The following is a 72,089-nucleotide window of genomic DNA, read 5'->3' as shown; positions in this document are numbered from 1 at the left end:
CGGACTTGAATTGTCTATATTGTTGCAAAAAGGGACATAGTATTGCTAAATGCCGATTTAGGAGATTTCTAGTTCCTAAAGGCATTTTTCAATGGTTGCCCAAATGCAACCAAAGTTTCAGTCACACACTAGGACCCAATGAAAATTGGGTACCTCCTTCTCTTGTTTAAATTTGTAGGTGGAATGTCTTGAGGATACGGAGAGAACATGGGTTCTCGATAGTGGATGCTCAAGGCACATGACGGGTGACTCTTCCTTATTCTTTGACTTTGTGGCTAATAAGAAAGGGTTTGTGACCTATGGTGACAATAACAAGGGAGATATACTCGAAAAAGGTAGTGTAGTTAATCCCTCCTTTACTACTATCTCAGACGTCCTATTAGTTGAAGGCCTTAAGCACAATCTCATTAGCATTAGCCAATTATGTGACAAAGGATATAAAGTCTCATTTTCAAAAGACTGTTGCATGATTGAACATAATGAAAATAAGAACGACGTGCTTAAGAGCTGGAGGGAAAACAATGCATACATGCTAAACTTGAATGAAGTATCCTCAACAAACGCTAAATGTCTCGTCTCCATGAGTGAAGACTTGTGGCTTTGGCATAGGCGACTAGTGCATGTAAACTTTGACTTGCTTAACAAAGTTATCTCAAAAGATCTAGTAGTTGGTCTTCCCAAAATCAAATTTTCAAAAGATCACATATGTGATGCGTGCCAAATGCGAAAGAAAACAAGGATCTCATGTAAATCTAAAAATGTTGTTTCCACAACGAGACCTCTTGAACTTCTCCATATGGACCTATTTGGGCCATCTAGACATAAAAGTATAGGTGGAAACCACTATGGTTTTGTCATAGTGGACGACTACTCTAGATTTTGTTGGACTATCTTCATAGCAAGTAAAAGCGACACTTTTTCCGCGTTTGAAAAATTTGCCAAGATGTCTCAAAACAAATTGAACACTAGCATAGTTACCATTCGAAGTGATCACGGAGGTGAATTTTAAAACCACCTCTTTGAGCAATTTTGTGAAACAAACGACATTGATCATAATTTTTCTTCTCCAAGAACTCCACAATAAAATGGTGTTGTGGAACGTAAAAACTGAATTTTAGAAGAACTTGGAAGAACTAGGATCAATGAAAACAACCTTCCTAAATATTTTTGGGCTAATGCCATAAACACGACATGATATGTACTGAATAAGATACTCATCCGTCCTATTCTAAACAAAACCCCTTATGAATTTCTAAAGGGAAGGAAGCCAAATGTTTCACATCTTCATATCTTTGGATGTAAGTGTTTTGTGTTAAACAATGGTAAAGAAAACCTTGGTAAATTTGACTCAAAAGCTGATGAAGGTATCTTTCTAGGAAACTCTCAATCTAGTAAAGCATATAGAGTATACAACAAAAGGCTACTTATTGTTGAAGAATTCGTGCATGTTTCCTTTGATGAGTCTTATCCAAAAACTGTCAGAGAAGGTAGTTTTGTTAATGGTGCAGGTGTTCCTTCGGAAGACATCATAAATGATCAAGAAGAAAATCGTGTTGTCACCCATCCGGAAAAAGCTGCGGAGGAGTCGGATCTAAATTCTAAAAAGAAAGAGGAGGACCATTCTATCAATAACAATGACCTTCCTTTGGGATGGAAATCTTCCAAGGATCATCCCATTGATAATATTCTAGGAGATATCTCAAAGGGAGTTACAACACGGTCTAAGATAAGTAACTTTTGTTATCACTTTACTTTCGTCTCTCAAAATGAGCCTAAAAACTCCAAAGACGCATTACTCGATGAAAATTGGTTTCTAGCTATGCAAAAGGAAATTAATCAATTTAAAAGAAATGAGGTTTGGGATCTTGTTCCCCCTCCGCAAGACCATCGAGTAATCGGCACTAAATGGGTGTTTAGGAACAAGTTAGACGAAAACGGAGTCATAACTCGCAACAAGGCTTGCCTTGTTACTCAAGGGTATAACCAAGAGGAAGGCATAGACTATGAGGAAACTTATGCTCCAGTTGCCCTACTCGAGGCTATACGCCTTCTCCTTGCCTATGCTTGCTCTCAAAATTTCAAGTTATTTCAAATGGATGTCAAGAGCTCTTTCCTTAACGGTCACATGGATGAAGAGGTCTATGTATCTCAACCTCCCGGATTTGAAAACCATGAGCATCCAAACTATGTTTATAAGCTCAAGCGGGCTTTGTACGGCCTCAAACAAGCCCCTAGGGCATGGTATGAGCGTCTCAGCAAATTCCTACTAGAGCAAGGATTCTCAAGAGGGAAGGTTGATACTACCCTTTTTATTAGACGTCAAAGGAAACACTTCATCTTAGTTTAAGTCTATGTATATGACATTATCTTTGGATCTAATAACATTAATTTGGTCAAGGAGTTCTCTAAGTTGATGCAGGGAGAATTCGAAATGAGCATGATGGGGGAGCTAAATTACTTTCTTGGACTTCAAATCAAGCAACTTGAAGAAGGAACCTTCGTGAGCCAAACCAAGTATTGTAATGAGCTTCTTAAATGGTTTGATACGGCAAATTCCAAAGTGATCTACACTCAAATGCCTACCACTGTCAACTTGGATGGAGATGAAAATGGTAAGGCCGTTGATATCAAAAGGTATAGAGGTATGATTGAATATTTCCTCTATCTTACCGCATCCCGACCAGACATTATATTCAGTGTATGTATGTGTGCTAGGTATCAATCATGTCCCAAAGAATCACATTTAAAAGTCGTCAAGCGCATACTTAGATACCTCTGTGGTACTTCAAAGTATGGGTTTTGGTTCTCTAAGGGAAGTGATTGCTCTTTGGTTGGTTACTCCGATTCTGATTTTGCCGGTTGCAAATCGGATAGGAAAAGCACCAGTGGCACTTGTCATTTTTATTCAAACTCCTTGGTAAGTTGGCACATCAAAAAGCAAGTTTCAGTTGCTTTGTCAACTGTTGAGGTGGAATACGTTGTTGTGGATAATTGTTGTGCTCAAATTTTGTGGCTCAAACAACAATTACTCGACTTCGATGTTCAACTTGAATGTATTCCCATCTTTTGTTACAACACAAGCGCCATAAATCTAACCAAAAACCCTATACTACATTCGCACACTAAACATATTGAAATTCGACATCACTTCCTTAGGGATCATGTTGAGAAAGGTGATGTTGTCTTCGAACATGTTGATAGCAAAAATCAACTTGCCGCTATCTTCACAAAACCACTTGCGACAGAGCCTTTCTTACACATCTGTAGGGAACTTGGTGTTCTCGATATCTCGGATCACGCTTAATATATATATATATATATATATATATATATATATATATATATATATATATATATATATATATATATATATATATATATATATATATCACGCATATCCATTCCATGATTCATATGTGAGGGCTACATGAAGGCACTTGTCGTCTATCATCATTGGAGGTAATATCGTTCCTATTCATTTGACCCATATTAATCAATTATGTATGTATACTTGCTAAACTTTGATATTCATGATTGATTAATTTGAAATAAGTATGATCCATGCCTATGCTTGAATTATGATTAAACTTGCTTAGGTATGTTATTTATCATGCATTCTCTATTAAGAAAATGGGTTTGAGCCTCATATCATCAAACTAGTAACATAAGTCCCAACAGGTCGACTGAATGTGTCGACTCATTAACTTTTGCATTTCCTCGGATCCCAACAGGTCGACCTGTGAGTCGACTCATAAATCTAAGAGTTCTCCCCGGGTCCCAACAGGTCGACCAGTGTGTCGACTCATAAATCTCTGGGTCCCAATAGGTCGACCTGTGCGTCGACTCATCGCTACCCAGATCTACTTTTTGGGTTTTCAAACGTCAATGTGTCGACTCATCACACGTGTGATTCGACTCTTCGCTGCCCAATACTGGGATTGCATTTATTTCGGGTCTGATTGTGTCGACCCATGAGTCGACTCTTCGCTGCTTAGGTCAGCGTATATACTCTTGAAATCTGGTCGACTCAGTTCTCAAGAAAACTCTTTTTCCTACATAACTGATTATATTGGTCACTCTATCTTCTACTTCTCTTCACCACTCTCCTTCACACAAAAACCCTAATAATCTCTCACCAACAATACCCCAATGGCATCAAGAGCTTCCGGAAAGAGATCTGCTAGAGGACCCTCCTCTCACACCGGGAATGCTCCATCTCGATCACATGCTCCGGTAACCGCTTTATCTCTACTCTCTGATGATCTGGCTGAAATCTATGATAAGAAGTTTAAAAATAGAACTGTCATAAATTAATACGTCTACTCACCTTTAGTGGGTGGACGCATGCGCATTCCAGATGTTGTTGAACTTATTTGTTTTAAAGGCATTGACTTATTCTTAAACTGCATCACGGAGTACAATGAGGGTTTAGTTAAATTGTTCTATACCGGCGTGGCTAAAAAATTCGAGGGCTTTAGATTTTTCTCCAACATCAATACTCATATTGTTGAAGTGAACGATGACGTGTGGAAATCCCTCTTTGAGAACTCTCCACTATCGTCTCCAACTGATCTCAAGATCACCGATAGTGTATACACACCCGACTATGATTTTAGAACTGCATTAAACAAAATGTTGAGGAAACCGTTTGCTCCGGAAGTTGTTCATAGCACTCTTTTTCCTACTAATGTGACTACCAGGCAGTTGAAGCCTCTTGACAGAAATTTGCACTGGATTGTGACGCATATTTTGCGTCCTAAACAAGGTGGTTACTCCCGTGTCGATAAGGCTGAAGTACACCTGGTGTATGTACTGAAACACAAAATAAAAGTCAATTGGACGTACTACATTGCAAGTAGGATCTTTGCACTGAAAGAGTCAGGAAGAGGTACTACTCTATGTTATCCCTCATTCATTCAAAGCGTACTTCATAGAGAAAATGTTTATGTTCAAGGAATTCCTTACAAATCCATAACGGTACATCAAGAATTCTGTCAGAAGACCTTGCGTTTAATGGATTACACTTGGGATCACTTTGCGCGTGTACACAAAACCCGTCAACCGGTCCCAGGCACCAATGCTAGGTATGTGGAAGATATTGAGGATGATGATGATGATGATGAAGATGATGATGATGAAGATGATGATGATGATGATGATGATGATGATGAAAATGATGAAGATGAAGAAGGTGAAGAAGAGGAAGCAAATAACAAAGTCCACTCTCAACCAATGGAGCATGACCATCAAGTCGATGACCATGGTGATTGGCTTGGTCCTACTCCCGGACAACATCCGTCCGCTAATCAAGGATGGGGTGAATGGCAACACACATGATGGACATGCAATCGTTCATCCTATATGCCCATACCCTCTTTTCCATCCGAAAACTCTAAAGTAATGGAAATGTTAAGAACCATGCAAATCCAGCAGCAAAACTTCGCTACACTTCAAGAGGAGAGGTTCGCAGCCTTGCAGGAACAAATTCAGAGTCAAGGTGAAAAGTTTGCATCCTTCGCTTCCATCCAAGAGGAACGATATGCAGAACTAAGAAGTCAAATCCAAACTCACAGTGAAAATTTCAACTCCTTTTCCTCTACCATTCTACAAAGGATCGAAGGGTCAAATCGCGTTCTCGCAGGCTCCGTAAACACGTTAAACACGAACGTCATTGAATTAACCAGTCTCTATGAAGAAGAAATACTTGCACGTCCACCTTCTGGTTATAGAGGCAGACATGAATCGTTCTGTGGACGACGACCTTAGATGACTGCTGAAACTCAACGTATTTCAAATTTTCACTATGTGTGCATGTTATTCTAGTTACTTATTTGTCTTATTGTTTTCGTTGAACACCTATTGTAATGTTATTTCTGTATTGGTTCTTTCACCATGTGTTAATTATGCCTGTACTTCTGTTATTAACTACATGATTTGTGCATTGTTGTTAATGACCATGTGTTGCAAAGTCGTTGACTAAGTGATTCTGAATATTTTTACTACATGCTTGACCGTTTCCTTGCCTCTTTTTGATGTTGTCAAAGGGGGAGAAAGCAATGGAAACAAACATTAGCAAATGTAGCAGATGAATAATATAGAAGGATGTTCAAAGGAATGCATAAAATCATGGGGAGGATATCCATCAAAGCATGCGTTTGTGCCACAGTTTTCCATCATCAAAAAGGGGGAGTATGTGAGGGCAAATATGCCTAGTCCTTATCATAGCATAGAAAGCATTCATCCTTTAACATGTTCAAAATATAGGTTTCGTGTGTTCAAGCATATATGAGCATATCTTATATGTGAATCATGCACTAAATCATAGTAAACATCCTAGGTTCATAAGAGGTAGGCTTAAATTGGTCATAATATGTTGGAAAACTCATTTTTGGAAGTTAAACCTCTGTGAGTCGACTCATGACTCGAAGCAAAACCTTCAGGTCCGAACAGGTCAACTCATAGGTCGACTCATTCGTGGAAACCCTGAATGAGTCGACTCATGCACTCTTTAGGTCGACTCATTTACCAATCATATTGCCACGGGTCCGAACAGGTCGACTCATAGGTCGACTCAACCATGTAATAAACTTTGTTTGAGTCGACTCATCCCCTGTTTGAGTCGATTCATCGCTTGTTTCACCTAATTTTCTGCTATGTAACTTTGTGAACGTTTTCTGTTATGTTAGTTATTTGTCCATACATCATATAAATATTCCGGTATCTCTTTTTCAACATTTTAAAAAAAAACAAGAAAAGTGAAAGATATACACCAAAGTGCTTATCATCTTCATTGTTCATTGCATTTCTCAATAATCATACATAATAATCTTTGTTAAGCATTGTGCATTGCAGCTGTGATAACGTTCAAATAAGATTGGATTATCTGAGTTTGGGTTGAGATTTTGTGTGGGTTTTTCTTGAATAAAACCCTTGAGGTTTTGTCCTCTAAGAATTGGGGGTTTTTGCACTAACCTTTGCTTCGCAGATTCAGCCGAGTGAAAAGTTTGAAGAACGGGAGGTTCAGTCAAACAAGTAGCGGTAAATGGAGGATTGTGAAGAAAGCTTAGGGTTCAAACAACTTGCAGTCAAAATTAGTCGAGCTGAAGTTTTGGAGAACGAGGCGTTCGTCCAATAAGGTAGCGGTAAACGGAGGTTTGTTTGAAGTGCTTGAAGAACTTGGTTCAACTCGAATCAAGGGGAGAGAATAGAATAGGATTTGCAACAACTCTAGAAGTTGACCGTCAGTGATCATTTATTCTCTTGTATTGACTTTGCAACGTGTTAATAAAAACATCTCAATTCTAGATTTAGAATTGAGGGAAGACATACCCTAAGCGAGGAGGATAGGGGAACTGCCTCAACAAATCTGGTCTTGTTCTCTCTATCCCTTAACTCTTTAAATTCTGCATTATTACTTTGTGTGTGAAATTGATTGTAAAATCAATATCTCTTGATTGGTGTGCATATCAATTGTTCGATAAATTGTTTGAGTAAAATTATGCACATTCAACTTAAGTGAAATTGATACTTGGTGTGAAGTGCACACCAAGTGTTCGACAAAATTAATTTCGTACAAACTTAGTAATATTTTCCTTGATCTCTTATTGCATTGAGCATCATTAGAGGTAACGATATAAAGGATCATAGTAGTTCATTAATTGTGTTAGATATGGGTTGATTTTCTCTATCTTAAGTAATTCCATTCGGTTCACGTATATCCGATATTTCCATTAACGGGATCGTTTAGACGGTTTCAATCTAGGGTGCTTTCGCAACCGTTGAAAATATTTTTAAAAAGCGCATAATTTCAAAAATGATCTATTCAACCCCCCCCCCCCCTTCTAGATCGGTACTTTCGTCTAACAACTTTGAGTTTGGGGCATAGGTCGTAGCTATTCAAAGCATTCTCCCTCATTCATAGAATTTAGTGTGATTCTTATCAAACAGCTATCAAGCACTCTTCATATTCCATTATCAATCAATGACTTATTTTGCCTCATCAATCTCTTGTTGTCAGCCCTAGTAGGCTAAACTATGAAAGCTCTGATTTTCTCATTATACGGTGAGAATATGTAGGCACGAGGATTCAGATTCTTCACGAGCTACCTTATTTATATCTACCTTTTTTATTTATACCCTATTTATTAACTCTACCTTATTCAGTGATTCTTAATTCTTCATCAATCAATACCATCTTTTTGAGATCAAATAAATTTTCCCTTGGATTCCATAATCAATGCCTTCCTTTGAACCAATAGATGTGTGCCTTGATGCCAAACACTTAATTATCTTTATTTTTGGTTATGACAAGAATGGGTATGCCTAGTTTCCTCCATATCTTAGTATGTACCTTTTTTACTCTTCGTTTCATAGTTTCTTTCCTTCATGGATCCAATGTACCATTCTTCTTTGGTTTCAAATTGTTTTTTCCCTAGCAAGTGATATATTTGTTCCTTGTATCCAAACAACACTTTCTAATGGGTCTCATACCTACCCTTTTAGGACATTTGTCCATCTTGTGAACCAAGAGATGTTTGCGTTGATGCCAAACACCTAATCATTCTTTTTGGTAAGACAATACAGTGGGTATGCCTCTATCCCTCCACATCTTAGTCTGTACCTTTTTACTCTTGAGTTCAAATCTAGTTTGCCTTTATGGGTTCCCATGTTACCATCCTGTTGGTATAAATTATACTTGTTCATCACTTCAGTCATACCTTTGAAGTTGTTTGTCTTGTTAGTCCTAGTTTCCCAGGCAAACACTTCCTTATCTTTCCTTTATTTTTGTGGTTCCACGAACTATAAATGCTCTAACTTTCTCATTTCATAATGAGAATACCTAGGCACGACGATGCGAATCCTTGGTGAGCATAATCCTAATTATTCCTTCTTCTGCCTTAGGGAATTATCCATTCATCTCCATGATGCATTCATATTCTACCTTCATTCACTTCATGTGATATACTATATCTTTGAGCCAAATACACTATTTCTTTAAGCCCTATCTTGTATCATCTTGTGAACCAAGAGATGTTTGCCTTGATGCCAAACACTTATTTCATTATTTTTGGTATGACAATACAGTGGGTATGCCTATGTCCCTCCACGTCTTAGTTCATACCAGTTTTACTCTTGGGTTTATATTTCTTACCTTGTTGGAGTTCAAATCATACAATCTGTTGGTTTAGACCATACCTTGATCATAACTTATTTTCACCTCCTGCTACTAGTTTTATGAACTACATAGCTCTGAATTCCTTATTGCACTATGAGGATATGTAGGCATGAGGACCCCAATCCTCACCAAGCACTCTATCTATTCTCTTTCTTTACCTTTATCCTTTCACGAATAATCTTCAGATACAACACCCATTCAAGCAAAGAACAATCAAAACGGTTCCTATGGAGTACCATGGATGTTAGGGGTGCTAATACCTTCCCCTTGCATAACCAACTTCCTTACCCATATATCTTTTCCCCCAAGATTTTATCGATGTTTTCCCTTTCTTTCAAGAATAAATAAAGTTCGATGGAGACTATGTTGTCTGTTCGAGCGTGCGATGCGTTCAGGTATATCTTTGCTAGCTTCTCCAATATTCTTATTCGGAGGCACCAATTTCTCCCAAGAGGGCACTCCAGCAGCTCAAACTCTAAACCTTGCCTTGTAGTATCAAATGTATCTGCATTTCATGCCACAACCACCTCCTGCTCATAATGTTGCTCAACCTCCTCCAAGGGTTACCACTCAAAGGTTCATTGGGTTCAATCCGCCTAGGCCTGCAGATTATTAACTTTTAATGGAAAAGATTTGTGCTATGGAAGTTTTTTTTGCTCATGGTTTTAATTCTAAAGAGTTGTGTTTAGTGTTGAATGTTGTGCTCCCGCAAAAAATCAAGGTACCTGACTTGCCTAAGTACAAAGGTTTGAGTTGTCCTCGCAGTCACATCACTATGTACTGCAGGAAGATGGCTTCCTATATTGACAATGATAAGTTACTAATCCATTACTTCCGAGACAACCTATCTGGGGCATCATTGGGTTGGTACATGAATTTGGAATCGGAGAATATAAGGACATGGAAAAATTTATCTAAGGAATTCTTGAATCAGTACAAGTATAATCTAGATATGGCTCCTACAACATTGCAGCTATAGAATCGGTCAAAAAGGTCTAATGAGACGTTCAAAGAGTATGCACAAAGGTGGCGTGAAATGGCTTAAAGAGTCAGACCTTCTTTATCTGATATAGAATTGGTAGATATCTTTATGGGAACTCTCTAGGGTTTGTACTATGAAAAAATGGTTGGTAGTTCATCTTCCAACTTTGCTGATATAGTCGTTATTGGAGAAAGAATAGAAAGTGGGCTCAAGTCATGAAAGATCACCGGCAGTAATAATAATCCACAATCTGCAGCCAGGAAGCCTATGAGTGGTTATGCAAAGAAGAAGGAAGGATAAAAAAATATTGTGACGACAAGTGTTCCTCAACACCAAGCTCCTACGGCCCCTACTCCGTACTTTCCTTATCCATATGAAGCCGCCACTTAGTTCCAACAACATCTTTTCCAATATCAACCGCACCTCCAACAGCCTCCCCGGGCTCCGCAATAACAACACCCTCCTTATGGGCAAGCTCCACAAGGACAATATCAGAATAACAGAAATAATAATCACCTTAATCAGGGCCGGAATCAGAATAAAAATCAAAGGTGTCCGCAGTACACAAAGATCCATGTGGCGTACGCTCATTTATTTCCCTACATGGTGCACGTAAGGGCCATTATTCCTAAAGAGATCCCACTGGCAATGTTTCCTTATCCTCCAAAACACAACCCCAATGTGTCTTGTGCTTTCCATGAAGTCTATATTAGGGATTCAACCGAAGACTATTTTTTTCTCAAGAAGAGAGTGGAAGAACTTATTGATCAAGATATTTTGTCTTTCACTGAGGATAAGCCAAATGTGAAGACCTATCAGTTGCCCAATCATGGTAGTCTGACAGTTAACATAATTCTTGAAGAAGAAGAAACATAAATGGTCAGTCTAGTAGGTGATTTGAAGACTCCATTATCAGTTATCTCAGTAAATTTACAAAAGCATGGTGTTTTGGATTATGTTCATGACAACTGTGATATGTGAAAGACCGAGCCAGATAAGTGTGAAGAGCTTAAGGGTTGTGTCCAAGAGTTAATGAACCAGAGGGTCTTACTGTTTTCAAGAGCTAAAGCTGTGGAAGAATTTTTTGTCATTTAGTTGATCGAGATTATGTACCGAAATAAGAAGATTGAGGCTCTAATGAAAAAAATACAACCCATCAACATTTGTGTTCCTGCTCTTTTTCCTTACCAAGATTACAAGGCAGTACCCTGGTAAGATTGTTGACCAAGATTTCTTAACAATGCCCACGTGATGCAAGACATTATAGTTGATTAATTTGATGATGTATTGGCTAACATCATTGCAAGTCGGTACTTAGGTTTTAATGAAGCAGAATTGACAACTGAGGAGCACAACCACAATAAGGCTTTGCACATATTTGTTACTTGTGCAAATACCTTGGTCTCTAGGGTCCTGGTTGATGCATGCTTTTCACTCAATATGTTGTCGAAGAGCACATTGAGTCAATTGCAGTTTGAAGGACCAAAGATGCAGGCTAGTGCACTTATTGTACGAGCTTTTGATGGATCATGGAGGGAAGTCATTGGAGATGTAGGTTTTCCAGTCTTTGTGGGTCCTCACCAATTCACTCTCACTTTCCAAGTTATGGACATTCATCCCACTTATACCTGCCTATTGGGGAGGCCGTGGATTCATGTTGTCGATGCAATAAAATCCACTTTACATAAGAAGTTAAAGTTCATGTTTGGATACAAGCTCGTGATTTTTTATGGTGAGGAGGATTTTGTGATCAGCAAGTTGTCATCCTTTCGGTACATTAAGACAGAGGAAGGGATAGCTGAGATCCATTTCCACCGTTTAGATTTTAAGGATGTTATCTCTACTTTCGTTAATCAAATCCAGTCAGTAGCTATGGTGTTATCCTTAGCAAGGAGTGCTAGGAAGACTCTTTAGAAAGGCCCTCTCTCCGGTTGGGGCCAGATTATGAAAGTAGCTGAAAAACACAACCGCTTTGGTCTTGGTTACCATCCGACTTCCTATCATCCAGGTACAATGGGGCATAAGAATTTAAATCCAATTTGGTTTAGTCGTGCAGGATACCAGTATGATATTTCTGTGGCAGTGGTGGATGATACAAGCTCTAGCAAGCCAGCCGACTTTGATTTCGTCCCCAAGTGTCCTCCTGGATTCAAGCTAGAAAACCATACATCTATTGTACTCCCTGTGATCTTTTTAGAAAAAATGTAATGCATTTTGTTTTTCTCACCATTTTCCCTTGCCCGAGGCATGTGGATGGCTTGTAAGGGTTTTCCATTGTTTTTAAACACATTATGAAATCAATGAAAGACAATTTTTTTTACATTCAAAATCAAGACCCCTTTTCTTTCTGTTATTTTTTAATTTTCTCACTAAAATAAAATGGAAAAAGTTTCTTTTTCTTTGTTACATTTTTTTCAAAAAAACGTATTCTAAAATAAGCTCATACACATGCAGAGTAAATAATTCCACTAAAAATAACTTGGCTGAAATTCGCTTAAATTTTGGGTTTCTGATCAATCAAGCCGAAGACGACGGTGAGGAAGATTGTGAAGTACCAGCTGAACTTGCAAGGCTTATTTAGTAAGAAGATAAGGAGATTCAATGACACAAAGAGCTGATATAAGTAATCAATCTGGGTTACGATGAAGTCATAAGAGAAGTCAAGATAGAGGCATCCCTTGTAGAGCATGCACACAATGAGTTGGTCAAGCTACTTCGTGAGTACGTTGATCTCTTCGCCTAATCTTATCAAGATATTCCTGGTTTGGACACCAATATTGTTGAACATCGATTACCACTCAAGCCCGAATATCCTCCGGTTAATAAGAAACTTCGCAGAACCAGACCCGACATGGCACTGAAGATTATAGAAGAGGTTAAAAAGAAGTTTGATGTTGGTTTCTTAGCCATAGTTAAATATCCTTAGTGGTTTGCTAACATTTTCTCGGTTCCGAATAAATATGGGAAGGTTAGAATGTGTGTGGATTACCGAGATCTTAACAAAGTGAGTTCGAAGGATAACTTTCCTCTGCCTCACATTGATGTTCTGGTAGACAACACTGCTCAACACTTAGTGTTTTCCTTCATGGATGGGTTTCCAGGGTACAACCAAATAAAGATGGCTCCAAATGATATGGAGAAGACAACTTTCATTACACCTTAGAGAACCTACTACTACAAAATCATGCCATTTGGTTTGAAGAATGTAGGGTCAACATATCAACGTGCTATGATGACTCTCTTTCAGGACATGATTCACAAAGAGATTGAAGTTTATGTAGACGATATGATTGTCAAATCCAAGACTGAAGACGACCACTTAGATCATTTGAGAAACCTATTTTCTAGACTCCGAAAATTCAAACTAAGGTTGAATCCTGCAAAGTGCACCTTTGGGGTCTGATCCAGCAAGCTATTGGGGTTCATTATGAGTCAGAAGGAGATTGAGATTGATCCTGATAAAGTCAGAGCAATTCAAAACATGCCAACTCCCAAAACAGAAAAAGAAGTTTGAGGTTTTCTTGGACGACTTAACTACATTTCAAGGTTCATCTCTCATTTGACGGCTATGTGTGAACCGATTTCAAATTGCTAAGAAATAATCAAGTGATCATGTGGAATAATGATTGTCAAGAGGCATTTGACAAAATAAAATAGTACTTGCAAGAACCACCGATCTTGAAACCACATGTTCCTGGTAGGCCATTAATCATGTATCTTACCGTGTTAGATGAATCAATGGGATATGTATTGGGTCAACATGATAACACGACCCGAAAAGAGCATGCAATCTACTACTTGAGCAAGAAGTTCATCGAGTGTGAGACCAGATACTCACTACTTGAGAAAACTTGTTATGCTTTAGCTTGGGCTGCTCGACGCCTAAGACAATATATGATTTGCCATCGGTGGAAGAATTTCCAGGTGGAAAATGTTGTTAACTGAGTATGAAATCCAATATGTAACCCAAAAAGCTATCAAGGGGAGCGTCTTATCTAACTACCTTTCTCATCAACCCGTGGAGGAATATCAACCAATGAAATTTGACTTTCCTGATGAGGACATTGTGTTCATTCGAGATTGTAATATTCCAGGCCCTGACGAAGGACCCGAACCAGGATTGCGATGGACACTCGTGTTTGACGGTGCCTCTAATGTAAAAGGACATGGGATATGGGCAATTATCACACCTCTTACCTGTTTCCACATCCCGTTCACCGCTAGATTATGCTTTGACTGCACTAGATAAATGGCAGAATATGAGACATGTATCTACGGTATTAAAGCAACTATTGATTTGAGAATCAAGATTCTTGAGGCGTATAGGGACTCTGCTTTAGTGATCAGTCAAGTTCGAGGAGATTGGGAAACTCAGGATAAAAAGCTGACTCCATACAAAGAACACGTGGTGAAACTGATTCCCTATTTTGATGAAATCACTTTTCATTATATCCCAATGGAAGAGAACCAGTGTAGGAGCTCTAACTACTCTGACATCCATGTTTAAAGTCAAGTGGAAGAATGAATCACATGCCATCCATATTGACCACTTGGATTAACCAACACATTGTCTAGAAATGGAGTCTGAATCTGACGATAAGCCCTGGTTCTATGACATCAAGAGATATCTGGAAAAACAAGAGTATCCCGAGAAAGCATCCATCACTGATAAGAAGACTTTGAGACGATTTTCAGCTAAGTTCTTCCTGAGTGGGGATGTGATATACAAGAGGAATTATGATTCCGTGTTGCACAGATGCATGGATAGACACGAGGCAATCACGACTATAAGGTCCATCCATGAGGGTTGTGAAGTTGTACATGCTAAAGGGTCTTCCATGGCCAAAGAGATCCTTTGGATTGGTTATTATTGGACAACCATGGAGGTCGATTGCTATAACTTTGTCAATAGATGTCACAAATGTCAAATATTTGGTGACAAGATCCATGTTCCTCCCACTCTATTGAATTTTTTGTCTGCTCCTTGGCCCTTCTCCATGTGAGGTATTGACATGATTGGTATGATCAAACTGAAAGCTTCTAACGGTCATCATTTCACCTTAGTTTCCCATGACTACTTCAAAAGGTGGGTTGAAATTGCTTCCTATGCTAATGTTACAAGACAAGTGGTTACATGATTCATAAAGAAATAAATAATGTGTCGCTACGGTGTTCCTAGCAAGATTATTAATGACAATGCCAGTAACCTCAACAACAAAATAATGAGTGAGTTGTTCCAAGAATTCAAAATCGAGCATCACAACTCTTCACCATACCAGCCCAAGATGAATGGCGTTGTTAAAGCAGCTAACAAGAACATCAAGAAGATTGTCTGCAAGAAGGTCAAGACATATAAAGATTGGAATGAGATGCTTCCTTTTTCTTTGCATGGTTATAGAACTTCACTGTGCACTTCTACTAGGACAACCCCTTATTCACTTGTATATGGAATGGAGGTTGTTTTGCCTATTGAAGTTGAGATTCCCTTTCTAAGAGTCATCATGGAAGCAGATCTCGATGAAGCTGAATAGGTGCAATCCATATATGATCAACTGAATCTCATTGAAGAGAAGCATTTGACGGCCGTCTTCCATGGTCAGTTGTACCAAAGATGCCTTAAAAGGGCTTTTGATAAGAAGGTTCACCCTTGCGTGTACCAAGCGGGTGAACTTGTGCTCAAGAGATACTCTCATATACACTCGGATCCTCGAGGCAAGTGGACTCCCAACTATGAAGGACCATTTGTTGTCAAAAAGGCCTTCTCAGGAGGGGCTCTCATTCTCACCACAATGGATGGGGATGACTTATCGATGCCGGTGAATTCAGATACATTCAAAAAATATTATGCCTAGAAAAAAATGATGAACACAAAGCCCGCTAGATTGGCATATGCAAGAACCAATCTAGGCAAGAATGGATATCCCTATGGACAAAAAAAAATGTCCATGCAAAAGTTAGGGATAAAAATATATATATATATATATATATATACAAGGCCTGCTAAGTTGAAAACCCGAAAGGGCGGCTTGGGAAAAAATGGGCATCCCGGTGGATAAAAGAATAAGAATTTCATGCAAAAGTTAGGGATAAAGGCATTTGACTGCATCTCTTAAGCCTATCTCATCATCAACTTGACCTCAGATAGTATCAGATCAATCCAATCATTAATAACCAAAGCAACGTGTTGGAACCCATTGCTACAGTGAATAACAATCAATGTTGTAATCAATGGAAAATCAAACAAAATTTCTCATTGCCATTTACTTTGTTTTTCAGTTTTTGCAATCTTCTCTTTAAGGATTTTTGCATCCTAGTACACACCTCATATGTACAAAATTTTCACAATCAATGAAATTCAGTCGTTATACAATTACTTATGTTTTATTTTTCCATATTTTGTTTGCAAAATAACTGTCAATCTTGATTACATAATGATATCAAACTTTGAGAATAATAAAAGCTAAATCAAGAGAAATACTATATGCATTGCTTTAATTATTTAAAGCTCCTCAATGGATGATCAATATCCTACAATAAGCACTTGTTGCACGAACGCATAACTGTGCGGGTAGATCATGCATCCTTTTTCTCCAGCAGAGTCAGATTGAGGTCCTCAGCCAGCTAATTTCCCAGCAGCGGCAGTAACAACAAACTCTTCATTGCAGGTCCTCTAGTGTGGATATTGACGATTCAAAGTCTACCTTTCACTAGAAAAGCCTCACCTTGCTACCCTATAATTCGCATTGCATATGCATCATGAAAAATAATCATACTTTGCATACATCATGCATATCAAGCATTTCTTTTTGCAGCTGATCTATCTCTCCAGCAGAATATTTCAGTCAATCCCTAGTAGATCAAACCAACAAGTTTAGTTGTTGCTCCTTATACTTACCTTTTATCACAACTCCTTTTCAACAGGCAAAATTTTGAATATTTATGTATTTAATCTTGTTCTACCTTGAACACCCGAAAAGCTAACGCAATTTGCACCTTTAGGTTTAAGATGATTAAATAGGGGCATCTGTCATACCACAAAATTCACCCTCCCTTTTCCTACCTTTTGATTAGTTTCATTTGAATACATGGAATCATATCATGCATCACTATAACATTAGCATGGCCATTGAATTTGGTCATTAGCTCACAAGCATGGCCACATTCTTTGGTTTGATCTTAACATTAGGGTTTTTTTCACTTTGATTTACTCATCAACTAACCGAAGCATCAATAAGAGATGGTACTTGTTTATTCCGTTGCTCATGTAGGTGATCATGCCTCAATTCAAGACAAAATAAAGGTCATTTTAGTCAAGAAGGATGCAAGTGTGGTTCATTGATTCAAGGGTGGTTCATGTGTTTATTTCCATGCCATTTCACTCAATCCTCAAGTCGTCCTCAAGATCATTCAAGCTTTAATCAATTTCTCTTAAAGGGATGCTCATTGCATCTTCATTTTGGCTTGGGGTGAAAGATAATTTCAAGTTGGCCCAAGTTTGGTTGACCTAATTTGTAAGTGTGGCTTATTTTTAGTACAAACCCCACAACTTCTTCAATTTTCAACCAATTGACAAGCTTCTTTGAGCCAAATATTCATAATGAGTTCCTATACAACTTTTCTTCAAGGCTCAAGCATAGATTCAACCTCTAAGGACCTCAATTTTGGAAAGGTCTGAATTGCCAAATTGGGCCAAAACCTTGTTGTCATACCCCAAAATTTACCCGTTGATATTACAAGGTATCTTTCAAGGCGTTCCGACTTATTCTGCAAGGCACTGATCTTAAAGAAACAAAAGCCCAGCTCACAACAGACCCAATCCAGAAGAGGCCCAAACTAGCTTGCTCGCTAGGCGAGCAACTCCTTCGCCTAGCGAAGCTCGCGATTACCAGAATGGTTGGGCTTCACTCTGAGCCCATTAGGTCATAAACTGCATGCTCGCTAGGCGAGCAAATCCTTCGCCTGGCGAACCTTCGCTACAGACTCGCCTAGCGAAGCTTGCGAATATTATAATTTTCGGGCTTCAGTCTGAGCCCATTAGGTCACCACTACCACTATAAATACCAGCTCTTCAGCCACGAAAAGGGAGAGGCAAACGGAGAGACCAAGACGGACAGAGAAGGACAGAAACCCTGCTAACCCGGAGAATTCAGAGTAAGGAAACCCTGAAGGCAGCTCGTCCGCACCGAAGCTACCGCCGCCCTACTCAAGCCGACATCCAGAGTGATCAGTCCCTTTCAACATTGCAATCCAACATCGCAATTGCACACAGGTTTGCGTATCACCACTGTTTTGCGTTTCCAATCGATATTCTTTACATACATGATGCATTACGATTAAAGTTTTGATATGTAATTTGATTTCATATGTGAATCTAAATATGTCTGAATATCCTGTATAATTGTCTATGCTATGTGTTAGATGCCCAAAAGTGCTTATTTGAGCTATCATATGTGGGCATCTTTCACTCTTTTTCCTTGCTAAAATTGTCAAAACCACATTTGTTTTACATGGAATGCATTACATTGATAAACAAGCTTGGTGCCTTTGATTTGTGTGTTATTGTGCAGGAAAGACATGAACTAATTGAAAATGAAGACACAAGAAAATTGGCAAAGGAACCAAAGAATACAAGCATTTCATCTGCCTGCTCGCTAGGCGAGGCTGTGGCGAAGCATTGGTTCGCTAGGCGAGTTCCAGGCGAAATGCCCTAGTAAATTGACAAATTAATTCGCCAGGCGAGCTGAAGGCGAATGTGGTAGCGAGTTTGTTCTGTTTTGGTGAAAAACGCAGTCAGCACTCACTCGCTAGGCGAAGCTCTAGCGAGTCCCCAGCGAGCATTCCAGTAGCAAAACCTCTCAACCTCGCTGGGGCGAAGGTTGAAGCGTGTCCTTCGCTAGGCGAAGGTATGTTCGCTAGGCGAACATGACAGTTCAGCAGGCCCTGTTTTCTCTGGGCGCATGGGCCTTATGTGCCCATTTTAGACCCTCGCTAGGCGAGCCATTCTGCTCGCCTAGCGAACATGACAGCCCAGCAGTGGTCTATAAGTAGCAGGTGCCACTTTTGAGCACCATACCTTATTTTTACCAACTTTTTCCACTTTTGTACTTTCTTCTAGATATTTTTGCAGCATTGTTCTTGGGATCTTTATGCCCTAATTTTCATTTCTCTTCATCTTAGAACCATCTTCTACAAAAAGAAGGTGGATTCCCATCCAACTTCGATTATCCGACTTGGATGTTGATCAACCTTCTTTCCTTACTTGCCGACCAAGCTACCATGAAAATGAGTAGCTAAGTCATCCATTTGTCAAGGTTAGATGTAGGTGATTACTAGCTTTGTGTGTAAATGTAAGGATCCTCATATGTAAACTCTTTAATGGTAAATATATGATGAAAACTTTGTTTCTATTTAAAATTCTTTGTGTTGGTTTATGATCGAGAGATGTTTACCGACTCTTGACCTAGGTTTTCATCCAAACTTGTTTGTTAGCTAGAGATAGTAATGAATGATTTTGTTCACCATAAGGTTGAACCAAAAAGTTGTCATTTTGATAGATTGTGTTCGAGAGAAACAATGGATCAAAATGGCAAAACTCACAATGTGTGTTCGAGAGAAACATATTGAGAGGACTTTGTGAAATTATTTATCATCTAAAGGAGTTGATAAGATTGTTGACCGAGCAAATACATGCAAAGTGATCATTGAAACCTAACTTTGACAATATTTCTCATTTAATCAAACCATAACTTTTACCGCAATTTATTACTTTTTATGCAAGATAACTTGATTAAAACCGAAACCCTATTGTTACATTGAGCTACGATTAATACAACCATCGAACGGCGGTGATATCTTACAATCCCTGTGGATACGATAACAAAAACCCGACACGAAATATACATTTCAACAAAATGGCGCCGTTGCCGGGGATTGTAAATTGATATTGCGAGCATCGCAATGGTTGTTTAAGTTTTAGCTTGTGAATTTTTGACTTGTGCTTGTAATTTGTTTGGTTTAGTGTGCAGCTTACGTTTTATGCGAGGGCAAATCCCTGTGGACGAACTTCTTTTTGATCCTGAGATCGAGAGAACCGCAAGGAGGCTCAATAGCAAAACGAGACGTAGGAGGCAACAGGCTAGACAACGCCAAGAGCAAGGAGAAGGTTCTTCAACCACAAATCCAAACCCATTCATACCAAACATGGAGCCACAACCACCACCACCTATTTCTACTCCATGTATCAATAGTCCAAGGAACACCGCTCAGTTTGCCAACCACACAGGAAGGCAAGCTGAGATGAAGACGGGAACTCTGAATTTATTATATGGGAGTCCATTCACCGGAATGGACCATGAAGACCCATTTGCTTTTCTCACAAAATTTTATGAGATAGCATTGGCTGCCGGAGTGGATCAGGCTCAGGAGCTTCCGTTGTTCAGACGATTATTTCCCCACGCTTTGCTCTGTAAAGCAAAGGATTGGTATCTCGATCAAACACCAGCCGTAATGACAGACTGGAACGTGTTAGAAGAGAAATTCATTGAAAGATTTTTCTCCCATAACCGATTCATCGAATCAAAGACGGCCATCTCGGTGTTTTCTCAAGGAACCAGTGAATCTTTGAATGAAGCGTGGGAGAGATTCAAGTCCATGCTTAGGAAATGTAAAGGGCATGGATTTGATGAATTGACTCAAATCCATATCTTCAGAAATGGACTTCAACCAAACTGCAAGACGTTGTTGGATGCCACCTCGGGTGGCTCGTTGATGTCAAAAAGTGCCGAAGAAGCCACAAACATTATCAATCGTATGGCTCTAAATGATCTTCAGAGTCAAAGTCGTGGAAATTCTTTGAAGAAGGCGGGAGTGCTTGAGTTAGGGACGAACGATGCCATCCTTGCCCAAAACAAGCTCATCTCACAACAAGTGGAACTCTTAACGCAACAAATCAAAGAGTTAAGAGAACCGTCAAAAGCTAAACAAATAGCTTGTTGTGAACTTTGTAAAGGTGAACATGACACCGGATTTTGTCCACCTCCCGGTTTTGACGAAGTAAACTACATGGCCAATCAACGGGACTATCAACCGAGACAACAACAACCTTATCAACCGCACCCTCAACAACAACAACAACAACAATTCCAAGGGAACCAAGGGTTCCAACCTAGAAGCAACTATTATCATAACCAAGGTTATGGAGGTGGTTCTTCTAGCCGTCAAAACCCTCCCCAAAATCCGTATCAATCTCAACAACCGCCGGTCGTCAATTCTAAATTGGAAGAGACATTGACGCAATTCATGCAAATGTCAATGGCCAATCAAAAGAGTAATGACGCGGCCATAAAAAATCTCGAGACTCAGGTTGGGCAACTTGCCAAGCAACTCGCTGAACAACAAACCGGTCCTTCTTTTTCGGCTAATACGCAAACAAATCCTAAGGAGCATTGTAAGGCGATTATGACGAGAAGTGGGAGGGAGTTGGGTAGTGAGAATGAAAAAAGAGTTGAGAGTGAACAAAGAGAGAAAGAGAAAGAAATTGAGGAGGAAATAGTGGAGGAAAATGTTGATGGTGAAATAGGAGTGTGGAGTGATGAGGAAGAAGTTGAAAAGAATAGAAATAATGGTGAAGTTGAAAAAGAAAAAGGTGTGGAGATTGAGGAAAATAAAAGTGATGAGGTAATAAGGGAGGTAGTGAAAAAGCCTAGATGGAAGAGTGCTAGAATTGCAAAGGGAAAGGAGGTAGTGAGCGCTACTCCTATCCAAAACCTTCCTTACCCTCATGCTCCCTCCAAAAGGGAAAATGAACGGCATTACGCCCGGTTCATGGATATTTTTAAACAATTGCAAATCAACATTCCGTTTGCCGAAGCCTTGGAACAAATGCCCAAGTATGCCAAATTCATGAAGGACATACTAACCAAAAAGCGGAGGTATACGGAACCGGAGACCATCGTCCTTGATGCGAGCTGTAGTGCCATTATTCAAAGGACGCTTCCTAAGAAAGAGGTTGATCCGGGAAGAGTTACATTGCCGGTTAAAATTGGTGACGTTTATGTCGGGAAAGGACTTATTGACTTGGGGTTGAGCATTAATCTTATACCTTTGTCAATTATCAAGAGGCTTGGCAACATCGAGATTAAGTCCATCCGAATGACGTTGCAATTGGCGGATAAGTCGACGACCCATCCTCATGGCGTAGCCCAAGATGTTTTGGTGAAGGTCGACAAATTCTTTTTCCCGGTGGATTTTATTGTAATTGATATGGAGGAAGATGATGATGCTCCGCTCATCTTGGGCCGACCATTCATGAAGACCGCAAGAATGATGATAGATGTTGATGACGGTTTAATGAAGGTGCGGGTTCAAAATGAGGAAGTCACATTTGATCTATTCGAGGCGATGAAGCATTCCAAGGATAGAAATGATAGCTTTCGCATCGATGTGATCGAAGACGCTATTATGGAGGTTTCAAAGCATATTCATGAGATATCTCCTATGGAGTTAGCTCTTGACGACTCATTGGAGGTTTTCACTGTTGAAGAGGAGCTAGCTCTTGAGGAATGCTTAAAGGAACTTGATAGTTTGGAAGACCTACAACCGTGGGAAGTAGAGGAAGAAAACTTGAAGAAGGAGGTCATTGACGAGAAAGCGCCAATTGAATTAAAAGAGTTACCTTCGACTTTGAAATATGTGTTTCTAGATGAGACCGAGGCAAAGCCGGTCATCATAAGCAACCTTTTGACAAAAGAAGAAGAAGCCCGTCTAATCATTGTGCTAAAAACCAATCAAGAAGCTATGGGTTGGACTCTTTCCGATCTAAAAGGAATTAGTCCATCCTATTGTATGCACAAGATTTTGATGGAGGAAGATTTTAAGCCGGTGGCTCAACCACAACGCCGCTTAAATCCTACGATGAAGGAGGTTGTAAGAAAGGAAGTGGTGAAGCTATTGGATGCGGGAATGATTTACCCGATCTCGGATAGTCCGTGGGTTAGTCCCGTGCACGTGGTTCCGAAGAAGGGTGGAATGACCGTAATCCGAAATGACAAAGACGAATTGATCCCGACTAAAGTTGCCACGGGGTGGAGAATGTGTATAGATTATAGACGGTTGAATACCGCGACTCGAAAGGACCATTTTCCACTCCCATTTATGGATCAAATGCTCGAAAGACTATCGGGCCAACAATACTATTGTTTTTTGGACGGCTACTCCGGGTATAACCAAATTGCGGTTGACCCGGTTGATCATGAGAAGACGGCTTTCACGTGTCCGTTTGGAGTGTTCGCATACAGAAAAATCCCCTTTGGGCTGTGCAATGCACCGGCGACCTTCCAACGATGTGTCCAAGCCATTTTTGCCGATCTGATAGAGAAAACAATGGAAGTCTTCATGGATGACTTCTCGGTATTTGGTGGGACGTTTAGTCTATGCTTGGCAAATTTTAAGACGGTGTTGGAAAGGTGTGTGAAGACCAATTTGGTGCTGAATTGGGAAAAGTGTCACTTCATGGTGACCGAGGGGATCGTGCTAGGCCACAAAGTCTCTAGAAGGGGGCTTGAAGTGGATAGAGCTAAGGTTGAAGTAATTGAAAAATTACCCCCTCCGGTGAATGTGAAGGGCATCCGTAGCTTTTTGGGGCACGCGGGGTTCTACCGACGCTTCATCAAGGACTTCTCAAAGGTGGCTAAGCCTTTGAGCAATTTGCTCGCCAAGGACCAGGTATTTCTCTTCACCGAAGATTGTTTGCAAGCTTTTGAGGTTTTAAAAGAAAAATTGGTTACCGCTCCAATAATAGTCGCTCCCGATTGGAATGAAAATTTTGAACTAATGTGTGACGCGAGTGACTATGCGGTTGGGGCGGTACTTGGCCAAAGAAAAGACAAAACTTTTCATGCGATACATTATGCGAGTAAGGTTCTTAACGAGGCTCAAATAAATTATGCCACAACGGAAAAAGAACTACTCGCAATAGTGTATGCGCTAGAAAAGTTTAAGTCTTATCTTATAGGGTCTAAAGTCGTTGTGTATACCGATCACGCGGCGATTAAATATCTGCTAACCAAACCGGATTCGAAGCAAAGGCTCATCCGTTGGATCCTCTTGTTACAAGAATTCGATATGGAAATCAAAGACAAGAAGGGGTCGGAAAACTTGGTAGCGGATCATTTATCCCGATTAGTGAACGTGGAGGTTACCGCGTCTGAAAAAGAAATCCGGGAAGAATTTCCTGATGAAAAATTGTTTAAGGTTCAAGTTAGGTCGTGGTTTGCAGACTTTGCAAACCACAAGGCTAGTGGTTTTGTGCCTGCCGACCTAACTTCGAACCAAAAGAGGAAGTTCCTTTCGGATGCGAAGTATTATGTTTGGGATGACCCATACTTGTTTAAGTTGGGTAGCGACAACCTGTTAAGGAGATGCGTAACTGGTGATGAAGCCCAGAGCATCCTTTGGCATTGTCACAACTCGCCTTATGGCGGACATTATAATGGGGTTAGAACGGCCACTAAAATTCTTCAATCGGGATTTTATTGGCCAACTATTTTCAAAGACGCACATACCCATGCGCAAAGTTGTGACAGCTGCCAAAGAAGCGGTGGGATAGGTAAGAGAGATGAGATGCCTCTCCAAAATATCCAAGAAGTGGAAGTGTTTGATTGTTGGGGCATAGATTTCGTAGGACCTTTCCCACCCTCTTATGGGAATGAGTACATGCTTGTTGCTGTCGATTATGTCTCTAAGTGGGTTGAGGCGATTGCCTCACCTCGGGCGGATGCCAAAACGGTGATAAATTTTTTAAAGAAAAACATATTTTCCCGTTTTGGAACCCCCCGAGTGTTGATAAGTGACGGAGGGTCACACTTTTGCAATGCACCTTTGGAAACAATTCTAAAACATTATGGTGTATCGCATAGGGTGACAACTCCGTACCACCCTCAGGCTAACGGGCAAGCGGAGGTCTCTAATCGAGAGATTAAGAGAATCCTAGAAAAACCCGTGTCTAATTCTAAAAAAGAGTGGTCCCAAAAATTGGACGAAGCATTATGGGCCTACCGTACGGCCTTTAAAGCTCCAATTGGCCTAACTCCCTTTCAATTGGTATTTGGTAAAACTTGCCATTTGCCGGTTGAATTGGAGCACAAGGCCTTGTGGGCCCTAAAGTTTTTAAATTTTGAACATGAGTTGGCCGGTAACAAAAGGAAAGTACAACTACTTGAGTTGGAGGAGATGCGCAATGCCGCATACCACTCAAGTTGGTTGTACAAGGAAAAAGCAAAGAAGTATCATGACAAGAAGATCCGTAACAAAGAATTTGTGCCCGGACAATTGGTCTTATTGTTCAACTCCCGGTTGAAGTTGTTTCCCGGGAAGTTGAAATCAAAATGGTCCGGGCCATTTCGGGTGAAAGAAGTAAAAGAGTACGGGGCCATTGTCATTGAAGACATGGACAAGAAAGATAGTTGGACCGTGAATGGCCAACGATTGAAAGTGTATCTCGGCGGTCATGTGGATCGCGAGAGTTGTGCTCAGCCGCTCGATGCTCCTCTGTGAGCATCGCACCGTCGAGCTTAGCCGACGTTAAACAAGCGCTAGTTGGGAGGCACCCCAACATTGTAAGTAATTACTGTTTTATGTTTTATGTTGTATTGAGTACACTGTGCTAAACCCATGCTGGATGACTTGCAAGTGCTACATTTGCCATTGCACTTGTTGTCACGCTCGCTAGCAGCTCGCTAGGCGAAGCAGTAGCGAGCACGCTCGCTAGCTGCTCGCTAGGCGAGGCAGCAGCGAGCGCTGCAGTATTGTTTACTATTTAAATCTCAGCAGGGCCATTTTGCCCCAAACCTTCAAAAAAATTTCTGAACGGCTCTGCTGAGGAATTTGTGCTAGGCTTCTCAAACTCTCTCATTTGCATCTTTATCACCAACACTTGCTCTTTTCGGTCGATTGCAAACTCTTCTCACTTCACATTTCCAAATCCGTGTAACTAAGGTTTGCCCTACTACATTTTTCTTTTTGTTTGAACTCTTAATTTCCAAATGTGAATGGCAAATAGGATGAGTGTGGTATGGGAACATTGAGGTTGCATGTGGTATTTTGGAGTTTGCAATTTTTTTTGAGATTTAGGTTTTCAAATTGGGGATTTAGTTTTACTTTAGGTTTTGCATGCAATTAGGCAATCCCCAATAGCATAGAACGATTAATTGCCATGAGAAATCATCTGGCCTGTGGACAGGCCTGTCTATGGTGAGGGGGTGGGCGCTGATGCTGATGATGCTGATGATGATGATGTTGATGATGAGGCTACCGGTTCTGAGGCCGGTAGCGAGGAGGAGTCCTGAGCCCTTAGTGGGTTAAGTTTTTGTGTGTTTTCAGTTTTTATGTTATTTCTATTTGTATTTTCGGATTTTGTATCTTGATTTTGGTGTTGTACTATTGGGGTGTTTTGTCCCCCATGAACTAATTTATATTTTCAGTTAATGTTATTTATTTATGTTTTTAATTTTGTGTGTTTAATAAATTTTTGGTTGATTGAGTGGCAAACCCTTCTAGATTGGTTGCTCCTCAAGAAGTACCCAATGAAGGTGCATCCGAGCTTGGATGGCAATGATAAGAATAAACAAGTGAATGAAGCTAAGGTACATGGTTACCTTCGGCTAGAATTTTAGAATGCATTAGGAACTTTACTCTTTTTGGTAAATTGAATATTGTCTTTTTGCAACATAATTGAATGAATGTTTCATCTAGAACTTAAAACCACAAATTGTGAGGAAATATCCATTGTACACTTAAATGCTGGATTCTAATAAGTTTTGTTGATTCATGTGATTCATTCTTTGTCTTTTATTATTGTGAAATTGTGGAAGCAATTAGAAATGATCAAGGCACTTGTTTTCTTTCGAGCACAACTACATCCAAAAACAACTTACCTGTGAGCAGAGAGAGTATTTGTTAACCCCTTTGAGCCTAAACAGTTGAATCTCGGCTTGAAATAAAGCGAGATCTCAAAAATCTTTTTTTACAACCCGGAAAATCTTGATTATTGTTCTTTTGCCGTAAAAAGTTAAGAGCATTCACTTAGGGTGTGGAAGAAATAAGTTGGGGAGAACGAAAAAGAATTGGTAAGTACCACAACTCTTGAAAAAGAAAAGAAAAACCGAGCAAGCAGAGAAAAATATATGTATAGAAAATATAGAAAAGAAACATCTGTTTTGTATATTTGATGTGAAAGAAAAGAACAAAAATAGAAAAAATGAAAATGAATGCTTGCTTGGAAGAAAAATAGTGAAAAATAAAAATTGAGTTGTGGAATATGTGTTGTGAAGGTTTCAAATAAGAAACAAATGAAACAAAGTCGAGTAGTGTGAATAATACTGTGAATGTCTCTTTTGCATCGGCACTTTCGTTTCAATGGCCTTAGAAATGACCCTTGTTTGTTAACCTAACCAAGCTTCAACCGAAAAGCCCTTAGTGATCTTTATGCTTCCACAGTACCATTTTTAATTGTTAGACATTGTATGAATCTATTTGATTTCTTCATTATTTGTTAGAGAGTAAGATTAGTCCCGCGGTTGCAAACGCGCAAAATCTTCATTCCTTATTCGAAGAGGAGAGATAGGATGATTCATTCAGAATAGTATTGTTGTAGATAGATAAATATTTTGCATTGCTATTTAAGTTTTAGTTCTTATGTATTATTTTATTCGAACCGTTGGGAACTTGTATTTGCTGATTTCGCTTGTGTTTGAGCCGTTTATCCAACTTCGGAGAAACCAATTTCTTAAAGCAAATCCTCTTGTCCTTCAAGAGGCATACTTTGCTTGAGGACAAGCAACAATCTAGTTGGGGAGAGTTGTTAGATGCCCAAAAGTGCTTATTTGAGCTATCATATGTGGGCATCTTTCACTCTTTTTCCTTGCTAAAATTGTCAAAACCACATTTGTTTTACATGGAATGCATTACATTGATAAACAAGCTTGGTGCCTTTGATTTGTGTGTTATTGTGCAGGAAAGACATGAACTAATTGAAAATGAAGACACAAGAAAATTGGCAAAGGAACCAAAGAATACAAGCATTTCATCTGCCTGCTCGCTAGGCGAGGCTGTGGCGAAGCATTGGTTCGCTAGGCGAGTTCCAGGCGAAATGCCCCAGTAAATTGACAAATTAATTCGCCAGGCGAGCTGAAGGCGAAGGTGGTAGCGAGTTCGTTCTGTTTTGGTGAAAAACGCAGCCAGCACTCACTCGCTAGGCGAAGCTCTAGCGAGTCCCCAGCGAGCATTCCAGTAGCAAAACCTCTCAACCTCGCTGGGGCGAAGGTTGAAGCGTGTCCTTCGCTAGGCGAAGGTATGTTCGCTAGGCGAACATGACAGTTCAGTAGGCCCTATTTTCTCTGGGCGCAGGGGCCTTATGTGCCCATTTTAGACCCTCGCTAGGCGAGCCATTCTGCTCGCCTAGCGAACATGACAGCCCAGCAGTGGTCTATAAGTAGCAGGTGCCACTTTTGAGCACCATACCTTATTTTTACCAACTTTTTCCACTTTTGTACTTTCTTCTAGATATTTTTGCAGCATTGTTCTTGGGATCTTTATGCCCTAATTTTCATTTCTCTTCATCTTAGAACCATCTTCTACAAAAAGAAGGTGGATTCCCATCCAACTTCGATTATCCGACTTGGATGTTGATCAACCTTCTTTCCTTACTTGCCGACCAAGCTACCATGAAAATGAGTAGCTAAGTCATCCATTTGTCAAGGTTAGATGTAGGTGATTACTAGCTTTGTGTGTAAATGTAAGGATCCTCATATGTAAACTCTTTAATGGTAAATATATGATGAAAACTTTGTTTCTATTTAAAACTCTTTGTGTTGGTTTATGATCGAGAGATGTTTACCGACTCTTGACCTAGGTTTTCATCCAAACTTGTTTGTTAGCTAGAGATAGTAATGAATGATTTTGTTCACCATAAGGTTGAACCAAAAAGTTGTCATTTTGATAGATTGTGTTCGAGAGAAACAATGGATCAAAATGGCAAAACTCACAATGTGTGTTCGAGAGAAACATATTGAGAGGACTTTGTGAAATTATTTATCATCTAAAGGAGTTGATAAGATTGTTGACCGAGCAAATACATGCAAAGTGATCATTGAAACCTAACTTTGACAATATTTCTCATTTAATCAAACCATAACTTTTACCGCAATTTATTACTTTTTATGCAAGATAACTTGATTAAAACCGAAACCCTATTGTTACATTGAGCTACGATTAATACAACCATCGAACGGCGGTGATATCTTACAATCCCTGTGGATACGATAACAAAAACCCGACACGAAATACACATTTGAACACTATGCCTGTAATCCAATGCCATGAAAGTTCAGGTTTCCGGCGATCATGCTGCCATCAAATCCAAAACCCGTGGCCACTCGCTAGCACATCGCTAAGCGAGCCTGCAGCGAGCATTCGCTGAGCCTTTGCTAGGCGAGGCAGGAGCGAACGAAGCAGTGGCTGTTTTGTTTCTTTGCTGCGGTGCCTTATGTTTGTCCGATCAATATTCATGATAATTCTGCATTATTTGGTCTGATTTAGGGACTGTTATGTTGTGGTGCAATTTCAATTGTATTTTACCTCGATACTCTAACCCGTGTGTTGAATTGTGCAAAGGCTACATATTCTCGAAGAAACGGATGGCCAGGTGTTCCACCTTATGTGTGGGATACCCTTATGGAAATTCACTCTGGATTACTCAATTAATTTTAATATAGTACTTTTAATGTATCATTGTTAATGTATTGATTTTAATGTGGAGATTTACCTAATTAACTTTAAAATATGGACTTTAAATAAATGATATCGGACCTCTCTTTCGTGACCCCACGATTACGGTATTACGGTCATGTCCCGCGAATGTAGGGATACACTTAGCAAAGACCCTTCGGTTAAATCATCATAAAATAAATCATGGTCCCTCGGACGTTGCCTTCGAAAATACGATTTTGTCCCTCGATGACCCTTCGGTGTAGCCTACGGTTAAATGATGATAGTCCCTTCGAATGCTAAGGTATCCTCACGACTGTTGCCTTCAATGACCAATTGATGACCCCTCGATGACCCTTTAACATCCAAAGGATAAAACTACTTACTTCTCAATAGTAAGGACAATTTTACCCTCATGAGGATGGGAAATTCCCGGAAAGACCTCGGACAGGTATAACCCTTAATTGCTCATTCATAACCTAAAAAATACTTTTCACACCTCACACATTTCAAACATCCTTTTTGGAAAATCACCACTTAGCATACATCCGTACTAGGATCATTACCGAGTTATATTTTTCTAAACAACTTTCAAAATTAAACGAGATAACCACTTTGTATACATTCATACCAGAATCATTACAAAGTTAAATTCTCCTTTTCAAACGTTTCCTACACCTTTCTTAGACACTATTTTCTTTTGCAAACTAAAAAAAAAAACATAAATGATTGAGCAATTAAGAGCCCATGGATAACCATGGATACAAAGGGTGCTAACACCTTCCCTTTGTATAATGTACCTCCCGAACCCAAAATCTATTGAGGTCTTTCCTGTTCTTTTCCACCTTTCCTTATTGGATAAAAGAAAAGTCGGTGGCACTCTTGCTAACCGCGACATTGCGATTAAAAACACGATAAAGTCAGTTCACCGTATGACACTTGTCATGACCACTACTTTACACATGTGTCATTTCCAGCTCAAGCATCCAATTGGAAAAATTATTTGTGCATTTTTTCAAGCTTATAACAAAGATCATTTGGCCCAAGTTTGGCTCAAGATGCACAAGGGAATATAAATTTATGGTGTCATGAACTTGGAGCCTCAAGAAGCCTAAGACATGCCAAGACTGTTTGACCAAATGCCTAACCTAGAAGGCATGTCATGACCTCAACTTTCAACACTTGTCATTTTCACCTCAAGCCTTCTTTTGAGTTGGTTGTTTTTGCATCATATTCATGGCATTGAAATGAACAAAAGGCATACAGAAAATCATAAAACACATGAGTAGATTTCATTTGGCCTAGCTTCAAACATGGCACTTTGAACTTTGTTTTATACGAAGCCCAGATTTTGCAATTACATGTCTTTTTGAATTTTGGGACCACCTACACATGTGCAAACTTTGTGCGACACCAAACAGCATACAAACAAGCCTCAAATGACGAGGTTTCAGGACTAATTCATACTTTTCATGCTTCACTTCACACGGGTGCAGAGTTGAGAAAATTCAACCCTAACCCACACGATTTCATATCCAAATACATGTACCATGACCTAATTCCATTTCCTATAAATAGAGGATCATTTTGCCTTCATTTTCAAGCTTGAACAATCAGAAAATCTCTGCCTCCCTTGAACCTTATATCACTCCAAAGCATGTTTGTGGTTTCTTTGATACAAGCTCTTTCAACCTCAAATCTTTGCCCAGAAAGCTTCATCGACATCATTTAAAGTGAACTGCATCATCACTTCGCCTTGAAACCTCTTGTATCATGCTTCCCATTTCTGTCATTATTGACCTTTGAAGCTTTAACTAGAAAGGTAGCTACGAGTTAAATCCTTAAGCAAACATGTTACTAGTCTCTTCGCATTGTTCCATTAATCAAAATCTATCTACTACCATTCATTTATCTTTTATATTAGTCATTTAATTTTACTTTGAACACTTAGGGTTCTTCGTGTTCTTGAGAAAAAATCTTCTTGCTCAGAGCCAATCAATAGCTCTGATGCAGGGAGACATGAACGATGATGTGTTGCGAAGCTAACTCCATGCTTGGGTGTTGCTAAAAACACAAGTTCTTGGATCTGTAAAATCAAGCTGAAGGTTGAAGATGAAGCTGATGCGGGTGTTTTGGTACCAAACATTCAAACCTGGCCAATCACAACCTGACACACGCCTTTTTCAAATTCTAGTCGTTGATGCCCATTTCTTTTTATTTTATTTTTCATTTTATTTCCTTTTTGATTTCTGATTTAATTTTTGATTGGTCCTTAATTCATTTTCGATCCAATTTTTTATGCAAGGTCTCTAAAAATATTTTGCATCACATATATTTTTCTCATATTTTTTTAATCATTTTTGTGTTTTTGGTTATTTTTATTTCACTTTTCTTTTTAATTTCCTTTTGCAATTTATTCTTTAATCATTTTTAAAACTTTTTGCATCCAACTTTTGAAATCCATTCATGAGTAATATTTGGGACTTTGTGTATTTTTCTTGGCCTTTTATTCATTGTTTTGCTTATGGTTTAGAATTTTATCTTTAATTTCCCATTTTAAATCCTTTTTATTCCATTTAATTCAATTTTTGTCATTCTTTTGACTTTGCTTGAGTGATTACTTGGTTGATGAGATCTTCAACATTTTAAATTATTGATAGATAGTCCCTTGGTGGATTCAATATTCTCTAATTCAATGTGTTGATAAATGATCATTTGATCATATTTTTGACACTTTGAGTTAGTGATAGTTTATCCCTTGGTGTAGCATATGTTTGAGTCCTTTGACTTGTTGACAAATGATCCCAACGTGATGACTTGATCTTGTCTTTTAACATCTAACACCTAACATATAACTTCAAACATTTAACACTTTAAAATTTTCAATTTATATTCTTGCAATTTACTTTTATTTCTCATTATTCATCATCTCACTTCATATATTATTCATCTTGTCTTATTCATCTTATGCTTCTCATCTTGTGTTTGGTTTGCTGGATAATCTCAATGAATCAAAACATGATAAAATGGATAGACTTGATCTTTAAGACCCATGCTTAACTTGGAGTGATACTTTGGACTTTGAACTTTGGACTTAGGTGTTAGATGTTAGAAGACACCTAACACATTTATCTTCTAACATCTTTCACATTTATGGTTAACACACCCTTTCCTTGATTAATCACTGATTCTCGGTTAAAATACCATCTTCATTTCTTTTGGGTTAATCACCTTTTATGTTTAACATACCCTTTCCTTGGTTAATCACTGATTCTCAGTTAAAAGACCATCTTCTCTTCTTTTGGGTTAATCACCTCTTATGGTTAACATACCTTTCCTTGGTTAATCACCAATTCTCGGTTAAAATACCATCTTCTCTCCTTTTGGGTTAATCACTTCTTATGGTTAATATACCATTTCCTTGGTTAACCACCAATTCTCGGTTAAAAAACCATCTTCTTTCAATTTGGGTTAATCACCTTCATGGTTCACACCCCTTTCTTGGTTTTGACACCACTTTTACCTTTCTGTTATTTGTTATGACACCGCAACTTGAGTTAATCACCTTCATGGTTAACACCCTTTTCTTGGTTTTGACACCATTTCTCTACTTCTTTTTTGCCTTGGTTTAAACACTGCTTCAGTCAGTTTCTAGTCTCTTCTGGTTTAAACACCACCCCCGATCATATCTTTCTTTCAGTCTTAGTCCTCCGAACTACGGAGCTCTGTCTTCCTTATTGCACTATGAGGATACGTAGGCACGAGGATGCGAATCCTTGGCGAGCACTTTTCTTACTTTTCCCTCTTTCTCTCTCTGGTTCCACGAACTACGAGGCTCTGACTTTCTCATTGCACTATGAGAATACGTAGGCATAAGGGCCTCAATCCTCCCTGAGCACTCTTTTTCTAACCCATTTTCTATTTTGCAGGTACATGAGAATAACAACACCCATCCGAGAAAGAGCAATCAAAACGGTTCCCATGAAGTACCATGGATGTGAGAGGTGCTAATACTCTCCCCTTACATAACCGACTTTCTTACCCGTTTCTCTTTTCCCTTGGGTTTTATCGATATTTTCCCTTCCCTCTTCTGGGATAAATAATGTTCAATGGAGACTCTTTTGTATATGTTAGAACAAGATTTGGTTATGCATCTATACCTTGAGTTTTGATGATAACAATGTTGTATTTGTGTGAGAATAATTTTGGTACCCTAATGGTTTGTTATTGTGTAGCTTTAACAACCAATTTTGAGTCTGAGTTTATGACGTGCAACGTCATCAGTTTCTGAACATTGTGTTCCAATTCCACTTATGCATTAATCATGAGAAGTTCTGAAAGATGTTCAAGTTGCTGCTACAATGATCTTTCTGCTTACGTGTTGATTCACTCCTAAAAAGCTTTTAAGGAGACGTTATGTTGCTGCTGTAACATTCTCTCGATTTGTGTTTCTGGACGTGACTTTGATCGTTAAGCTTATGAAGAATGGAAAGCTTATGAAGTTTTGTTACTTACCTGAAGATTTTGAATATCTCAAGCCAGACGTCAAGGTCATCAAAGTTCTGACTGAAGATACTGAAGATCTCAAGCCAGATGCTGGCACTGTTAAGGTTCTTACTGAGGACTCTGAAGTTTTTGAATCCAAATGTATGTTTCTTCATCTCATGCTTCATCAAATTTCATCATAAGTCAATGAACTTGAAGATAATATCAAATGGATACGTCATCAAATGGATACATCATCAAATAGTACATAATACAAATCAAATATTCTTTCCACTACCTAATATCGTGGGCAAGGATTGTATTATACATCACACCTGCCATTGAATTTATGGGAAAAGGACAATACGTACTATCACTCCTTTCACCTATCCAACAGTGGACATCCTCTTTATTTGGTTTCCCCATTTTCCGCTCCAACGGTCTCTTTCCTTATGCTATATAAGTGGGACTTGGAGACTTGAAGAAAAGAAGAAGCGCTATAATATTTGACAAGTCTATTTCTTTGTGAAAAGTTATCGTTTTTGTACACAGTTTTTCTTTGAGTATTTTTTTATCATTTGTGTAAAATATGTTTGTGTAGAAGTAACCTGTAACACACAAAATATTATTCAAATTGCTTGTTTGATTTTCCTTAAGGAGACTAGGGTACAGTCTGATCCTTGAGAAGACAAAGAAATTTGTTCTTTGTGATTCTTTAAGGATAATAGGGTATAGTCGGATCCTTGAGAAGACAAAGAAGGTTATTCTTTGTAATTATTGTAATCAGTTGATTATAATGGATTAAGTCTTTGTGTATAAGGCAAAACCACCTTGGCGGGTGGACTGGAGTAGCTTTGATTTTCAAGCGAACCAGGATAAAAATACTTGTGTTTTTATATCTTTGTTATTAACATTTAAGTGGTGTTCTTAAGTTGGTAAAAAACTTTTGTTTTTAAAATCCAATTCAAACCCCCTCTTTATTGTGTTTTCACACCTTCAGTATGTTACATCGTGCGACGCGTTCGGGTATATTTTTGGATAGCTTCAAGCATCAATGCATAAACCTACATAACTGAGAAACACGAATGAACCAAAAGTCAACCAACGCAAGTGAGGATCCATAGAACAGAACCATGCGCATTAAACCACCAAATCGAACGGATCCCTGCATAATACATTCATACAACCCCGTAGAAAGGCATCCAACAAAGCCAAACAGAATCCTGCATTTTCACACAAAACACATTAAACCAAGCTCCATCAGAACTGAACCTGGATTTCATTTTAGCTGGCCACAATGTGAATTCCACCATAAGCCACAGAAACACAATACACGAAATCAAAACTAACCTACTAACTAAAATTGAACTCATAACTAACTCTAATGGACTTACATTTCATTTGCAACTGACTTGTGAATTTTAGGGGAATTTCTAATCGAAAATTGGAGAAACTAAATTTATAAATTCATAGCACGCTTCATTCATTCATTTTGGGGGTCACGAATCACAAACCAGAAATCACTCTGCAAAATCATTTTTCCATCTTCACTACAAATTCTGAGAACGCTCATTCATTTTCCATTTTCATTGCGAATTCTCAGAAGCTCTCAAATCAGAAACTCCGCACTGCACATTCTCAAAGCAACCCTCAATTTCCATTTTTATCCTCTCAATCCTCTCCCTCGATTCATAGCGTGAAGAGTAGAAGGTGAAGAACTTTGAAGAAGAAGAATGAGCGTACAGAGAATTGATACTTGTTTTTTGCCACCGCATCAAATCCGGTGAGTTCTTTTTCTTGTTTCAATCCATGGTTCGTCTTTACTTCACGTTTCCCTTTGATATGATGTAATTGCGATTCACTTTCGGTAGATGAAGATGATGATATGCGCGAATAGGAATGTGTTGTTGATTTCGTGTTTCAAATTTTTTGAGTGAAACATTGAATGTTTGAATGGAGTTGAGTCATAACGCGTGAGATTGAAGGATGGAATTTCATTTGTGCTGCTGAGCATCGATCTTTGACTTGGTTCATTTTTTATGCCTGGATCATGAACCCATGGTTTGGATCTCGTTTTCTTGGATCTATTTGGGCCTAACTTCTATCCTCACCTCCTTCGCCAATTCACACCGCTGCCTCCATATTTATCTTAATCCATTCTTAATTTCAATTATTATTAATTGTTATTAATTAATTTTTGACCTCTCACTTTTACAGTTTTGTTGTATAAAATAATGTGATGCTTAATGCATTTGTGGAGATATGGCACTCAGAGACCTCGTCATTTCATCTCTCGCTGGGAGAGATGTCTATCACACTCGACGATATCTCGTGTTTGCTACATCTTCCGATCAGGGGGGGACTCCTAAATCATGGGAAGCTTATCAAAGACGAGGCAATCGAAATGATGGTAGACTATCTGGGGATTGACCCAGGGGAGGCGAAGGAGAAGTTGGATAGGACCGGGGGGCTCATTCTAGATTTGAATACCTGAAAAAGGTATATACATATGAGATACAGAGAGAACATTGGGCGACAGGTGGTTACGAGCAGGTGGGGCTTCACAATGCACGTGCTATGAGAGCATACCTGCTATATTTAGTTGGCACTATGATTTTTATGGACAAGTGTGTGACTTATACATATGTCGTCTACCTACGGTACTTCCAGGATTTCGAACGAATCCATGAGTACAATTAGGGGGGACTTGTTTGGTCTATCTGTACTCGAAGTTGAGAGAGGGATGTATGTGGAAGATGAAGCATGTCATAGGAAACATCACACTACTAACGGTAATAATTGGTATTTTAATGTTTCTTTGTCATTTTCATTTCATATTTGCAAAGTCATTATTGATAATTCGTGTGTTCCAAACTTTTCATTTCAGGCTTGGATTCTTCAACACTTCCTGCGCATCTCCAGTTGGGCGAGTGTTGACACTTACACTAAGGATATATCGCGTGCTACTGGTTTTTCCCCGTCCAGAGGGAACCAGGTGACTGAGTCTTTCAGAGTGTATCTTGACTATTTGGTTGTCGAGGACATGCACTTCAACATCTATGTCGATCACCATCAGATGCAGCCATTTGACGAGATATTGATATACTTTAGATGGTTGGCATGCGAATCACGTCTCACTGCTCCTCATCTTCCCGAACGCGGTATGTGGCAGTTTGGCTACACCGAGACCATTCCCAAACACCCTGTTATTTCTGCTCCTCATGCTTTGACATATAGACAGATAAAAGACATGTTTGATGATTATGAAAGTCATCTGGTATCGGATGAGGCACAGAGTATCATAGTCATGAACGATTGGAGCTATGTCGAAGGGTATATCAGATGGTTCTTCAGGGTGTCACATCCGTACAAGGTGTATGTTGCTCTAGGATACCCATCTAGGTCAGCTCATCAGGAGATACTAGAGGAGAAACATGCACAATTAGATCATGTTGAGGATGTCTTGCTTAGATGTCGTTGCATTATGGAGATTACGCATGCAGACATTGACAGAGGTATCTTTCCTGATGGGTCTAATGTAAAGCAGGTCCTTGATGTCATCATGACGGAGGCACATGGGTCATTGATGTACCAAAGACAGCACCAAAAGACGTGGTGATTGATGGTTGAGGAGGCATAGTTGGTAGAGGATACAAAATGGTTGTAGTCAGACATACACAATAGTGCATTAATATATAGTAGTAGTAATAGTACTATGGATTGTATTTTATTTTGACATCATGCTACTTTATCGTTGTTCTCGATTTTTTTTTTACATTTATTGATCTTTTATTTATATATGACACTTTTAGACCATCTGGACTTATGTACGTCATTTTTTGCATATAACTTGTATGATTTAAATCTTCATCTGAACAAACATCAAAAAATATAGCATGAACAATTATGTTCTGATAAGTTACAAAGATGTATCTCTGTAACATAAACGGAGATGCATCTCCGAAATATATTAAATTATAAAATGACTTTCGAGTGTGATCCATAGTATACGTTTTAAATTGTTACAGAGATGCATCTCCAAACATTTAATCATAATTTGGTGCGTTCTGAGATACATCTCCGAAAATTGAAGGCATTTTAAAAATTTGGCGTAATGTCTAAGAAACATATAGGATGCATTAAAAAATCCCCAAATAAAATTGTCATAAAATATGTTTGGGCCAAGCACGTTTATGCGAAAGGTTTTTCTAATTATATAACTTTTTAACTTTTTTTTTAGCATGGATAATTAAATCCTCTTTGTTAGGAATGAATAAATCTATATGAATATTTTGAATTTAAGATTTGATTATTGTCTATTCAATGAGTTCATTAACTTATTTTTCTTATATATGCTCTTAATGTTTTTATTGTTTAATCACATTTAGGTTGATGATTTACTGACCCACAATTTAAAACATAAGTTGACTTATGAATTCGTATAAAACCAATTGAGATATCTGCAGAGGCAATATAATAAGAGTGTTCTTGTTCATTTGTGGTTAATCATAACCATAAACTCGCTAAGAAATTAGGAATTACTTTATAATTAAATGTTGTCACTAAAGAATTAGGATACATCAGAGTTAAGTAACAATTTAATAGAGAAATTATGGGTTACTTGCTATAAAAAAAGTTCAAGAAAGAAAATTCGATTAATGATGCAAATGAGAAAAGCCTTTAAAAGAGTCATCATAAAATGATCAAAGGCATGGTAGCAAATGAGAAAAGCATTTAAAGGAGTAAGTAAAATTATCAAATGCATGATAGGATTAAGAAATGAAATTAACATAATAGAATATTCTTGTCATTGAATATATATATATATATATATATATATATATATATATATATATATATATATATATATATATATATATATATATATATATATATATAAAAGCAAATGGACATGTCCGCCTCATTTAAGATCGGTCTATAAAAATCCAAAAAAGACATAGCGAGACAGACATAGTTGAAGACGCGGGCTTAAAACGTTGTCTCGTCCGACACTAAAAGTGAAAAAAAACAGGGTGGGACGAACAAATTATAGGCACGAGTATAAACCTTGACCCTCCCCCTGCACTAAAGTGCGGGGAAAATAGACATGTCTTACAAGTCGGACCCGTTTTACCACTCCTACTCTTGATTATATGAATAAGATAAAACATTACATTCTAACCTCTCTCTAGGATATCACTAAAAATATTAGGAGGAAATTGTAATCAATAAATGCTATTCAAATATAAATTTTGAATACTATGTACTAACATTTTTTCTTCTTTCTTCTATGTACTAACTTTTTTTCTTTGGTCTGAAATGTATGAACATTGAACACAAAAATGGACAGACAGCAACATGTGTGGTTTCCTTTTATCTATGAGCCTTCAAAAAATATCCGGTCTGTTCTAAGTTTTCTCTTCACAGCTTCTATCTCCTTCATTTGTTTCTGTAAAGAAAACAAATTAAGTTAAATAGTCTAAACAAGTCAAAAATAAGTTTGCTCGACAAGATTGAGGAGGATTCATTGGCAAAAAAAAAACACTCCACCTCACATAAGGCCTTCCAACATGCCTCGGACTTATCATATTGATGCGCCCATTCAATTGCCATTGCGTATTCAATTGTATTGGGTTGTGAACAATGTGATGTTGATACAGCATTTCTCTATAAAAAGCAAAGAACACATTGTAAATCATATTTTCTTGTTTGTAGTAAAACGAATCGATCAGCAAGTTGAGTTAGACTACCATCTCTCGGCTTTGCTTGTGATGCACGGCTCTACTAATAGTCAGATGGCCAGTGAATGTGCTTTGCTTGACTGGATCTCTAACACTTCCCTTCCTGGCAGTCACAACCCTGCAGGAATCTTACAAACATTATATAAACGTAGAACAATGTATCAAAATGTTTAAATGCTAAAAAAACAAGTTAGAGCCAGTCTAGTATTTACTAGATGTTACTTTCTTTCCATCGCCAAAGGAAAAATGCATATGGTTTGCATTATTCAATACTTACCCTACAATCAACTATATTATGTTATTGATCTTGGTTGTACGATCTCATATTAACGGGGAAAATTATTTAAAGACGATTTAGTGAAGGAGTAATATGAGTTGGTCGACCGATCTCAAATCATTTATCAGATAAGTTAATGCGTATAACAGAAGAGAAAAACAATGAAATAAATGAAATACCTCCCATCTTCAAGAACAAGGCACTTCCTTGTCAACTCAGATATTGCATTTGCAGCTGCATCTTTTGTTTTGAAAATAACCAATGCTCTACCTGTCGGTGAATGAGAAAACAAAATCAATAGATGATTTAACAAAAACTATCGTATAGCATGGAATTTGATGTTTTTTATCATAACAATGAAAACCAACAACAAAAATAAAGCATGAAATCTGTAACTACCATAGTATACATTGGAAGTCGGGCTCGACTCTATCATCCTTGCCTCAACCTTTTCTTTGAGTGCATGCCAAACAAGATCCTTAACAATCCGTGAAAAAAATTAGATAATAAACAAGACAATTAGACACATAAGAATCCACACATAACACAATCCCACGCAACATTTTGCATATTCTAATGTATCAAAAGTACTTCCTATACTATATTGCACATGGACTATATCGGCCTTCAACTAATTGTCGAGACAGGAGAAAAAGCTGAGTCCTATATACCTCAATTTCATAGGACGTGTAGGATGGATCCAGATTACTCAGTAAAACAAGGGTATCCAACTCTTGAGCTTTCTGTAGTCTTCCTTCCCAAGGCTACAAACAAAATTATCATAAATAAAACAAGCATAACAATTACTTCATGTGTGTGTGTATACATTCTAATTTGACCAAACATGATTGGAAGTAGAGATAAACACAGGAATCAATACAACGATCATTGACCAAGAACTTCATTCTGTTTTGCTATGCCATAAACTCCATGTTTGCAATACATAAACAGAATTCCTCACTGATTTTCAAATCCAAATAGGGTTATATAAAATAATGATCCAAGCATTTCACATGGAAAATTAATTTCTCATAAAAGATAATATGCCAGAAATTCCAAGTAGCAAAACACCTGATAATGTCAACCAAAATCCAGTAAAAGAAGTAAAGATATTCTTATGCTTGTAAAACAAGAAAACGCATGGAATAATGCAGATGATAGTTATAGGTAAAGACAAACACAACCTGCTTAATATAGCTTAGTTTTAATCATCAAATAGAGAAAAAATCAACAGCACGTGTAAAATATAAATGAAACTAAAAAAGCTTAGAGAAAATGTAAATCTATTTAGATACTAACTAGACCAAGAAAATTACAGAGTGTGGAAGTTCCAAAAAAAACCTCCATTACAAACACAATTTACATATTATATTAATTTTGGTACAGCTACAAGCTCTTTTCTCTTTTTTCCAAATAGCCAAAAAAATTATTTACTAATAAATTCATGCTATTGATCAAAACCTGAACCAAGAGGCCACAATCAAAATAAAGAAATAAAAACTCACCATTTTCTTAAACCACTTTCTTTTCTCCTGCAGCAATAAAAATGTGAGTTAGTAAAGGATTAGGCGGTGGCTAGAGTCATATCTATAGTATATTTGAAACCACATTTACAAGTTAAAATTGTGAATGTTCTTTTGCTACCACCAACATTCCCAATCTTTTTATCTTGCTTAAGAACTCATGTTATAAAGTTAAGTCATTTATATCCGGTGAAGAAAGAAAATTTTGAAATCATGAATATACAATGATGATAAAACTTCATTAGTTGAAAAATATTTGCTCCGATGAATTTCTAAATGCACCAAAACAGGAAGATAAACTATAATGTATCCATTTCATTCATCTTATCTAGGAAACTAGGATTATTGTGTGATGAAAGCAATAAATTTTGTACAAAGACAATGAAACAAAGCAAAACTACAATTACTATAATGATTTTGAGACTCACTGCATTTGGCCTTTCAGTCACCTCAGTAACTTTCCTGTTTTGGTTGACACTTCCATCCTGTCTAAATTCTTCCTTCCCGTCAAATACCTCTTTCTTTTGGTAGTTGTTAATTTGACCAATGACTGACTTCTCTTCTGTGAACTTCCTCTTTTTAGACGGATAAGAATCTAAGAATCTTTTTGTCGATACATTCTCCGAAATTATCATTTCATCTTTATCTTTAACTTTTAAATGCAACATATCAGAAGGAGCGATCTTAATCCTAACCCCATCTTTATCTTTAAAAATTTTAGAAGGTCCCATCTTTATCTTTGGCGAGACATTTTCAGAAATTCTCAATTGATGTTTATCTTTAACTTTCCCATGCAAGCTATCAGAAGGACCAATCTTAATCTTAGCTCCATCTTTATCTCTAAAGTTCTCAGAAGTTATCTTTATCTTGGATGAGACATTCTCAGAGGTTCTCAATTCATCTTTATCTTCAACTTTCAAACACAACATATCAGAAGGAGCAGTCTTAAAATTGGCTTCATTTTTATCTCTAAAACTCTCAGAAGCTCTCAATTCATCTTTATCTTCAATTTTCAAACACAACATATCAGGAGCAGTCTTATTATTGGCTTCATTTTTATCTCTAAAATTCTCAGAAGTCCTCATCATTATCTTTGACGACACATTCTTAGAAGCTCCCAATTCATCTTTAGCTTCAACTTTCCGATGCAAGATATCAGAAGGAGCAATCTTAATATTGGCTTCATTTTCATCTCTAAAATTCTCAGATGTCCTCATCAGTATCTTTGGCGAGACATTCTTAGAAGCTCCCAATTCATCTTTATCTTCAACTTTCCGATGCAAGATATCAGAAGGAGAAGTCTTAGTTCTAGCCTCATTTGCAACTCCATCTTTATCTTTAATATTCACAGGAATTCTCTTCTTTATTTTTATTTTTTTTGTCACTCTAGGAATTTTATTTGCCTCAAGATGCCGATAATCACTGGTCTTTTTATCCCCTTTCCTATTAAAGAATTGCTCCACTGCAGAACACCAACATGGAATGGTAGTTAATGGAAACAACAAATTGCCGTAATTAAGAAAATCAAGTGCACCATAGGAACAGGTCAAATAGTTACTATATGTGGTGTGTCCAATTTAATCAATGAAGTTAGCAGGCAAAAAACAATGCAAAACATTGATAACTGACCTTCAATTCCATTAATCGTATCAGGAAATTTATCATCGATAGCACACCTATCAACATTGAAAGTACATTTGAAATAGAAATCTGCTTTCTTTCGCTCTGTTTCAGATGGTTTGGGATTTCTCCTATCCTCTGAAGTGCAAACAACACTGCATTTTCCAATAATTGATTCCTGAAACAGAATTTTGAATGGACAAAATAGCACGATCAGACTAACTTTGTGTGAAATGACAAACTCACTTTTCAACTAGTTCTACAAAACTACCATTAAGGAGAAGAGGCATTAGCTATTCCCATAATGATAAAGTCTAATTTCCCACAAGAGTACATTCAAAAATTGTTAGCTAAAATTCTATTTACATCAACTTGCATAAACACCCTAATCCAACCATCTAAATGAATGTCAAGAAGCACTTATGGATGATATCTTCAATAAGATAACACAGTTCATGATATTTTCTATCAGCATCTCATAATCATCACTTCTTCAGCTCTCAAAACTACAAATTGTTTTATGATGAAAAGCTTTTTATCAGCATCCCATAACCTCCCATGTCATAAAAATAGCTTTTTATGATGAATAGAAGTTACAAATAACCAAGTGATTATGCAGAATAGCAATTTCAGCTAGTGCCAAAAAGTTGCATAAGAACCAATATCAACCTATCAAGTTAAACAGATAAGGAGGTCAAAGGTTCGAACTCCGCCCTCAGCATAAAAAAACTAACAAAGCTAACTTGCATTCAAAGACATACTATACTCCCTCCGTTAACGAAATATAAGCAAAAACCTTGAGTAAAGAACAGGTGTATCTAGTTAAAAATTAAAATCACATGCATCAACTTTTCAAATGTTCTTTTAGCTACTCATTACATGTATTCAATCTATTTTCATCTCAGACATTGAGACCCCACCTTAAACTAGTCCAAAAGTCCAGACATACTCAATCTTCAACTACAGTACAAACACCACATGATGACAACAATAATCAAAATCCCAAAAAACCAAAAGAATGAACTAAAAGATTACCAATAAATTGCAATTGGAAACACCTTTTCCATTTCCAGAAGCCAAAAACAACTCATTCCAAAGAGGCTGATGACTCCCAAAGAAATTCCGAATTTCCAAAGGCCGAAAAAACCAAACAACTTCAATCATCTTTCTCCCACCTGTCTCAAACATCTTCACAAGCTTACCAACAGAAGTCTCAACATGATCAGTATGGAAAAAATAAACACAATCATACAGAAAATAGTCAACACCGTCGTAAACAAACGATTCATAGAACACTGTATCTTTGTTTCCAACATCAATTTCTTTCCTATTCCCCCACTTGAAATCGCCAACATCTTCTTCCTCACAACAAGGGTTTGATGAAGGTGGCATTTCAAAAAACAAAAAAACTGAAACAAAAAAAAAAATCACAAAAAACAATTAACAAAACGTACTATAAAGTATAAATAACAAGGTGTAAAATCACGATTATGATATGATACAAAGTTTAGAAACCTAGGTTGAAAAGAGAGAAGTTGAAAATGGAAAAGATGAAAACGACAACTACATTGTCGTTTTGGAGTTTTCGTAGGGAGTAGCATGCAGAAAGTGGAGTAGAAGTAGCATGGCTTAGTGATATTTTGAAATGGGTCGGGTCAAGTCAAGTCATGCTAAAACGAAATGAAGTTGAAATGAAGATGAAATGAAAGATGAAATGAAGTTGATTCGTACACACACAGAAATGCATTTCTTCCATTTTCTGGTTTTGGTTACAATGCTAGTTGCATTTCACTATTTGTCAGGTTCTCGCTTTATTTCTAAAACTGGTTTCATGCATTTTCGTTTATTAGTTCTTTTGTTATCATATGTTCTTTTAATGCTCAATATTATTTATTATATGGGCCGGGCCAGGATTTCAAAAGTTTTTGACTTGGAAACTTTTTATATTAGGAAAGCACCACGTGAAAATATAAAAATGATTTCAGGATCTGAAGGTACATCTTTGGACGCATCCTAAGTCAATAGAAGTATGATTTAATGGAAAAAAATTACGAAGATGCATCTCTGAGAGTTGCTTGTACATAACGCGCCAGAACCCTTCTTCCTCACTTGTGAAAAAAATCTCTAAAACACTCTCAAAATCACATTGTCTCAAAATCAACCAAGCAACATCAAAGTTTCTTCAATCATCACAAGACGACATTATAGAACTCATTCAACTACATCAATTTCAAAGATTCCTCACTTCTTGTAAGTTTTTTATTATTGTAATTTTTTTTTAGTTTTTGTATAAATTTGTAGAAATTGATGATTAGGTATTGAAATACATAGTTTATGCATGTTTGATAGTTTATACATTATGAGAAATGTGTTTCATAGTTAAAAGTAATTATCAATGCATTAGTTTTTTGATCCTAGTGGTCTGCATTAGCGCCATTGACGAAAATGAAAGTTACAGGAGAATCCAGAGATGTATCTCTGTATTTTTTCAACGTTTAGATTCCCATGAGCCGGATATGCATCTTCGTATTTTATCAGTTTGCTTTTCTTGCTTGTAATAATTGTGTGACACTTGTATACTTTACTTACAAGCATTATGGTTGATATAGACGACAGATTGAGGCACTGCAGGATTGCACAGCATGTGTCTTCCTGGAGGGAAAAGAGTCAGGTTTCACGGGCTCATGTTCCCTCTAGCCCGGTTGATGCGGAAGCGTCGATTTCTAGGGCTCATATATATCCGCCTTCTTCTTCCCGCAATAGACAGGTGTCACCTAGTGGCGCATCAATGCCTCCGTCTTCTCGTAGGTGACAGGTTTCAACTACTTAGGCAACAGAGGTACCCGAGTCACCAGAGGTACCTCAATCACTAATGTAACACCCCTAAAGCGAAATAATGTGGATTTAAAACAACTACACACATAGGGTGTCACGCAAACACAATATAAACCTGCTCCGTAACACGGGTTAAATAAAATAGATGATAATTTAAACATATATCATCACATACTCACCTTTACATAGGCTCATCGCAGCAAAAAAACAGCCAAATAAAGTAAATCAATAAATGATTAAGTCTAATAACATTTTATTTTAAACATAAAACTTTGGCAGAATGCCCCTCACATCAACAACTCCAAAAGTAATAATAAATAATAAAAATGTAATGTTCATCCGCCTAGTGTTACAAAGCAGCAAAATCAAAAATATCGCATAAAACATGACAAGAAGAATAGCATCAGTGACATCCTTCAACTTTTAAGCATCTACTCATTTACCTATTTGTATGTACCCTAAGAAGGAGAGCAGAACCGTACAAGCAACAAAAAGGTGAGAATACGCTCGAAATATATATGGTGCAAAAGTATGGAAGGGTAGCTTAAGAAAACATCAACAATCCCAAATTTCATTCATACTATTTTAACATAAGTCATTCATATCAATCACATAAATATTCTCAACCACCAATATCAACATGATCATTCAATTACATATGCAAACAATGGATACAATGTACTAAACACTGCGACTCTACATGCATGTGGTACCATTATGGACAACACAGGTCCATCTCGCTCCTCAATCCATACCATTGGACCAGAGCACACTAATTCACTACTAACACCTTTAGTAACGCTTCACTGATTTCCATCTTAAACCAGCTACTCGCTCATGAATCCACACCATCGGACCAAACACACAAAAACTGGACCGAAGCACGTACACCATGATGCATGATTTTCAACACTATACACTATCACCAAATTATCACCATACAAATCACCACAAGTATGTGCAACATCATAACAATTTATTAATTCTACAATAAATAATAACCACACCAAAATATCTCCAAACAGTGGTCAAACAATAGCCTAATCACGGTACAACCTCAAAAATCAGAACCGATAACTCGATTCCACACAACGGAGCAAATGACGCTCATTCTAGTAGCATGACGGGTTGCTTGTCACCAGAGCATCGCTCGTCATCCGCGCATGCCACCTCACACGTCGTCCATATGACGCTCTGTCGCAACCCGAAAAATACGGTATGCGAAAAAACAACCGGCGAGAAAGAAAATGACAGAAGAGTCGCCACCGTGCGTTATTTATCCCAAAGGAGGGAAAGGAAACGCTCGAAGTAAACCTGGAGAAAGGAAAGGAAAAGACAAGGTCTCGCAACCAAATCTTGGGTTCGGGAGTCGATTATGCGAAGGGAAGGTATTAGCACCCCTACGCATCCGTAGTACTCTACGGGATCCACTTTTGTTGTTTCTTGTCTAAAGGGTGTATGTTTATCTAATGTACTATTTACTAAAAGAAAGGGTCAAAGAAAATGACTCGCACGGATGTCGCATCCACTGCATACGTATCTCATCTGAATATGAGAATCAGAGTCTTCGTAGCTCGGCTACCTAGGGGTTAAGGAGGATGTGTGCTCGCTAAGACGTCGCGTCTTATGCCTACGTATCTCATCGGGAATGAGAATCAGAGCAAAACGTAGTTCAGCTAACTACGGGAATAAGGGTCTCGATTGCAACTAGGGCAAGAGAAAGGGAATGTCTCGATCGCAACGAGGGCGAGAGAAAGGATCGCAACGAGGGCGAAAGAAAACAAGGATTAGTTGTTAGTCGTTAGTCAAACTCGGCAAGACATCGCATCTTGTGCCTACGTATCTCATCTGAACATGAGAATCAGAGTTGCCGTAGTTCGGCTCACGCACGCCAAACAAGACAAGACACCTACACACAAAAAAGGTGGCAAACATGGAGCCCGACTGCCAATCACTGGACTTACATCAGCATCCGAACCAAAACACACACAAAAGGGCAAACGTGGAGCCCAACTGCCAATCACTGGACTTACATCAGCATCCGAACCCAACAAACCCACACTGGAACCCGAATGCCACTTGATGGACTTACATCAGCTTCCAAGCACACAACAACCAAACAAGTTAATAGGGAGTCGGGAACTCGAGCCTATAACTGTCAAGCACACACAAAAAGAAAAAAGAAAGGTGCCCGGAGTGGTCTCGCACGACCACCTGCCTACATACCTCGTTTGGAACAAGGATCAGGGCGATGTAGTTCCCCTACATAGGGATTGCCATCTGAACATGGACTTACAAAGGAGGACACCAGTTGTGTCAAAGGAGAGTGGGCAATGTGTCCACATCCTAGCAGTAGGTGTCGCAGCTCGCTGAATCGAGTCTTAGGCGGTTACCTCTTTGCAATAGGATGGACTACATGCCACAAGATCGGAGACGCTCGGAAAGGTCTAGAAGTGGGGGAAGCTCTGCCCTAGAGTTGTCATGCAATATGTACTTAAGTGTTAGGATTTACAAATGGGAATATCTACCTAATGTTAGCATGCAAAGAATAAGGGAATCCTACCTATGTTATCATACAAAAGGATATGGGAATCCTACCTATATTATCATACAAAAGGATATGGGAATCCTACTTATGTTATCATACAAAAGGACATGGGAATCCTACCTATGTTATCATACAAAAGGTTCTATCTAATGGGTGCTACCTAATCGGAACAAGAATTGACGAGTGGAGCAAGGAGAGGTGCTAGGAATAAAGGTAGACGGCGATGCATGAAGCAATCGACTTACAAGGTTGATGGCGATGCATAAAGCAATCGACTTACAAGGTTGATGGCGATGCATAAAGCAATCGACTTACAAAAGGGTGGATGAATACGTGTTGGTTCTGTTAGGTTTTGAAAAAATGATTACTCGACGTTGGATCGAGGTTTTGATCTTGTTTTGAAATGGTTATCGGGTGTTTATTTTATTTCTTGTATTAACAGATGAATAAAGAATGAAAGAATAAATATTATACATTTCATGGGAGAGGGATACATTTGTTATGAATGGGGGTTGACATGGTAATCAAGCAATATAAATATATGCCTCATACACCATACAAGTAGGCTACAGTTAATCAAACAGTTAAGATATAAACAAGTATATAATCGAATCAAACGATCGAAGAATGAAATAATGAAGCATTAAACAATGTATGAGTGTAAGTGCAAGGGAACCGGCTCATTGTAAGAAAGCCCAAGAGTAAGCTATGTGAGGTCGATGGCGATGCTTAAAAAGCAATCGACTTACAAGGGTGTAAAAAATGGGCTCGATATTAAATCGAGAAAGTATGATTTTTATAATTTTAAAGTGGTTTTGAATGAATGATGAAGTTAAAAGAAAACAAAGTTTGCATTATTAACAAATGAAACTGTGAGTATAATAAAATTATAATACAACATAAACATGAAAAAAAATGAATGCTAAAAAAAGAAAGGAAATGTTATATGTGGGTATCGAACCCACCACCCAAGGGGAGATGAGACTCCTTCCCCTCCACCCGGCCATAGGCAATCAACTATTAAACTAACAACGACCAAACATATAAACAAGAACAAATAAAAAGAATAATGATAAAAAACTAACAAAAAAAGAAATGGGCCGGTGGAGTATGTCAAACCCAATGCCCACGAAGCAGTGCCCATATCACCAAAACAGGAAAAAGTCAAAAGTCCAACGGTCACCCTAGCCGCATGGCTGTTGGGTGACGGAAGCAGAAGAGATTTCTCATGCCCATGCCAACTGTCGGCATTTATGATGGGTGGCAGACAATAATCAAAGAGCACACAGAAAAACGAAAAGGCAATGCATTAGGTAGCAAGCCTTGTTCATCGGTCTAAACACCTTGACCTTTGAGAAACCAAACAGCTAAAGCAAACAAAAAAGATAACTTGCAGAGATTATAAATCCCAAGAAAATTTCCTCTGCCATTTTTAAATAAAATAAGAAAGGGATTTATTTCTTCATTCTAGATATCAATCTGTTTTCATCTTAAAATACACAATAGAAATCAAGAGAAATCAACAAACGCAACATGAGCGGCGGTACTGCTAACTCCACACAGAGACTTCGATGAAAACATAAATTGGAAAACAACCATGGTTCCTTCAGAAGGATGAAAAGCATAATCGAAATGCAGAAATAGAAATTTCGGAAAGGATGCTAACCAAATACGGTGAGATTCACCGACGGATGGAGGTAACACTTCTCGTTCGTCCTATGCTCCTTGTTTTTGCAGAAATCTTCTTTCCTTCTTAGTGAATAGTAGTGGCTACTCTCTTCGTATTCAGTGGTGGCGGCTGGAAATCAATAGGGTTTAGGGTTTTTTTTTCTATGTTTTTCGTTGTCCTCCCTTTACTGATTCACTCTCCCTCTCCTTTTATCTTCACAGCTTTAGGGTTTCATCCAAGAAGTATCCCAGCCAAGGCCTTTTGGTGCTCAGAAAAAAGAGTGGTCCTTTTTGGTGTATGGTTCGAAAAAATGGTAATCTGAGCCACGCTTTTCTTCATTGTTTTGTCTGGATTCCAATTTGGGAATTTTCTGGATGTTTTGAATTTTACTGCTTTGGCTGATTACTTACCTTTTTACTGCAGTGAAAATAAATGGAACATGGGTTTGATTACAGCTCTGTTTTTTTGATCATGTCTTGGAATCCATCTGTCTCGGAAGCTTTGAGCAATTTGATGGACCTGTTTGTCATCGTGCTCTGTCAAAGACAGCATTGATTCCCTAAAACTCTCCATTCCACGGCAAGGAGGGCCGCTCTTGATATGTTCCGGTGTCAAAACCTTGCCTGCTGCCAGATACTCCAAGACCTTAAGAAGCTTTCGAAGTATTGGACCTTTTTTTTGAAGTCTTGCCTGTACTGCTTCATGATCTTATGCAACATCTGTAAGCCATTTTTACTAATTACATCATTCAGCACGACTCTAGATTTTGTTTTCAGAAGAGCGTCAAGGATCATGGAAAGATCTCGATTGCTCTGAATTGCTTCACCATTTGGCTAGTTTTAGTTGTGAGTCTTCTATGTTAGGAAGTGTCATCATGTAGATAACTCTCTTCCTGTACTGTTTTGTGCTGGTAGTGTCTAGCCTGTATTTTTACTAGCATCATGGTGTCACTTTCTCCATTTTGGGCTCATGTGCAATTGAGTGTTTTGATGTTAGCTTGGAAATGTTAAATGTGGAACTTCACAAGTGAGCATTGGCTTTGAAAACTTGGTTAACAAATTAGCTTAGGTTATGTTATGTCATTGGTGATGGTTATTATGCATTGATTAATGACAGGTTTTGGTGTTTTAAATTGGTACATGTCAAGAAGGATCATTGCAGTAGGCTGGTTTTTGGCTTTGGTCAAAGGACAACTGCAATAGGCTTATGGCTAGATACTTGGTTGATTGTGTAAAGCTCATGTTGGTTTGTTGGCTTGTGATGTTGTTGTCTTGACTGTTGCAGGATGCAGGACCAGTGTATTGCCAATCTTTCTATACCAGTTTGCAGGGTAACCTTCATAAATCACTTCCAAATTCCTGCATCATGGTCTTGTGACCCTGTTATGGTTTTGACTTGGTTGTCTGCAGGTTTATGGCTAATGCATTGGATGCTCAACATGGTAGCAAGTCATGCAAATTCACTGCTTTGATGTGGTCTTATTTTGGATCATTACAGCATGATGCGGTGATGCATAGTGTACAAGATACCAATGTTTTGATGGATTGCAAGGCCATGATGTAGGTTTGTTGTTGTCTGTTTTTCTCTCTTTTGCAGTTGGCAGGCAATTGCAGTTCAGTTTCATTGTGTGCAGTTGGATTTGGAGCGTCTTTAAAGTTCAGGTGCTCAGGGAGATGATCGGTCTTCTTTTGCGTTTCGTCTGTTGGAGTTCATTCGGGTTTTCAGCTGTGATCAAGATCTCGCAACAGTGGACTTTCTTTCCTGGTGTTGCTGCAGAATTCCGGAGTCTATTGCGGTTCTCTTATATTTTCGGTTCAGCTCCATCGCTAGATTGGGTGGTATCTGGTCTCTCAGGCTACTGTCTGTTTGAAGTATTTGGAGTCTTTTCTTCTTTTTAGCCTTTGCTTTTCATCTGGTGTAGCTTAGCTTGTAATGGTTTGAATTTTTCTGAATTAGTGTTCTTTGTTTCTTGTACTTCTACAGCCCTGTATTCATGTTGCAGAATGGTTGCAACTTGTCTTGACTTTGACTCCACTGCATTGCCTTGATGTGGAGTTTCATAGGATGTCCTGACTTGCCAATGGTTCTACAAGTGCTTACCAACATTGTCTCTACGTTGCAACATGGCTTTATTTTGCTAGGCTTATTGGCTCAAACTAAATTCATGGCATGATGGCATTGAAGATCATGTACAAATAGCCAAAACAAAATCAAGATGGAGTTGTAAAATGGGATTAGGACTAGGATTGGACAATTGGTGGTTTAGGATAGAAAAGAATTCAAGTTGACTTTGGTCAAAGTTGACCAAAAAGTCAACTGTTGACCAAAGTCAACAATTGGTCAAAGTGTCAATTTTTGTGTATTTTTGTATGGAATCAAATGTAATGGTTTAGAATGGTGTGAAATGAATTGAAATGGTTTGAAAATTGATTTGAAATTTGGTTTTACTATTGGTTTAATCATAACTTGAATGTTTGACTCTTGAAAAGAAAATGACTTGACTGATAATGTGTATGAACAAAACCAATGAAATAAGACCATAAGGTTAGGGTTTTGACATAGTATCCATGAACCAATAACATGACTGGCAAGTGATTTGAAACACAAGAAGCTTGATTGTTCAGATGACCAAGACCATATGTGCATTAACAATCACATGAACAAACACCATGACTTTGGATCAAAACCACAATCCTCATGCAAAACCAAAGTAAAGCTAGGCCAAGCATGCCAAACCAACATAAAAGATTCAAGACCAAAATCAGGATATGACAGTTGCCCCTATTTAAGCGTCTTCAACTAGAGAATATGAAGCAGGATGTTCTTCATATGATTGATCGCTCGACTGTGTGAGTCGAGAATGGGATACAAACTGCAAGTGCACAGTTCTATCGCGTAGTTTTAAAAGATATCGATCCCACAGGGACTTATGAATCGATGTACCGTTATCTAAGGTTACTACGTAAATCTAAGGTGAAAATGTTTGATTGTTTGGGGAAGGGGGCTAAGAGCTAAACTAATATCTAGATTAAATATCAATAAAACGGATATCGGTATGTAGTTTGTCAAAACTAGGGAATCAATTCCTTGTCGGTCTCTCGGTTTTAAAATAAATCGTTTCGACTAACTTTATTGGTTAAAGGTTTTATCTCAAACTCTCGCTCTGTTGAAGAAACCATGATCTTATGTTAATGTTGCTGTCACTTATAATTAAGTCAAAAATCATATTTTGAAAACAATAAAGTTGCAGAAACTCTTTTTAAGAAAATACTGACCGTTTTAAACACCCTTATCTCAAACTTTCGCTCTGTTGACTTAGGTTATACAATTAAATCTAAATGCTTAACTCTCGTCCTCACATTCAATCTTTAAAAATACTTTTTGGAAAAAGGTCAGAATTTAATTAATTCTAAAACTTGCTCTCGCCCTGAGATAGATTTAATGACTAACTTACACTGTCCAGTTAAAACCTCAAACTCTCGCTCTGTTGGTTTCAACTTCTTTATGTCTTTTACTTTTGTAAAAAATCTTGTTATTAAACCTGTAAGTTAAGACCATAAAAAGATTGATTCTAATTTTAAGTTTGAATAGACCGACTTAGTTTTGATCCCTCTTTCTGCTTACTTTACATACCGATACCTAGGCAAATTAGCCAGACATGCTAAATAAATAAGAATTATTATCATGCATACACAGACTCATTTCAGGCAGGCAATGCAAATAAACAGTAGAATAAAGCATAAAAATTAAATAACAATTAAAGAACCTGAATGCGTAATACAATGGTCTTGAACACTCCACCACAAGCCGGTAGGATTTGTTCTTCGATTCTTCAATTAAACAGTAAATTAAATCAAGGAAATAAAAAAACTCGAAAATAACGTAAGGTTAAATCCGGTATAAAGTTGCCCAGTAGTTTCCGGTGTAGAAACTACTACGCGAAAAATATCTAAAAGCTAAGAACGGGGAAAATAAATTGCAAGGGAAAAAGAAAACAAAGCTTGCAAAATAAAATAAATAAAGTGAACGATGCTGGAAAGGAAGAAAAATAGGCAAAGGCGTGAAAAAATAAATTTGGCAGAGCTTCCGCAAGACTGAGCGTGCAAAAACTGTGTGTCTGGAAGTTCCCAATTTGCTGCTATTTATAAGCTGCTGGTGTAACCACTTTTCAAGGGTTTCCGCGTGCATGGTAGTAGGCTTCCGAGGGTTAAGCGTGAGTGGAAGTGGGCTTCAACGTGGTCAGTTGAGTTCCTTGCGCCAAAAATATAGAGGACTGGTGTGACGTTCGTCACACCATGTGTGACGTCCGTCACAAGGCTGCTTCGCGTGACGCTCGTCACGCGTCCTGTGACGTCCGTCACAGGCACAGCATTGGTGACTTGTGCGCTTTGGGCTGGGCTTTGGCCTTTGGTTCCTTTTCTCTCCTTTTTGTTGCTTTTTACCCCTCCTTTTCTTCCCTTTTTCACTTTTGCTTCAAAATGGGTACCTGATATAAACAGAAGAGAAATACTGCATAATATCTGATAAAATGGGATAAATTAGCGTAAATGATAAAATAATTTAATTGAATTAAGTCTTAAAAAGCGATATAATTTCGTGTTATCAAACTCCCCCATACTTAAATCTTTGCTTGTCCTCAAGCAAAATTCAGTATAGAACTTGTTAAAAGTTTTAGCCGGATGAAATTTTAAAGCACACATCAATTCGTACTAGGTTGCCAATGGATTTTTGTTTAGGAGGACTTGAGTTTAATCTTGACATCAACAACTACCGTTACAACTTAGATAACCCTACCTTATGCCGATCGGTTCAAGTACCCTATGATAGCTATCCTGGTTCCTTTAGTCTTATTTTGCCCGTTTTCATTCTAGCGAAATCACATTAAGCCCTTTATCCTTTCGCGCACATAGTGGAGTAACCGGTTAGTGACTATGATCCGCTTTTAGCTAGAAGTTCTGGTACATAAGTCGGATAACTTCATTATTCAGTCCATTGCAAATTGCGGGGGATCGAACCGTAGTCCGCCCTACCAAGTTCAGTACCAGATTCCTACTGAACCAATTCATAATGGATCTTTCGTATTGTGCTTTTGCATGATCTGCAACCTTTAGGTTAAATGATCTGGTAAGGATCACCTAGTTTAATTTCCTTAGGTTAATTTGGGGATCATTCACTTATATTCATCGGCTCTCCACGTAGTTTGCTATTAAGATGGTGCTGACTTCTGTATAAACTACTTGGGGTTGCCATAGAACTAAAAGTTCAAGGAATCGGTATGATAGGTACTTATCCTGATCTAACATATTGAGGTTCTCAGAGCGTTGTTATGGTAATGATTTTGTTTTGATTTCACTCAAATTTTATAAAGTAGGCGACCTTTATACTTATTGGGTGTGTTAAAATTTTTGTTATGGCTCAAGAAAGTTGAGGGAAATAGATAATAGAAACTTTCACATTCAGGACTTAACTTAAAAAAAAATATTTTGTTTTTATAAGGAAATAACAATGAAAAGGGAGAGTACAAACTTGAAACAAAGATGAGAATGGAAAGAATAATTTCCCCCCCATACTTGAACTAAACATTGTCCTCGATGTTTGAAGGGAAAGTAATACAAAATGGAAAGGAAAAAGAAAAATACAACTAAGGCTGCCTTCCACCTCTGGTTCTTGGTCCTGGTGATCTTTGACGTATGTCTAAGCTGTCGAATCTGCTAAACAACTCAGTAAACCGCTGGTCGGTTATGGCATTCCGAGCATCCTGTTGCTGTTGCATTTGACGCATCATCTGCATCATCTCTGTATTCTGTGCCTGCATTCCATCGATAGCATCCATAATGTCATCGTTGGTCGCAGGCCTTCGTCGTCGACGACGTTGGGAGGATGGGCCGGCTGCATTACTGGAAGGGTTGAGCGGGACTGACGGTTGTGTTGGCGGATGATCACCTTGTTCCATTTCTTCAAACTCATCTGTTTGCTGGTTTGTTTGTGAAGGGTCGGTGGTTTCAGGAGCGCTAAGATCGTAGAGGTGGCGGTTCGGGTTTGTGACATCGGTTAGGGTGGTATTGGGTAGCACAACACTTGGGACAGCTTGGTTGTTCACCATCAGATAATAGCCTCCGCCTACTCTGTTTTTGATCAGGCGGCTGGAGCGACAATAGCTGATATCCATAGACAGGGGTGGTAGGGATTCTAAAGTTTGGAGTTTATCCCCTAGGTTCAGGCCAAGTGCTATGGAGGTTATTAATCCACCAATTATGAATGGTTGCCGGCCTCTAGCACATAAGGTGCGGATATGATGAAGGAGAAAAGAGGCGGCGTTTACCGTAGTATCCGATTCGAAAACGCACTGGAGGAAAAAGAGTTCTTTTGAGTTGACCTTACTGTTGTTTGGTCTTCCAAAGAGTGTGTTTTGCAGGATACGGAGAAAATAGCGGATGGTGGGGTTATGGATGTGGGAGAGAAGGAGTTCTTCCCAGTTGTAGGTATTGATACCGGAAATTTTCTTAAATAGGTCGAAAACTAGAACTGTGTTCCAGTTTGAGGTTGGGGGAATTCTGGCATGGAGCAGACCTTCTGTGGGAAATTGCAGCATGGCACTCAATTGGCGTTGGGTTAGAGAGTACTCGGTGTTAAACATACGGAAGGTTGCTGTACCGGTTAGAAATTCACCTTCACCGGCGGGAGTGGTGTAGTCGTAAGAACTTAGGAATTCTAAGGTTAGGGAAGGATAGGTGGGTTGGTTATGGGTGCAAAGGAAGGTTAAATCGGCTCTACGGAGCATCCACTCGATACCTTGGAGTAAGCCCAATTGTTGTAAACAAGTTAAATCGGGGTACCTGGTGGGAGCGACGCCTCGCTGTTGGAAGCGCTCGAATTGCTCTTGCTGATAGTTGTCATCTCCGGATCGGAAGATGATATTTCCGAAGTTTTGATTTCCCGCCATTGTGATGAATTTTTGAATGAGTGATTTGGAAGAGAAAAGAATTGTATATTTGATATGAGAGAGTTGTTTGTGGTGAATGAAGGAAGTTTGGAGGGTATTTATAGGTAAAATGTGGGAGGTGAAAAGAAAGAGTGGTTGAAAAGTAATTAATTGTGGTAAATGAAAAATGAATGGGGAATGTAAAAAGGTGGGGGGTGTAACGTTCGTCTCCAACGGCTCCCTAACGTTCACATGTCTGAGAAGCGTTACGCTCGTCACAAGGCTGTGACGCTCGTAACAGGCACTAAGTGTGCCGCCCGTCATGGGTGGTGTGACGCTCGTCACACTTCCTTTTTGGAAAGGCTTAGTAGCGCTTCACAGAATCACTTGGTAGCGTAATTTAATATTTTATTCTGCTTATGAACGTTTTAGTCTGTAGCTTAATTTAGTATGCATGCTTAATTGCTTTGTATAATAATAATAATAAGTAATAACAGTAGAGCATAATAGGCATTGCAAAATAAATTAACTAAACAGGTTCAAATAAAAATTGATCATAATGTATTACAGGAAGGGAAAATAATAAAATGAAATAAAAATAAACATGAATTCAAATAACATTAATGAAAAAATCTAGCCTAAAACTAAATAACTTAGAAAGAAAAATAACTAAATTCCATCTATCTTCGGATCTCTGGCCGGAGGAGTAAAAGAGTTAACATGATGCCGTAACATACGTAACTGACTTGCCGTGCTGCTCATGTGTTCTAGGACTGCAAGTCTCAAGCTGTGGAAATCTTCCCTGAGGGCGTTTTGTTCTGACATCAAGGCTTCAATGACGGTTTTAATATCTGTTCCTGGCATATGATGTCGGAGATCAGGCATGGCTGATTCTTCGGTCAGGACAGGCTGAGGAGGAGGATCAATATCATGGTAGCCGGATGGAGTCTGAGGGTCAGATTCAGCAAGAGAGATATGGTCAACATAATGCTCATAGTCATCACAAATCTCATAATCCTGGATGGATTCAGTGGATCCAGCAGGAGTTGGGGTTTCATTCAGGTTGTAGAGCCAGTTCCTTTGGTTATGAACACTAGTCCTAGGATCGGGCAGGGTGAATAGGCAGAGAACCTGGTTATCAATAACGAGCTCAAACTCATCAGACCCTATGTTTGCTATAAACATAGTGTTGAAGAGGAAAGGTATACTCATAGTGGTAATGCCACAAAAAGGGTTCAGGTCAAGCATAGGCTGACGTAGTCCAATAGCATTACCTATCATAGTTATCAGGCCGCCTATTCTAATGGGTGCTCTCTCATCCTGGATAAGGTGGTCCAAATTAGCTAACATAAAAGTAGCACCGTTTACTGGACGGTTCTGGGAAGCACAAAATATGATGAAGAGTTCATCACGTGAAACTGAAGTACTATTTGGCTTTTTCCCAAATAAAGTGTGGGTCAGGATCTTATGGAAATAGCGAAAAGGCCGGGTTATGTATGTTTCCAGAGAGAAACTCATGTTCTTCGGGCTCATCATTTCCAGTCAGCTTACCCCAAAAGTGTTCAAGCTCTCTATATTCGAGAAGTTCTTCCTGGCTTATAGTGAATGTATCAAAGGAGGTAGGAAAACCCAAAAGGTTGGTGAAGTCTCTAGTATTAAATTGGTACTCCATATTGAACATTCTGAACTGGATAAAACCTCTGGTAATTCCTTTTCCATGGCTAGGTAGATAGATTAATGAACTAAGGAATTCTAATGTGAGTCTCCGGTAGGTGGTGAAAGGTCTCAGAATAGGGGAGGTCTCCCATCCTATCTGATTCAGCAAAAACAGGACACTCTGTCTCAGTCCAAGGGCAGTCATAGCCCAATCATCAGCATATAAACTAGGTAGCATCTCTCTAGTGGCTAGTTCTTCAAACCTTCGTTTCTGAGCCATTCCTCTGAACTTGATACCCATACGGTCAAAATGTCCCATCTGGTTAGTGTTAACTAGAGAAAAGAAAACATGAGTTTAAGTCAGGATTTGGCCAAATGCCGAAAGAAGAATAGAATTATTATTAATATATATAGATATATTTTTTTCTTTTTGAATAAATCAATAATGAATACTAAATAGAAATTAAAAGAATAATTAAGAGAAAAATAGAGAAATGATAATAATAATAAAATAATAAAATAACAAATTAATTTGTGGGTTGTCTCCCACTAAGCGCTTTGTTTAAATGTCGCAAGCTCGACAGAGAAACTGTTAAATATTGTCTATGAGTCCTGGGGGCGTTTCGTCTAAGTGTAGAATTTGCGAATCCTCGTTGGTTTCCGCATAGTGATAATGTTTCAGACGTTGCCCGTTTACGGTGAACGGTTCTGTAGATTGTCCTTTAATTTCTACCGCTCCACTGGGAAAGATTTTAGTGATATGGAAAGGTCCTGACCATCTGGATCGTAGTTTTCCCGGGAATAATTTTAGTCTGGAGTTAAATAAGAGTACTGCGTCGCCTTGCTTGAAGATTTTCCTTGATATACGCTTATCATGCCATTGTTTTGTTCTTTCTTTATAGATTTTGGCATTTTCATAGGCGTCTCTTCTGAGTTCCTCTAATTCGTTTATGTCAAGGATTCTCTTTTCACCGGCGGCTTTATAATTCAAATTTAAATTTCTAATAGCCCAATAGGCTTTGTGTTCTAATTCTACCGGGAGGTGACAGGATTTTCCATAAATGAGCTTAAATGGGGTCGTCCCTATGGGAGTTTTATAAGCAGTTCGGTATGCCCATAAAGCTTCTGGTAATTTCAATGACCAATCTTTCCTTGAAGTGGCGACCGTTTTTTCTAGTATTTGCTTGATTTCTCTATTAGATACTTCCACTTGTCCACTGGTTTGAGGGTGGTAAGGTGTTGCTATCCTATGTCTCACTCCATATTTAAGTAGTAGTTTTTCGAGTACCTTGGATATAAAGTGCGATCCACCATCACTGACTACTATCCTTGGGATGCCAAATCTCGGAAAAATTATATTTTTAAAGAGTCTAGTTACTACTCGGGTGTCATTAGTTGGAGAAGCTATAGCTTCGATCCACTTTGATACGTAGTCAACCGCCACGAGTATGTACTTGTTACCGAAAGAGGATGGAAACGGTCCCATGAAGTCTATTCCCCACACGTCAAAAATCTCTACTTCCAAAATACCATTTTGTGGCATCTCGTCACGTCTAGATATGTTTCCCGTGCGTTGACATCTGTCACACTCCTTAATAGCCGCATGTACGTCCTTCCATATAGTTGGCCAATAAAAGCCAGCTTGTAGGATTTTAGAGCAGGTCTTGGATGTACTTGTGTGTCCACCATAAGGCGCGGAGTGACAGTGTTGGATTATATTTTCTACCTCTTCTTCGGGTACACATCGACGGAAAATACCATCGGGACCTCTTTTGAAAAGTAAGGGATCATCCCAGTAATAGTGTTTTATGTCATGGAAGAATCTTTTCTTCTGCTGGTAAGATAAAGTAGGTGGAACTATTCCGGCAGCTAAATAATTTACTAGATCAGCGTACCATGGTATGACAGATATAGCTAAGGTGGTTTCTACTTGCATGTCGGAGTTGTTCTCTTCCAAAGTAGCTATGAGTTTGTCATACGAGAAATCATCATTAATGGATGTTCTTTCTGGTTCAAGGTTCTCAAGTCTAGAGAGGTGGTCTGCTACTACGTTCTCAGTTCCTTTCTTGTCCTTGATTTCTAAGTCGAATTCTTGTAGTAACAAGATCCATCTTAGGAGTCTAGGTTTAGCATCCTTTTTTGTTAGAAGGTACCTGATAGCAGCATGATCAGTGTAAACTATTATTTTGGCTCCTACCAAATAAGAACGAAATTTATCTAGCGCAAATACTACTGCTAGGAGTTCTTTCTCGGTTGTGGCATAATTCATCTGCGCTTCATCCAGGGTTCTGCTAGCGTAATATATAACATGGAGCTTTTTATCCTTTCTTTGTCCTAAAACAGCACCTACAGCATAATCACTGGCATCGCACATTATTTCGAATGGTTCATTCCAGTCTGGTGTCTGCATAATGGGTGCGGAGATCAATGCTTGTTTAAGAGTTTGAAATGCTTTTAAACAGTTATCGTCGAATATGAATTCAGCATCTTTCATTAATAGTCCGGTTAAGGGTTTAGTTATCTTAGAGAAGTCTTTGATGAATCGTCGGTAGAAACCGGCGTGTCCTAAAAAGCTTCGTACTTCTCTCACGGTTCTTGGGGGTTGAAGATTTTCGATTACCTCTATTTTGGCTTTGTCTACTTCAATTCCTCTGTTCGAGATGATGTGTCCTAAAACAATTCCTTCTTGTACCATAAAGTGGCACTTTTCCCAATTAAGTACTAAGTTTACTTTTACACATCGTTCAAGAACTCTTTCCAGGTTTTCAAGGCATTCTTCGAAACTTTGTCCGTACACAGAAAAGTCATCCATGAATACTTCCATGATGTTTTCGAGAAAGTCGGCGAAAATTGCCATCATGCATCTTTGAAAAGTTGCAGGGGCATTACACAGACCAAACGGCATTCGTCTATACGCGAAGGTACCAAAAGGGCATGTGAATGTTGTCTTTTCTTGGTCATCAGGGTGAATTGGTATTTGAAAGAAGCCTGAATAACCGTCTAAATAACAGAAATGTGAATGTTTTGCTAATCGTTCTAACATTTGGTCAATGAATGGTAAAGGGAAATGATCTTTTCGGGTTGCTTTGTTTAGTTTCCTATAATCAATGCACATTCTCCATCCCGATTCGATTCGTTTAGTTATAGTTTCTCCTTTTTCGTTTTCAATAACGGTTATGCCTCCTTTCTTTGGTACAACGTGTACAGGACTGACCCATTTGCTATCAGATATAGGATATATAATACCTGCTTCTAATAACTTGGTTATTTCTTTTTTCACTACCTCACTTAGGATCGGATTTAGTCTTCTCTGGTGTTCCCTAGAGGTTTTACCGTCTTCTTCTAACATGATGCGATGCATACAAATAGAAGGGCTTATTCCTTTAAGATCGGTTATGTGATATCCTAGTGCGGTTGGATATTTTCTTAAGATATGTAGGAGTTTTTCTGTTTCGAGTCTTCCTAGATCTGCATTGACTATCACAGGTCGTTCAAGTTCTAAGTCTAGGAATTCATATCTCAGATTTTTGGGAAGTGTTTTCAAATCAGGGGTTGGTTTGTTAAGACACTGCGTAGGATCTGGTGTTATTGCTAAGCATTGTTTAGATTTGTCTTCTAAAAGATAGTCTGATGATTTGTCTTCTCCTGACTCTGCTTCTTTTATGCATTCATCGATGATATCCATGAAGTAACATGTATCTTCTATTGCAGGTGCTTTCAAGAATTTGGAAAGAATGAATTCAATTTTCTCTTCACCTACTTCGAAGGTGAGTCTTCCTCGTTTTACGTCTATGATTGCACCGGCAGTTGCTAAGAATGGTCTTCCTAGTATAATAGGTGTAGTATCATCTTCTCTAATGTCCATAATTGTGAAGTCAGTGGGAATGTAAAACTGACCTATGCGTACGGGAACGTTTTCAAGGATTCCTACGGGATATTTGATGGAACGATCTGCTAGTTGTACAGACATCTTGGTCGGTCTTAATTCTCCCATTTCCAGTCTCTTACATATGGATAAAGGCATAACGCTAATTCCGGCTCCTAAATCGCATAAGGCTTTGTCGATGACAAATTTTCCTATGTGACAGGGTATAGAGAAGCTACCTGGATCCTTGAGTTTAGGGGGCATGTTTTGGATTATAGCGCTACATTCGGCAGGGAGTGTAACGGTTTCACTATCCTCAAGTTTCCTTTTATTAGAAAGAATTTCTTTTAAGAATTTAGCATATGAGGGCATCTGCGTAATAGCTTCGGTAAATGGAATTGTAACGTTTAATTGCTTAAGGAGATCAACAAATTTTCTGAATTGGCCTACATCTTTGGTTTTAACAAGCCTTTGAGGGTAAGGTATAGGTGGTTTGTAAGGTGGTGGAGGTACATAAGGTTCCTTCTTTTCTAGGGTTTCCTTATTACTCTCTTCCTTTTCCTTAGGTTCACTTTCCTCAGTAGATTTCTTAGGGTTTTGGTTTTCTATCCTTGGATCAGACGGTCCTTCCACTTCCGTTCCACTTCTTAATATAATTGCATGAGCTTGGCTTCTCGGATTAGGTTGGGGCTGTCCAGGGAATGTACCAGTTGGTGCAGCAGTAGGTGCTTGTTGTTGAGCTACTTGAGATATTTGGGTTTCTAACATTTTGTTATGGGTAGCCAAGGCATCTACTTTGCTTGCTAGTTGTTTAAGTTGTTCGCCAGTGTGTATGTTCTGGTTTAAGAAATCTTTATTGGTTTGTTGTTGGGAAGCTATAAAGTTTTCCATCATGATTTCCAAGTTGGATTTTCTAGGGGTATTATTGTTAGGATTTGGTTTCTGATATCCCGGAGGTATAGATGGGGTTTGATTCGGAGACTGTCCAGGTGCGTATAAAGCATTATTACTCTTATATGAAAAGTTTGGATGATTCTTCCAATTTGGGTTATAGGTATTCGAATAGGGGCTTCCTTGAGCATAGTTTACTTGCTCTGTTTGGATTCCAGTCAAGAGTTGACATTCCGCAGGAGTGTGGCCTTGGATTCCACAGACCTCGCAATTCTGAGTTATAGCAACCACGGCGGTTGGTGGTGATACGTTTAAACTTTCAATTTTCTGGACCAAAGCATCCACTTTTGCATTGACGTGATCAAGGTTACTTATCTCGTACATGCCAGTTTTCGGTTGAGGTTTTTCCACTGTTGTTCGTTCGGTTCCCCACTGATAGTGGTTTTGGGCCATGCTCTCGATAAGCTGGTAAGCATCAGCATAAGGTTTGTTCATTAGTGCACCACCTGCAGCGGCGTCTATTGTTAACCTTGTATTGTATAAGAGACCATTATAAAATGTGTGAATTACTAACCAGTCTTCCAAACCATGGTGTGGGCAAAGTCTCATCATGTCTTTGTATCTTTCCCATGCTTCGAAAAGAGACTCGTTGTCTTTCTGTTTAAATCCGTTTATCTGGGCTCTTAACATAGCTGTTTTGCTTGGCGGAAAATATCGGGCAAGAAAAACTTTCTTCAACTCGTTCCATGTGGTGACTGAGTTGGAAGGAAGAGATTGAAGCCATCTTCTAGCGCTATCTCTTAATGAGAAAGGAAAAAGACGAAGTCGAATTGCCTCTGAAGTGACACCATTAGCTTTAACAGTATCAGCATATTGAACAAATACGGATAAATGAAGGTTTGGATCTTCGGTAAGATTTCCAGAGAATTGGTTCTGTTGCACAGCCTGCAACAGTGAAGGTTTAAGTTCAAAGTTGTTTGCTTCGATTGCGGGCGGAGCAATACTTGAATGCGGTTCATCTTGCGATGGAGCGGCGTAATCTCTAAGAGCACGAGCTGGTTCTGCCATCTCGGTTAAAGAAGGAAAAATGTTTTTGATATCAGGAAGGTTTATAGGAGGGAGATTGTTTTCAGCACGATATTCCCGAATTCGTCGTAAGACTCGGAGATATAGTTCGATATCGTTGATTCGTAAATAGAGCGGTTCGCCTTGAGAGCGAGTGCGTGGCATACAAATCAACGAAAGAAAGAATAGAAGGAAAAAGAAACCTTAGTCTCTACAGCGTAACGGAAGAGTTACGATATCGATTGAATAAAAGTCCCCGGCAACGGCGCCAAAAACTTGATCGCTCGACTGTGTGAGTCGAGAATGGGATACAAACTGCAAGTGCACAGTTCTATCGCGTAGTTTTAAAAGATATCGATCCCACAGGGACTTATGAATCGATGTACCGTTATCTAAGGTTACTACGTAAATCTAAGGTGAAAATGTTTGATTGTTTGGGGAAGGGGGCTAAGAGCTAAACTAATATCTAGATTAAATATCAATAAAACGGATATCGGTATGTAGTTTGTCAAAACTAGGGAATCAATTCCTTGTCGGTCTCTCGGTTTTAAAATAAATCGTTTCGACTAACTTTATTGGTTAAAGGTTTTATCTCAAACTCTCGCTCTGTTGAAGAAACCATGATCTTATGTTAATGTTGCTGTCACTTATAATTAAGTCAAAAATCATATTTTGAAAACAATAAAGTTGCAGAAACTCTTTTTAAGAAAATACTGACCGTTTTAAACACCCTTATCTCAAACTTTCGCTCTGTTGACTTAGGTTATACAATTAAATCTAAATGCTTAACTCTCGTCCTCACATTCAATCTTTAAAAATACTTTTTGGAAAAAGGTCAGAATTTAATTAATTCTAAAACTTGCTCTCGCCCTGAGATAGATTTAATGACTAACTTACACTGTCCAGTTAAAACCTCAAACTCTCGCTCTGTTGGTTTCAACTTCTTTATGTCTTTTACTTTTGTAAAAAATCTTGTTATTAAACCTGTAAGTTAAGACCATAAAAAGATTGATTCTAATTTTAAGTTTGAATAGACCGACTTAGTTTTGATCCCTCTTTCTGCTTACTTTACATACCGATACCTAGGCAAATTAGTCAGACATGCTAAATAAATAAGAATTATTATCATGCATACACAGACTCATTTCAGGCAGGCAATGCAAATAAACAGTAGAATAAAGCATAAAAATTAAATAACAATTAAAGAACCTGAATGCGTAATACAATGGTCTTGAACACTCCACCACAAGCCGGTAGGATTTGTTCTTCGATTCTTCAATTAAACAGTAAATTAAATCAAGGAAATAAAAAAACTCGAAAATAACGTAAGGTTAAATCCGGTATAAAGTTGCCCAGTAGTTTCCGGTGTAGAAACTACTACGCGAAAAATATCTAAAAGCTAAGAACGGGGAAAATAAATTGCAAGGGAAAAAGAAAACAAAGCTTGCAAAATAAAATAAATAAAGTGAACGATGCTGGAAAGGAAGAAAAATAGGCAAAGGCGTGAAAAAATAAATTTGGCAGAGCTTCCGCAAGACTGAGCGTGCAAAAACTGTGTGTCTGGAAGTTCCCAATTTGCTGCTATTTATAAGCTGCTGGTGTAACCACTTTTCAAGGGTTTCCGCGTGCATGGTAGTAGGCTTCCGAGGGTTAAGCGTGAGTGGAAGTGGGCTTCAACGTGGTCAGTTGAGTTCCTTGCGCCAAAAATATAGAGGACTGGTGTGACGTTCGTCACACCATGTGTGACGTCCGTCACAAGGCTGCTTCGCGTGACGCTCGTCACGCGTCCTGTGACGTCCGTCACAGGCACAGCATTGGTGACTTGTGCGCTTTGGGCTGGGCTTTGGCCTTTGGTTCCTTTTCTCTCCTTTTTGTTGCTTTTTACCCCTCCTTTTCTTCCCTTTTTCACTTTTGCTTCAAAATGGGTACCTGATATAAACAGAAGAGAAATACTGCATAATATCTGATAAAATGGGATAAATTAGCGTAAATGATAAAATAATTTAATTGAATTAAGTCTTAAAAAGCGATATAATTTCGTGTTATCAATGATCATAGTGGGAGATGGTTAAATACTAAGAAGACCTGGATTTTGATCCTGAATCCCTATGAAATAATTAACCATGCCTGTCAGAATTGACAAAGAAGCAATCCCCAAAAGAAGAATCTGTCTGGTACGGTGAAAATCGGTCTGAGTACCGAAACAGGAAGTTGATCTGAATACCAAAATAAATGGTAACACAGGAATACCCATGGCCTGAACGCCGCACTAAGCATCGGAATATGAGAGTACCAATGTTGGTCTGATCACCAGAAATCTGGTCTGAACACCACTTTGATCTGGATATCGGAAAAACTGGCATGAATGCCACTTCGGTCTGGATACCGGGAACTGGCCTGGACGCCACTTCGGTCTGGATACCGGGAACTGGCCTGGACGCCACTTCGGTCTGGATACCGGGAAAACTGGCCTGAATGCCACTTCGGTCTGGATACCGGGAATTGGCCTGGAATGCCACTTCGGTCTGGATACCGGGAACTGGCCTGGAATGCCACTTCGGTCTGGATACCGCCTCGGTCTGAACACCGGAAAATTGGCCTGAATGCCATAAGTTCTTCGTCCTGATTGTTGAGAACTTCTTCGATCTGGAAATCGGAAACTGGCCTGAATGCCACTTCGGTCTGGATACCGGAAAATTGGCCTGAATGCCACTTCGGTCTGAATACCGCCTCGGTCTGAATACCGGAAAACTGGTCTGAATACCATAAGTTCTTCGTCCTGATTGTTGAGAACTTCTTCGATCTGGAAATCGGAAACTGGCCTGAATGCCACTCCGGTCTGGATACCGGAAACTTCTTCATGTCTATCATCATCGGCGAAGATAACAAAACAGTGATATGTGAGCCGGCACGCATGCCAAAGACCCATGCTGGGGATAACAATCGAAAGATTGACCAAAGAGTGCATGAGATATATTATCTATAGCCGTCAAAACGTAGATAATACACTCGCATGGAAGATTATCCATAACCGGGTTGCAGGTTGTTAAATGAATAATCGACCGAAAAGAAAGACATCAGGGTACCAGGACTAGGCATGCAAAAGGTGACCAATCAAAAGAGGATAAAGTTGCTTACTCAGAGCAAGTGTCCAAGAAGAAGGGGAAGACCCAATGGGGACAATACTACCTGATCAAGGCAAGTATCCAAAGGGGAAAAGAGTATCAATACCGCAAGCTGGATATTGATAACTGCAAGGAGGGGATTACATCTACCGGTTTGTAGGCAGAAAACCACAGAAAGGTAGCCAGTCATCGATAGGATGAGCACAAAGGGTTAACTCTGCCAAGGGGATGAAAGTGGGATTTTACAGCTACCAGCTAGTAGGTAGAAAACCACAAAGATAGGACTTACAACTACCGGTTTGTAGGTAGAAGCCACAAATTCTGCCGAAGATAAGATGAATGAGTGCCGGTTAATGAGCGACTATTCATTTATGCCCCAGGGAAGCACGGGCGACAGCCAACAGGAAGCCAGTTTAGGATCGATCCAAAAAGGCAGACTGAATCAGGACTCATCCTAATGAGGAAAGAACTCAATAGGGAAAACCCATCCCATTAGGGAGGGAACAGAAACAACCGTCATCCATGAGGATATAACTCAGTGGGGAGCGCAGAAGGAAATGGTAGACACTTTCTGCTTAAAGGGTAGACTCTACATGGAGAGATCAGACACACCCATTTCTGCTAAAGGAATGGACCCAAGCTTGCAAGATGCTGCCAACTTCGGGGAGTAACACTGCTGGGGATACCCACTCAACTAAGGAGTCACTTGTTGGGAAAACACCAACTTCTCAACCATGCTGATGAACCCAATTCTGAAGCCGATCCAATGGCGCGATGCTAAACTCTTTCCAACAACCCAAACTCGGCTGGTCACCACGGCCTAGGGCTAATGGACATGTTTGCAATGTTGATGCATGAGTTTTTTTTGTTTTACACAATGCCCCATGATCATGGAAATGCTATGCACTAATGATGCAATATGTTATGCTTATCTAAATGATGAATGCATAAACACACGTCTCCTCCAGAGACAACACCGGGGAACTCCAGGAACTGTGCTGAGGATCTTATAATCACGTCAACTTCCACCCTGCTGGGGAAAGACAAACCTTGCTGAGGATGCACTCCATCGAACCTGAACTGCTTGGAGATTACCCTGCTAGGGGAGGCAACCCATTCTTATCTCTATTGGGGATGATTTTCTCCAAACCCGATCCGCTTGGGGATAATAAGTCATGAACAAACTTCAGTCTGAGCACTGGAAACAAACTTCTGGCTTGTCACTTGGAATACCGAGAATGTTTTATGCTTGCATGCGTATGTTTGAATTTTACGATGGCGTAATGCTCCGTGAAAACGGAAATGCCACGCGATTTGGGAGGATGCAATGCAATATGATTCTACATGCAGGGATGCGAAATGCTGGGGAAAATGCCAAGCTGAAGCAAGGAATCCCGTTGGGGAAATGATTATAATCTTCCGGACCCTGGCACTACTGTTGGAGATGCACAGCATAATGAACTATGTGGGGAGATGACCGGCCGCGCGGTGTTCTAGTAATGGCGAGATACCGAGGCTCTGACTGGGGAGAGAACGGCGCTGTAAAACTGTTGTTGGGGGATCAATAGTGGTTCTGGCAACCATAATCTACGGGAGATGACTCAGCAGGGGGAGGCAAACACCGATACGGTACCGAGGTTATGCTTCCAGGAAAGAGATCGTCGATCTGGGATTGAAAACATCGATCTGGCATCGGACTCTGAGGAGCAGCTGCTTCTGCTGGGAAGATACAGTCTGGCACTGTCAACTCCGCTGGGGATATACAGTCTGGCACTGTTAACTCCGCTGGGGATATACAGTCTGGCACTGTTAACTCTACTGGGGAGTGTATGTCCTGAAACAAACGCTTGGGGAGTACAGTAGTGAGAAACTGCTGGGAATCTTAAGGAAATGCCCCGAGTGTACCTTTACAGCAATTTTAAATGTTCATTGAGCATGTACCTGTAAAGCTCTTATGTTTCATGATGCAATGTTTATCAAAAATTCGGACGTCATTTTTGCAAACAAAACAGTAAAGTGAAAATGAACACATAGATGTACTGAATAACATGACTTTATTGATTGAATGGCCTCTGAATAGGCATTTACATCAGGAAGCAATCCCTGGAAAGAGGTAATTGCACAAAAGATAAAATATAAATTAATCTAATGGCAATGTGAAATGGATTTCTATTGGGTTCCAATTCTGCTATGACTCGCTCATCTTCAAGATCCTCCAGATGATCAGCCTTCTGAAAAAGTGATTGGACTGTTTCCTACCTTTTGAAAGTTTCCAGTCATCGACACAAGACGAGATTCAGAACTAACTCAGAACACAGTCATTCGCTTAATCCCTAACTTTTGCCTGGATCGCCCTTTCGGGTTTTCAATCCACCGGGATACCCATTTTTGCCTAAGTTGCCTTTTCAGGTTTTCGACTTACCAGGTGTACTATCTTTTTTTTTATTTTTAATCCCTAATTTTTGCCCGAACCTTTTTCATTTTCTTGGTTCGTCGGGATGCCCATTTTTTGCCTGGACTGTTCCTTTTACTGTCCAGCGGGTCTATTTCATGCGAAGTATTTTTTAACTGCGTCTGAGTTCACCGGGGAAATGAAGTCTTCACCATCCATCGTTGCAAGCATTAAGGCCCCTCCATCAAAAACCTTGGTGACAACATAAGGTCCCTCATAGTTAGGAGTCCACTTGCCCCTGTGATCTGTCTGAGGAGGAAGGATCCTTTTCAACACTAAATCTCCGACTTGGAAACAACGAGGACGCACTTTTTGATCAAAGGCCCTCTTCATCCGACTCTGATACAACTGCCCATGACAAATGGCTGCCATTCGCTTCTCTTCGATAAGACTCAACTCGTTGAACCTTGTTCGAATCCATTCAGCTTCGTCTAGCTTGACATCCAGCAGGACCCTTAGAGAGGGAATCTCCACTTCAACAAGTAGGACTGCTTCCATACCATACACAAGGGAGTAAGGGGTTGCCCCGGTCGACGTACGTACTGAAGTACGGTACCCATGCAAGGCGAAGGGTAGCATCTCATGCCAATCTCTGTACGTAACGACCATCTTCTGCACAATCTTCTTTATGTTCTTGTTTGCCGCCTCAACAACACCGTTCATCTTAGGCCGATAGGGGGAAGAGTTGTGATGCTGAATGTTGAAGTTCTGGCACAACTCCTTCATCATTTTGTTATTGAGATTGGAACCATTATCAGTAATGATTCTTTCGGGAATCCCATAGCGACAAATGATTTCTTTCTTGATGAAACGGGCAACCACATGTCTGGTAACATTCGCGAATGATGCTGCTTCGACCCACTTGGTGAAATAGTCGATGGCAACAAGGATGAAGCGATGCTCATTGGAAGCAGTCGGCTCAATCTTTCCAATCATGTCAATGCCCCACATAGCAAACGGCCACGGCGAAGACATCACATTCAGAGGATTCGGCGGTACATGCACCTTATCAGCATAAATCTGGCATTTATGACACTTCCGCGCATATTTGAAACAATCTGATTCCATGGTCATCCAATAATAACCCGCCCTTAACAATTTCTTAGCCATTGCATGTCCGCCGGCGTGAGTACCGAAGGAACCTTCATGAACTTCCCGCATTAACATGTCCGCCTCGTGTCTGTCCACGCATCTGAGCAAAACCATGTTGAAGTTCCTCTTATACAGCACATCGTCTTTATTCAAGAAGAAACTGCCTGCCAATCTTCTCAAAGTCTTTCTATCATTGTTGGATGCCCCTGCAGGGTACTCTTGATTCTTCAGAAAGCACTTGATGTCGTGATACCAAGGCTTGTCATCAACTACTAGTTCAGCAGCAAACACATACGCGGCCCTATCAAGGCGCATTACATCGATCCTGGGAGCATGGTTCCACCGAACCACCTTAATCATGGAGGATAGAGTAGCAAGAGCATCTGCCATCTGGTTCTCATCACG

At 39.0% G+C, this 72,089-nt stretch overlaps 1 protein-coding gene and 1 pseudogene across 3 annotated transcripts; one reads left to right on the top strand and one right to left on the bottom strand.

Moving 5' to 3' along the window:
• Window positions 1-39,531: 39,531 nt before the first annotated feature.
• On the bottom strand, window positions 39,532-45,401 carry LOC127087543 (protein ANTI-SILENCING 1). 3 transcript variants are annotated; one of them, XM_051028436.1, is made up of 11 exons: window positions 45,296-45,401; window positions 44,600-44,973; window positions 43,574-43,742; window positions 42,373-43,406; window positions 41,927-41,953; window positions 41,093-41,185; window positions 40,821-40,899; window positions 40,601-40,691; window positions 40,154-40,262; window positions 39,954-40,070; window positions 39,532-39,852 (listed from the first exon to the last, which is right to left on the bottom strand). In XM_051028436.1, exons 1-11 carry the CDS (start codon window positions 45,318-45,320, stop codon window positions 39,781-39,783), a joined length of 2,190 nt encoding a protein of 729 aa, XP_050884393.1. In that variant the 5' UTR covers window positions 45,321-45,401; the 3' UTR covers window positions 39,532-39,780. The 3 variants fall into 3 exon arrangements, with proteins under 3 accessions (XP_050884393.1, XP_050884392.1, XP_050884394.1); XM_051028435.1 differs by having other exon boundaries at window positions 45,132-45,383; XM_051028437.1 differs by having other exon boundaries at window positions 45,080-45,382.
• Window positions 45,402-64,533: 19,132 nt separating this feature from the next.
• LOC127089344 (uncharacterized) lies at window positions 64,534-64,633 on the top strand (annotated as a pseudogene).
• Window positions 64,634-72,089: the final 7,456 nt, after the last annotated feature.

This window comes from Lathyrus oleraceus, chromosome 5 (assembly GCF_024323335.1).
Source record: "Lathyrus oleraceus cultivar Zhongwan6 chromosome 5, CAAS_Psat_ZW6_1.0, whole genome shotgun sequence".
Classification (NCBI taxonomy): domain Eukaryota; kingdom Viridiplantae; phylum Streptophyta; class Magnoliopsida; order Fabales; family Fabaceae; genus Lathyrus; species Lathyrus oleraceus.
Note: the sequence above shows the minus strand (reverse complement) of the source record. Positions and strands in the feature narration are given on the sequence as shown.

What these genes read in the sequence shown, in the direction of transcription:
- LOC127087543 (XM_051028435.1), bottom strand. Translation starts at nt 45,165, where the DNA reads ATGCTACTCCCTACGAAAACTCCAAAACGACAAT. An exon ending in GACTTCCAATGTATACTATG is followed by an intron (nt 40,692 to 40,820) that starts GTAGTTACAGAT and finishes ATTCACCGACAG; the next exon opens with GTAGAGCATTGGTTATTTTC. An exon ending in GTTGGAAGGCCTTATGTGAG is followed by an intron (nt 39,853 to 39,953) that starts GTGGAGTGTTTT and finishes TTTTCTTTACAG; the next exon opens with AAACAAATGAAGGAGATAGA.